This window comes from Cyanistes caeruleus, unplaced genomic scaffold, assembly GCF_971803275.1.
Source record: "Cyanistes caeruleus unplaced genomic scaffold, bCyaCae1.hap1.1 HAP1_SCAFFOLD_196, whole genome shotgun sequence".
Lineage (NCBI taxonomy): Eukaryota > Metazoa > Chordata > Aves > Passeriformes > Paridae > Cyanistes > Cyanistes caeruleus.
In genome coordinates, this window is record NW_028255984.1 from 1 (window position 1) to 69599 (window position 69599).

General features: G+C 50.8%; 2 protein-coding genes across 2 annotated transcripts in view; both read left to right on the forward strand.

Moving 5' to 3' along the window:
• Positions 1-501: 501 nt before the first annotated feature.
• On the forward strand, positions 502-45691 carry LOC147645668 (axonemal central pair apparatus protein HYDIN-like; the record flags this gene model as incomplete). The annotated part of the gene is made up of 51 exons (XM_086874362.1): positions 502-665; positions 1354-1453; positions 2699-2817; positions 3988-4211; positions 6135-6202; positions 7008-7240; positions 8048-8157; positions 9378-9513; positions 9964-10128; positions 11026-11178; positions 13009-13247; positions 14398-14656; positions 15282-15425; positions 16747-16887; positions 17367-17683; positions 19262-19427; positions 19937-20035; positions 20741-20950; positions 21775-21903; positions 22652-22829; positions 23349-23506; positions 23838-23959; positions 24908-25044; positions 25682-25803; positions 25891-26082; positions 26476-26628; positions 27696-27935; positions 28535-28678; positions 29098-29285; positions 29460-29642; positions 29881-30000; positions 31203-31362; positions 31468-31640; positions 31796-31994; positions 32682-32781; positions 33310-33403; positions 33888-34056; positions 34344-34582; positions 34901-34970; positions 35604-35808; positions 36181-36413; positions 37476-37624; positions 38573-38765; positions 39313-39421; positions 40011-40265; positions 40611-40753; positions 41097-41321; positions 42480-42640; positions 43500-43606; positions 44184-44631; positions 45300-45691. Coding segments are annotated over 51 exons (8708 nt in total), but the record flags the coding sequence as incomplete, so codon positions are not given.
• A 16562-nt stretch (positions 45692-62253) lies between these two features.
• Positions 62254-69599, forward strand: part of LOC147645669 (axonemal central pair apparatus protein HYDIN-like) — a 56933-nt gene continuing 49587 nt past the window's right edge. Inside the window, exons 1-5 of the mRNA XM_086874363.1 lie at positions 62254-62602; positions 63927-64046; positions 65129-65242; positions 66750-66869; positions 68650-68784. Of these exons, the coding sequence (XP_086730489.1) occupies positions 63972-64046; positions 65129-65242; positions 66750-66869; positions 68650-68784 (444 nt within the window). The 5' untranslated portion in view covers positions 62254-62602; positions 63927-63971. The remainder of the gene's footprint in view (positions 62603-63926; positions 64047-65128; positions 65243-66749; positions 66870-68649; positions 68785-69599) is intronic.

The window sequence follows — 69599 nt, forward strand, 5'->3', positions numbered from 1 at the left end:
TGCTCTTGAGAAAGGCAGAGCAGGGAACAGGGCAGGTCCCAAAGAGAAGAAACCAAGAGTGATGCTGGTAACACAGAGCTGTGACCCAGCTTCATCTCCCCTTCCCAGGGAAGTCCTGCTCCATGATCTTTATCTCCTCCCCTGAGCATCTCAGGGGTAGGAAAAGCCAGTTGAGGTGGCTGCTGGATTGTCCCTCAGTTTTGGCAGAGGCTTTGAGGCCGGAGGTTCTCTTAAGGGATGCTGGCTTTCCAAACCTCTCCTGTGTTTGCAAGTGTGCAGTAAAACTACCTGTTGTACCAGTGAACAAGTTATGCTCTGATCCACTTGGGATTGCCATGGCTTGGGGTCAGCCCTTGCTGGGAGCTGCTGCTGCTCCTCCCCAGGTGCTTTGCTCTCCTGCACTTCCACTTCTCTCTGCAAATCTCGGGCTCATTGAACCATCTGCTGGCTTTGTCTGTCCCTGTGGCTGCAGGCAGTGTTACTTGCTGCGTTCACCGTGAGAGGCCTGCGTGGACAACACGACGGGAGAGAGAAGAAGAGCGAAGAAGAAGGGTTCCTGTGAAGATCGCCGCGCCATCCTGAAGAGCAGCGTCCGGGAGAAGATGATGATGGTGAAAGAAGACCCCATGCTATTCTCCAATGATGCTTTTTCCCTTGAGCCACTGGTAAGTGATAGCTGAGAGCCTCACTTTCTTCCTCTAACTCTAACTCTAACTCTAACTCTAACTCTAACTCTAACTCTAACTCTAACTCTAACTTTAACTCTAACTCTAACTCTAACTCTCTAACTCCCTAACACTCTAACACTCTAACTCTTCCCTTTCCCCTTCCCCTTCCTCCTCCTCCTCTTCTGTTTATGTAAGTGAACCCCCACGTTCTCCCATCAACCAGAGCCCTGATTCTGAGGATTGGCATTGTGAGAGATGATGAATGCCTGGTGTCTGCACAGTGCAAAATCCCTTCTCATCTTGGAGTAAACCCCAGAATAATCCCAACCCCTGCTTTCTTTCCAAACAGGTTAAACTAATATTTTTATTTCCAGGGAAGGGGATCATGTTCTCTTCTTGCCAAGTGCACCAGTGCACAGAGGCAGTTACATACTGCAGCTGACAGCAGCATGATGTGACCAACAGCTTGTGTCAGAGCAGTGGGAATGTTGTGGAGAGTGGGAGCTGATCAGCTGAGCATTGAGAGCTTCCAGTGGTGTATTGAGCTGGGTTTGGAGCGTTTCCTTGGGCTCCTTGTGTTGTTCACTCATCACTGATGCTCTAAATAAAGGCTTGCAGGACTGTGGTTGTACACAAGAAATGGGAAGTTTGAAGAGAAATGTTTTGCTGTCTCTTTCTGTTTCAGGAGGGAGAGATCGGGCCAAATAGTTCAGTCCAAATCAAGGTGACCTTTAAACCCCTAAAGGCCCGAGAGTATCGGAGTGTGGCTTACTGCAACATCTCAGGTACAGCTCCTTTCCCCTGCTTCTCTCAGCCCTACTGAAGCCATGGTGCAAGCCTGAGCCCACTGGGCTCCCCTGGAACTGCTGGGAAGAGTCCCTGGGCAGCAGGGCAGTGCTGGCACATGCCACTGCCCCTGCAGCTTCCAGGGAGTCTCCTGTGCAAGGCCAGGGTCAGAATCCTGGGTCTGGGTTACTGATCCCAGAACAACCCAGGCACTGCAGGGAGAAGTTTTCATGGCACGGCTTTGCCAGCATTTCCTCAAAGGCCAGAGCAGAACAGCTTGAGAGAACAAGCACTAAGCCCCTCTAGACCAGTGACCTCCAGGATGGGTCCATTTGGCATGGATCCATCATCAGGCAGCAGGAGCTGAGTTAGAAATGTGCTCCCTGAGCCTGGATCACCTCCCACTGCCCACACACCACCAGACCAGAGGTGGCTGAGCCCCACTGAGCCCAGGGTCTTTGTAGAGGGACCAGCCTAGGCCAGCACCTGCTTCTCTCCCTGTGTGGGAATTGGCACCTTGCAGCTCCCAGTCTGTGGAGATAGAACACAATGCTGAGTGCCAGAAGTTGAGGGCTTGGGCAACAAAGTCTTGTGCTACTGGGCCAGGTAGTTTGGCAATTGCTGCCCAGCAATCTGCCAGGTACAATTGCCAAACTCTTGATGAGCTTTGTGCCTTCACTGAATGGATTTCAAATCTCCTCTAGGTGCATGGGAAGGAAACCATAGAATCATGGTATGTTAGGGATGGAATGGACCTTAAAGATGGTCCAGTCCCAAGAGCCCTGCCCTGGGCAGGGACACCTCCCACTAGAGCAGGTAGCTCCAAGCCCCAAGCAGCCTGGCTTTGGACACTTTCAGGGCTGGAACCTCCACAACTCCCCTGGGGAGCCTGCTCCAGTGTCTCACCAGCCTCACAGTAAAACATTTCTTCCTAATACCTCACCTAAATTTCCTTTCTTTCCATTGATACCCATTACTCCTTGGGCTGTCACTTCAGGACATGAGAGATGTTTTAAACTCAGCAAACTGGTGGCTAAAATTGGAAACCAGCCCAAGGAATGGGTTAGAAATTGGAAGTCAGCCCCAAGGGAAATGTCCTGAGGGAAGAGAAGGGTCCAAATCTTCTCTTGCAATATCAGGAGCTGGTTTTATCCAGCTCAGAGTCAGGGGCCAGCATTCAGGCAGGCTGGAAAATAGAGTGTAACAGTGGGAATTATTGTACTGAAATGAGCATCTCTCCCCAGGCCGTGGGAGCAGGCTGCCCCTGCACCTCCGAGGGGAAGGCCAAGGACCCGTGGTTGAATTCAGCCGTCAAATGCTGAAACTTGGGAACATTTTTGTCAACACCTCCCACGTCTATGAGGTGAGCAGCAGGGGTTGGGATGGATCTTGATGGCTCCTGAGGCAGCAGCAAGCCTGGTGGACCTGTGGAATTCCTGACAACACGGGCAGTTGTGAGCAGGGAATATTGGACGTACTGGGCAGATCTGGTGGGGTCAGAAAGGTGTGTCTGCTGTTCATGAAGCCCCAGTCCCTTGGCAATGCCAATTTTTGGCAGCCTTCCTTGGGGGTCAGCTCAGAAGCTTCCTGAAAAACAACCCCTTGGCATATGAAACCCAGACTGGGTCAAAAAGCTGCACGTTCAGAGGCTTTTGTGGCAGCCCCAGACACAAGGCACCTTTGCACTGGACTGTTCAGAAGCAGCTGGAACAAACTGGCTGTGTTGAGCTTCAGTACCCTGCAAACAATTCTCAGTGGAGTGTCTCCTGCTTATTCCTGGGAGTCACAGGAAAGCCATCCAGCCTCCTGGTTCAGTGCTGGCCCTTGCAAAGGGCTTGGGATTCTTTCCTTTGCTGACCACTCCCTCACCACACTCCAGCCTTGCTGCATCCCTGACTCTAGAAAGACAAAAGTGTTCCTGGGAATAAAGCTAAGGATCTTTCTACCTCTTTGCCTCCCCCTCAAAATAGTGTCAAGTTTGCAAAAAAAATAGAGAGCAACTGAAAGAGGGAGAAAATAAGGCACTGCATCATGCCAGACTCTTTCAAAAGCTTGGCTGTGGAAAGGAAAAACACCCTGGGTTTTTTTTACCAAAAGATGGTGCTGTCTCTGTATTTGGTGGTGATGCCTCGTTATCAATGTGTTGTTGTCATGATTTGGGAAAAGGTGAATGAGTAGATGGAACTGTTGGAGCTGTGCTAAGTGGGGCAGTGGCAGCTCTCTGGTGATTGACTACGCAGCTGCCCCACGCTGCTCTCAGGGCCAGCTCTGAATGAGCTTGGTGATGCTGGCCAGAGCTGGAGTGCTCTGTGTCCATGGGAGAAGCCCAGGGTGACTCTGGTTATGTGCAATTACTGCTGCTTTGCATGAAAACCCAAAGGCAGAACTTGTCCTGTTGTATTTTTGGACTTCTGCCTTTCAGCAGCACAAAGCATCTTCTGCCTTTTCTGGGTGGGAATTGCATCATTAGAAAATAACTGACAAGAAGGGAAGATTGCACATGAATTTCCCTTTTGCTTTCTTGCTGCTGCAGGTGAAACTGATGAACCGAGGAGCTATAGATGCTCCCTTCACCTACATCCCTTCAGCCACAACCGTGGGCCGCTGCTTCAAGTTTGCCCCCGAGGAGGGCGTCATTGCAGCAGGTGGGATCCAGACGATTCACATCTCCTTCAATGCCACCGTCCTGGGGAGCTTTGAGGAACAATTCCAGTTCCGTGTGGCTGCATCTCCTACGCCTGTGATCCTGACAGTCTGGTAAGGACTCTGGGAGCTTGCTGGGCACATCTGTAGCTGTCTCTGGGACATCCCCCACCTCCCTCATTTTGGGGTCGAGCAGAGGAAAAAGGAGTTTCCTGAGCTCTTCATCTCTGCTCTGATCCTGGCACTGCCCCAGTGTAGGGTGCCCGGGGGCTGGAATGACTCCTCCCTGCAGGGATCTCCCTCTGCCTTGGGCCATGGCAGGCAGTGGGATGGATCAGCTTTGGGCAGTAGCTGCTCTGGGCTGTCCCAGCTCAACACCCAGCAAAGCTCCCAGGGCTTTGGAGATGGGGCAGCCTGGGTGATTCTGCAGCAGCAGCAGTGTTTTTAAAAACTTCTGCTCATAATCCATCCCAAATGGGCAGCAGCAGCCTCACCTCACCTCTCATGGCCATGCTGTGGGGGACAAGCTGTGCTCCCAACTCCTGTGCAGAGAGTGCTCCAGTCCCTCCTTTCCACAGCCAGGAAAGGGCTGGGAGACAGGGAACTGTGCAGCAGGAATGTGCCAAGGACATGGGCATCATCCCATGGGCTGGTGCCACTGCAAGAGATAATCCTGGCCCAGCAAAGGGAGAAGGGGTGATAACAGGGAAGGCAGAGCTCAGTCCTCAGTTCCACAGCAGCACGAGGGATTGTCCCTTGTAGCCTGAGCCATGTGCTGGTAGGATAATGTCCTGCAAGCAGGAAAGCTGATGCTGGCTGCTCTGGAGCTTTGCAGCTAGGCTGCTGCTGTTGGGAGGCACTGGATCAAGGCAGTAAAGAAATGAATGCACCCTGCACTTGATTATACCAATGAGATAAGGGAGATGGATCAAAAAAGAATAAGAAAATTAGGACTTAGCAAGAGGAAAGTGGTGAGTAGGTCTCACCATATAGAACAATTATTATAATTGGAGAAACAATTATGCTGGCTTTGTTTTTGGAGGAAAAGTGCTGCTCTGTTATTTTGGAAATCAAGAGGGAACCTTTCACCATCAATTGATTCTCCTCTGTCTCCCCCCAAACTGCTCCTGGGACATTATTGCATAAGCAGCTTTCTCCTTGGGCAAGGGCAGGTGTCTCTTGTAGAGATGTGTAGAGCAGAGCCAGTGGCAGTCCTGGGAACACAAGAGAAGGCACAGTTCACTGGTCCTTGATTTTTAACCAAAAAGCAGAGTGGGCATGGATTGGTGTCACCCACAAAATAAACTCATGAGTGTTGTGCAGCTTCAAGTGCTGATTTCAGTGGATGTTGGTGACTTTTGCAGCCTGTCTGCTGAGTTCAAGGACAGGTGGGGTGGCGTGGTAGATTCAGGACACCCATGTTTGGTTGTTGAAGCCATTGCCCTTGGCTGTGCCGGCTGCTGCACTGGTGCCAGGCTGGTCCTTTCCTCTAGGATTCATCTGCCCACTGTGCAGAACTGTTGCTGCTCTTTTCAGAGGATGCTTGGGGCTCCCCTGGCTTCATGTCTCTAAAGTCTGTCAGTAATGATTGTGTGGCTCAAAATCTGCTGAGAAAGCTCCTCCATGGGAACACCAGTTGGAGCTAAGAAGCAGCAAAGCAGGGAGCCCGTGGCTGGAAAGGCTGGTTACAGAAGTTTGTGGGGACTTTTATGTCCATCACATTACAGATGGGGAAACTAAGGCAATGGAGCCATGTGTGGGTGTGTGTTCAGGGTCCTTCATGGCACCACCAGCAACTGGGGGCTTTTCCTGCCTGCCCTGTGCCCAAATCCCCACCAGTGGCTGTTGGCTGCCGGCCACTTGGCTTTAGCTGCCTCCTGCCCACACGGACACTGTGCTGAGCACATGGTGCTGTGTTGATTTGAAGCCCACGGTGCCCCTGACCCCAGGCTTTATGTCCCCGAGCCAGGGCTGCCACACGCTTTGTGACTCCCTTTAACCGAGGCATTTCCTCCTGCTCTGTGCTCGTCATCGCAGGGGGTGTGTCACTGGGCCGGCTTTACACTTCGACCTCCACGAGCTCCACTTCGGTGACATCTCCTTCGGTGAGTGTTCCCTGGGCTTGGGCACAGCGTGAGGGATCTGTGCGTTCCACAATGAACCACTTGAACATAAAAACATCCATCACTCGTCTTCTGCCACAGCAGCCTCTTCAGGCTGGGAACTCCAGGGCTGCTGGTGCCTCAGGTAGCATTTTGCCCTTGTCAGATCAAATAGAACCAAGGAATAGAAGCTCTGGGCTGTGCCTGCAGTTGTTTTTTCCCCCCATCTGTGTTCAAATGACTCTTGGTGAGCAGGCCTGGGAGAAGTCTCCTGCCCGCAGAGCTGGCCAGCCAAGCCAGATGTCCAGTGCAGAGCAGTGGTGGCCGGTGGCCGGGCTCTGCAGGACATCCCCACCATGTGTGGCTGGAGCTCTGGCTTTCCAGGATGGAAAGCAAATCTCAGAGCTCAAGTGGGGTAAACCCTTGCAGGCAGCAATCACAGGGAGCAGCAGGGCTGTGATGGCCCCCTTTGTTGGGTGAGGTGGGACATGGTTCCTAATCACTGCTCTCGAAGCAAGGCTCAGGTTTGCCTCCAGTGGAATGTGCTCTGAGCTGTCACCTGCTCAGTCTGTTTGGCTCAACCAAACCAGGAGATGCCTTAAGGATGCTGCAGAGAGAAACTGCATTAGGGTGCTTTGCATCACCTTCTAGCTCCAGATTCCATTAATTCCTCACGTAGCTTCTCGGTGAGCTGTAGTTCACATAGTAAAGAGCTAAACTGCAGTCACCCTTTCATCCTACCAGGCTGTTCACACCAGGAGTCATGACACAGTTGGTGCCTAAATGGATATTTGTGTCCTTTTCCCAGGTTTTCCCCGCACCATGACCTGTCGCCTCACTAACACCTCCCCGCTGGCCGTGACATTCAAGCTCCGCATGTCGGACGATGGCACGCAGCCTGCTGTCAGCAGCTTGGATCAAATCTGCAAGGAAGGAGACCCATCCTGGAGGAAGGGAATTCATTTTTATGTGGAGCCAAGGGAGTTTACAATGAATCCCAGCCAAGGGACCATCCTCCCCCAGGGACACCAGGATATCGAGGTATGGGAAGAGTCCAGCCACACACGCTTCAGCCCCAGGGCTAAAGCTTCACTGGAGTGTGGGAGGGCTTTAGCTCTGATGCCAGCTTTGAGGATCATGTGAGTGAGAGATCTGCACTGGCCTGAGGCCTCTGTTAGCTGGGTTACTCAGGATGTAACTGAAGCAGCACTGTTTTGTTCCCAAAATCATACGCTGAGATCACAAACCGTATGGTAAAGTACTGGAGCCATTCTTGTGTTTTTGAGAGCAGTTTCTTTGATTGCAAGTGGGCAGAGGAAGGATGAGGACAGAATGAGAGGTGTCATTGTAGAAAGCAGTTTGCTTTTCTTCTTGGTCTCATGTCTCCTCTCCTGGGGAGCAGAATGATTTGTGTTCATTGCAGGGATCTCCAGTGGAGACAAAAAGCTCTGCAGCCATGAACTGCCCAGCACCTGCTGGGCCACATTTGCCCTCAGCTTCCTGCTGTAAAGCTGAACTCATTCTGTCCAAGTCAGCAGATTTCATCTGCATTTGTGTCATTGTAGTCAGATGAAAAATTGGCCCCTTAATTTGGGTACAGTGGTGTGTAGAGCTTTAGCCTAATGTTTGAATTTAGCTGACCTATGCCATGATAGCAAGGTGTGTTTAACAAATCTGGTATTGCCAGAAGGCTTTTGTTACTCTCAGAGACTGTGCTCTACACATGGATCAGCAGAGTAATTAAGGCAAAATCCTCCCTTTCCTTCCCATGAAACAAGAACTGGAGAATACCACGTGTGGGTAATGAGCTTTTATAAGGAAGAATTTACTGCTCTTCTCTTCCACCAGGTGACCCTGTGCTCCAACACGGTGATGGAATACTACCGGAAAATGCTGGTGGACCTGGTGGGCCTGGAGGGTGTTGGCAAGGAAGTGGCATCAGTGATCATCACAGCCAGGTACCAGCACTTCCCTGGCCTCTCCCAGCACACTGCCTGGCACAGGGTTTGCTGGCTGCAGCTCCCAAGGGAAGTGTTGTTTAATGTTCTCATGTTGTGACCAGCTGGACACGAGAACAGCAGTGCTTGGAAAGCAGCCTGTGGTGAAAAGCAGCCCTGCTCACAGCCCAGCACAGTCCTGGGCCTTTTTCTAGAGGGACCAGGAATGAAATCATTTATTGGCCTGGTTTTTGGTGCTTGAGCTGGAACAAATTTCCCGAGGACCTGCTCTCCTTCTTCCTGCAAGAGATGGAGCTGTGCTGGGTTGAGACCCCCCTGCTTTGGTTTGGGACACACCAAGCAGCCTGCTGAGAGTCAGGGTCTCGTTCTGTTCATGAGGGCACATGACAGTGGGGAAGTGGCTCACAGCCAGAGTGGTGAGGGCAAGATCTTACGAGGGGAAAAGAGCCCTTGATGTGGCAAGTCAGCTCTAGTTTTTCTCCTTTCCTCTGCTTCCCATTTTGAGCTTGAATGTTTTCAGACTTAAACCAAAAGTTGTTCTTGCTGCAGCAGAATTCCATCCTGCCAGTTTAATGACGAGAGGGATGCGGTTCCCTGGTGCTGCTCCCTCTCGCAGGCAGAGCCATGCAGTCAGTGCCTGGGCTGCAGTTTTGTCAAGCAAGTGCAAATGGGGACAGTCAGTGCATGGAGCTGTGGAGTGAAGGACCGAGGGAGCTGTAGGAACTGGGAGGGGGTGATCACCCACTCTGTAGGGCAGGTGGTGTCCCATGCCCTCCAAAGCTGGGGCAAACAGCTGAGTTTTCAGGCAGGGCAACAGCCCCGTGGGAGAGAAGGGAGTCATTTTTACTGAGACACCGGAGTCGTGTGTTCCTTGAGCCTTAGTGAGCACTGATCCTTGTTGGGAATGCTCCCCCAGAGCTCATGGATCACCGGGACTGTTACAGGAGTCCTTGCAAGCCTTCTGGGGTAAAGGAGAGGCTGAGGCAGCTGTGGGACAAAGTAAGTGCTCTGCCTGGGGCACTTGGCAGCCTCTGGCTGCTGCCTCTCAGGGTTTGCCCCTCCTTGACAAGCCGTGTTGGAGTGGGAAGGCTTTGAAGGCAATTTCTCACTGCAGGGCTGTTAAATGTCTGTTTGACAGTGACAAATGGGTTATCTTTGGGGGTAAATGTTCTTTGTTCTCTCAGTATCTCTGATTCCCTTGGGGTCATCTCTTTGCCCAGATGTCTGGTTCCTGAGCTGCAAGTGTACCCCCAAATCATGCACTGCAATAAGTGCCACCTGAAGGAGCCATACGAGAAGAAGTTCATCATCACCAATAAAACTCACCTTCCTGGCTGCTACGGGCTCATTCCCCAGGTTTGCCATTGCATCCACCTCCTCCTCTCAAATATTGCTGAGGAGATTATTAGGGGAAAAAAGGGTTTGGATAAGACCTTGCTGTTTTCTGTTCAGCCTTATTCAGATCTGCTGAGAGCAGGATCCTACCTGAATGTAAACTTTAGGAGGCAGTTTAACCTCCTGAGGAAACAGTTTATGTTCTAGTCTTCAGGGTGTTCTCTGGTGGGAGATCTTAGAGGGTTGTGAAAAGCTGCTGCAGCCACAGACACCAACAGCTGTGCTGGCAGCCTCCTTGCAGGACCCCCTGAGAATGCTAAGCCTGCAATTCTTGCATCTTCTTTGGGCCTTTTACCTTTGTCCTGGGGATTTTGAAAAACGTGTGTGAGTTGCTGTGGCGGTGGATGTTAAGGAGTTTCAAGCTGAATTTGGAGGTCCCTCTGAAGCTGCATTTGATTGTGTCCCTTCTAGAAACGCAAGGAGGACTCTCCTGTGTTGTACTCCAGCCCCAAACCCTGTGGCATTGTCCAGCCTCGCAGCACTGCAGAGATTCCGGTTACAATCCAAGTGCAAACATTGGGCGATCATCGCACCAATGTTCTGATCGGCGTGTTTGGGGATGAAAGAAACCCACTGGTGAGTGCAAGGGGAGATGTGTGCCTTTGTGCAGCTCCTCCTGGCAGGGTGCAGAGTGTGCAGGGATTCTTCTGGGAAAAACAGGCACAGGCTGCTGTGGAGAAGGACAGAAGGGACTGGTGCCATAAAGAGCTTATGCCTTATAGGTGGTAATCTCAGTGTCTGACTCTGAATGTAGTTCCTAAGATGGAATTGAGGATAATTTTAGTTAAATTAATCTTTAAAATGCTAGTAACTTTGGAAATACCTGTTTTCAAATGTCATCTCTTTAAGCACAAAAGAGGATGTCAGAAGACTTCTGGGAAGGTTGAGCTTTGTGGAAAAGAAAGGAAAGCTGGCATTTGAAGAGTAGTTGCAAGGATTTAAACTTACATTAAAACACATGGAAGTGATGATGGCAAATTCCCTGGATGGCACCAAGTATCTGACCCTGGGCCATTGTGACACTGCATGTAAATCAGTCAGCAGGAAGGACAGGCAGTGCAGGCTGTGCCAGGGAGCCTGAAGTTTGACACAACAGTTGCTTTCAACTATCAGGCTGCTTACCTTAAGCAGGAGGGTTTCTCCCCACCAGAATAACCAATTGTTTACCTGTCAGCCTGGTCTTAACTAGACATTTCTTGCAAAGCTTTTACCTTGGGCCAATCATTTGTATTTTGAAAGTTTCTCTTACCTTGATCCTTTTGAATTTGGAGGTGAATATGTAACTTTATTTTTTTTTTCCCAAAAGCCCAGCATTTCAGCTGGAGAGTGGTTAAATAATAAATAATAAATAATAAATAATAAATAATAAATAACTTGAGTAGAGTTGAGCTGTTTAAGCTTTTTTAGGTTTCCCTGTTGTGGTTTGTTTTGGCTTTTATAAAAATCTTTCTTTCCTGCTTCTTCCTGGAACAGAGAGCAGAATTCCTGAGCTCTGGAGAGCTGGCAGAAATCTATGGAACTCCAAAGAAGATAGACTTTGGCATGATCCCAGTGCTACAGCCGAGCTCACAAACTCTTACCCTCTTCAACACAGGTCTCGTCCCTGTAGACTTCAGGATCAAGATTGTAAGTACCTGTGGGGCTGTTTTCCAGGGAATTGACTGGTCAGTAGCAGCCAGGACTTTTTATGACTGGTTTTGATATGCAAGATTTCCATCTGGCCCATCTGGTGTGAGAGGTGGCAGGATACTCCAATATTCCATCGGAGCGAGGCAAGAGGATCCTGGCTCTGGAGTGGTTTTAGCTGGGGCCCTCGGTGAAATCAGGTGCAGAGATGTTGGAGCAGAAACAAGTCTGGATTGTGGTGACAGGTCCTCCCTTCACTTTCTGGAAGGTCTTTAGATGTGCGTGTGACATTTTTGGAGCTCTGAGATCAGAGAAACCTGTGTTCCTTTGCTCCCCAGAGAGCCTGGATTTCCCTATGGTTTCCCTGTCCCAGCTGCATTTGCTTTGTGCCCAAGTGCTGTTTGTAGTGGAGAGCAGGGTGTGAGCTCTGTCCTCAGACTGCAATTGTCACAGCTCCTGTGGCTCAAGCCAGTTGGGCTGTGCACACGAAGATGTGTGGGGGTTGTGCACCCCCCCAGCCTGTGATCTTTGTGCTGTTGAAGAGCATCTTTGGGGAGCAGCTGCAGAGAAAGGCTGTTTTCATATGTGGAGGTTGCACAGGGCAGAAGGAGCTGGGGCTGCTCCCCTGGCAGGGAGAGCAGGGCTGGCACAGCCAGGAAGGGCTTGTAGGCTGGGGCTGGGGCTGGCTGGGTTGTCTGCTGGAGGGGGAGATCTGGGAGGGGCTTGAGGTTTGTTTTTCTTCATGCTGGATGTGCTGAACTTGTGGAGCTGCTTCAAACCTGATCCTATGGCCTTGTTTGTGTTTGTGGCTAAAGCATCAGGCCATGTGGGAGAGTCCAGCCACAGCCTCCTGGGCCAAGGAGGAGGGCTGTGAAGTTGAACTTGCTGCTTTTCCAGCTCTTTGGGGGATAAATGCCACCTTCAAGTGAGGGGTTTTTCCAGGACAGCTTTCTCTAACTCCACAATGAAATTCTGCTTTCAGCCTTTGCAGGGAGCAGTGCATCTTGGCTGGGTGGGCCTGGCATGGAAATGATGGGTTTCACGTGCTCCTAGCAGGGCTGGGCCTGCAGAGCTGTGTCTGTACAGCTGTGCTGGTGCCAGACCTTTCCTCCCTGCTCTGAGCAGCTTCCAGCTCTCTTGCCCAATCCATGGAGTCCATGAGAAAGCAGATGACAAGAGTTCTTGGGAAGAGTGGGCCATGTGCACAGAGCACACATCATCCAGTTCCTTTCTGCTTCTTGCTTTTCTGCTCTGCTGTAACCATTTTGAGGTGGCTTTTCCAAAGCAGAGGGCACTGGGGCACCTCTCTACAGCTGATGGTCAGTGGGAAGTGAGGGCTTCAGTCCTTCAGGGGATCTTGAGAAGCACTGATGGCCCCTTGGGCAAGAATAGTTTGGTGTTGGGGTTGCAACTGGTATTGCAGTGATATTCTTCAGGATCTCAGCAGTGTCCTCCAGCTGTGTGGTTTCTGGAGTGGGATTTGAGCAGTCCTGGCTTCCTCTGGCCTTGAGCCTTTGTGAGAAGGCAGGAGAGAGAGAAAGCAGCTTTCCCTGGCACACACTCCAGAGCAAGAGTGGGGAAGGAACACTCTCCTGAGGATAAACATCCCTTGGGTTGGGCAGAGCTGGGGTCATTAGGTGAGTCTGTTAAAGGAGAGGAAAATACAGGTTGTATGAGCTCTGCTGTTGCCTGAGACTGCAGCTCAAATTTAGGGAAATGAAGCCTTTATGATTTTTATCCTCCCCTCTTCAGTCTGTCCTTTTCTTATATCCCACAAGAGATCACGGTGCATGGTTTCCATCCTAAATGCATCTTCTGCTTGTCTTACAGGCTGATAAACCCCAGTGCTTTGTTCTTGAAACCCAAGAAGGAGTGATCCCCGCTAGGGGTGAGGTTCCTGTGACTGTCACAGCCATCCTGGATGACACTGGGCATTTTGCTGACTCCATCCAGCTCTTCATCGAGAACAGCTTTTGCTTCAGCTTCTTACTGAGGGCTATGGGCACTGGCACCACAATTGTCACAGACAAACCACTGGCCCCAGAGCTCAACTTGGGATACCAATTCAGGTAGGAGATCTCCCCACTCCCACCTCTCCTCCTGGCTCAACAAGGAGCAGTTTTGCTGTAGTCCTTCAGGCAAGATCTTCTTCAGTGTTCCAATCCCTGAGTCCTTCCCTGAAGGCAGAGATTCCTTCAGAAACGTGTGGTGGCCAGTTGAGAGTTGTTAGATACCCTCAAAAGCCACTGGAAGGGAAACCAGTTGCTAAATGGCCACTGAATTGTCTTTAGTTGTAATACATTTATGTCCTCACTTGATCAAGCAGTGGTGTCACAGCTGCCCCAGAACAAAAGGTTCCCAAAAGGGCGCCCAGGTGAGGCGGTCCCTCCGTGGGGCTGAGGGACCAAGGGCAGATGGCCTCACAGCCTTCCCTTCTGAAATGGCACTTCCCAGGCAAGCAGGGCCCGGGAACAGAGAAACAGGAGGGCACCAACCCCCCCAGGAAGGCAGGAGCCCCCAGAGCAGTTCCAGGGCCAGATGGAAACTGCTGCTTTGTGTGGGGCCCGCAGTGCCACTGCCGCTTCCTCCTGCTGTTCCTGGGCCCTGCTGCTGCCCTGCTGTGCCCAGGGCCTCGATGGCTTTTTTGCTGCCAGCAGAGTTTGCAAAGTTCACTTCAAAACAGTTTCTAATTGCAAAATGAAGTTCTGCAAATGGCTCTCAGTGCAAAACCAAAGCTGCTACCAAGGAGAGGGCCCTGCTGCCCTGGTTTCCTCTCCTGGAGCAGGCAGACGATTTTTACCAGCTTGCTGGGATCGTGCAGAAGCTGCCTCTGAGCTGGCTTTTAGAAATGCCTGCAATCATACCCCACACACAAGGTCCTCAAGGGCAGCATCTCAAAGATTCACGGACAGTGTGGGGCACAGAGCAATGCAAAATACAGTAACAGTACGAAATCAGCCCAGAACAAACATTTTGGAGGAAAACACCAGGTCCTGTTAGTCTCACCTTGAAAATGCTACATTAGCATTAAAAGCAGATTTCTCTTTGCAATAATGACACCAGAAGGGCAGCTTGTCAGACAGTTTCTGGCCCACATTAAGAGCTGGAAATGAAGACAGTCCCCAAGTTATGAATACCTCAGATTGCTCATCAGGAGCAATCTGATGAGCAGGGAAACAGCTGCTCCCACACCATTTTCCATCCTGGCTTCTCTTGTAGCCACCTTCCCAGTACTCACCAGTTCCAAGTAACAAACAGGGGCCACCATTTCCATCGGCTCTTCTGGAGCGTGGAATGCTACAGGCCAGCCAAGAGGAAGGGCCAGAGCGTCTCAGCCCTCAGCAGCCCCAAGGCCGAAGATGATTTCGAGAGCCGCAGTCGTACGAGCGCCGTGTTCGGGCTGGAGCCAGGCTCCTGGCACCTGCAGCCAGGCCAGTCTGTGGCCATGGTGCTGCGAGGCTTCTCCCACATGCCACAGGTGAGGTCCCCACCAAGGGCTGAGCCTGGGGAGCCCTCACATCCCCTCCCCTGGCCTTGTTCCACAGTGCCTTGACATTTGCCTGGGGAAATGAGCAAGGCCCTTCAAGAAACTGCTTTAAGGCCGCACGTTTCTGTGGCAGCACCAGTTGCTTTCCTTGCTGGCCACCATCAGAGCAGCCAAGGCTTTATTGGGATTCCACAGCTACCAAAACCCAGTGCTGATCCCAAAGCAGGGCTGGAAGGAAATAATGCTCTTTTGGGGCAAACGGTGTTGCACGCTGAGTCGGCAAAGAAGGGCAGACAAATAAGTTACACTTAGACTAGGAGCACAAAAAGAAAGGGAATTCAACAAGTGCCAAGTGGTTTATCTGGGGTAAGCACAGATAAAACAAAAGCCATGTGAAGGGAGGGGAGTTCTCACAAGTGCCTTTTGTGGGCATTGGGGTGCAGTGTTACAGACAGCTGAGTGCAGAATAAATCAGCTGCATCACGGCAAGAAAAGGAGGCAGTGCCCACTGTAACTGTGTGGCAGGAATAGGGGCTGTGCTGGGTGCTGAGCCAGTGCAGGGCATTTGCTGGTGCCCTGCCACCCTCCACTGGTGACAAGTGACTCTTGCATGCAGGAGGTGAGGGATTACATGAGGTGTGAAGCTGTCGTTGGCACAAGCGTGGTGACAAAGAAGATCATAGAAACCATCATTAGCTGCAAGTTCATAGATCCCTCTATAGAAGTATCAGCCAGAAAACTCTCTTTCCGGGTGGAGAAGGTAAGTCTCTGGATTGCATCCTGGCATTTAGCAGCATGGCTGAGGGGGGTGTGTCCTTGTGTTAAAGCCCCTCTTTGCTCTGCCTGAGGCACTTGGTCAAGTGAGTGAAGATGCTTTTAGAGATGAGACTGGTATTTAACTGCCCCAAAGCAAAACTGCAGTTACAGCTGCACTGCTGTGGGGATCATGGCCACTTGCAGAGAAATGCCAGTTTCTCTGCACACTGTAAAGGGAGGATTTTAAGGATCCTCCAAGGCACGATGATGTCTGTACACTGAAGCTGTAGGCAAGCTGGGGGGAAGAATGGAAATTTCTGTGAATTCCTCAGGCTAACGAGGAAAAACCCATCATCTCCTGTGTCTCTTTGCCTTCTCTGCTGTTGGCATGGATGCTTTAGGGTATAGCTATAAGGTATAGCTCTGTGCATTTCCCTAGGCCTCACCTGCTTCAAAAGACCCCCAGACATCCTGCAGTGATGATAACACTGAGGCAGAGCAGGTGCCCTTTAGTCTCTGGATCCCAGCTCCAGCATCATCTTTCCCTCTCCTGCAAGTTGTCTGAAAAAGAGAATATGTTTCATGATTTGGTTTCTGTAGTGTCAGGCCTCTCCTTTGGCTCCCAGGCTTCCACTGAAGTACAGAATCCCTGGAACAGGCAGTTCAGATGTAATTAGAAGCCTTTCAGCTCTCCCTGATTCTGCCCGGGTTCTGCTCGATGCCACACACACCAACTGATTGATTGCATACTATGGCACAGCACCTGTTTGATATCAGTACATCCAGAAGCAGTTTCCCAAACTCTCTGGTTTCTCTAAACCATGCAGGAAGCCCAGCACAATGCACAGACAGGAAGGAAGAGCCTAGGCTGATCACAGCTTTGAGACCACACACACCTTGTCCCTGTAGCAGGGGCTGCAGGACACTTGTTGCAGACTAACTGCTTTTTTGAGGCTGCTAGAGCCAATAAGGTTGTAAGAAATGACAGCATGTGAGTGAAGATATTCCAGTGCTGTTCTACCCAATAGAGAGACAAAACTGGACACAAATGGTCTGGACTCACTTTCTGCTTTAGGTCTTGTTCAAGCAGCCTCCTCCTCTCCTATTCCCTCATCTGTACATGGGAGTGGTGCCCTGTCCCCAGAGGATGCTGTGGTTTCTAAACATGACAAGCATCTGCTATAAAGAAACATCTCCTGGGAAAGTAGAAACAAATAGAAAGGATCAATAGCATGTGTGCACTTCTGGGGCTGAAAAATGTGAGATGCAACAGAAGCAGGAGGAGGTCTCTGGCTACTTGAGGCTGTTTTTCCTTGTTTCCATAGAAACCCAGTGATGTCCTAACTCTGCAGTACCAGCCTTTGGCTTTAACAAACACCTGCTCCCTGCCGCTCAACCTCGTGCTGGACGTGGAGCAGCCGTTCCTGGTGTGTGATGAGGACCAGCAGCCCCTCCCAGATGGCCAGGTGAGCAGCCCTGGACTCCTCCAGTGGGGCTGGAAGAGGAGGGATGTGCTGGTGCCTTTCTCTTGGGAGGTCCTTGAGTCAACAAGTTCACTGTGTAGCATCAGCAGTGGGCTGGCCTGAGCTGCATCAGCAGAGCTGCTGAAGGAATCAAAAGATTACCTGAATTGAGAAGTTCCATCCTGGCTTTAAGGCACAAGGAGGAGGGAGCAGGCAATTTGGTCTGGGCAAGCCAATGCAGTAAAGGTGTCTCCTGGAAAGCATCCCAGCTCTCCAGCAGCCATCCCCTTGTATTGCTGCTGAGCACAGAAACGTGAGCCTGAGGGAATCCTGGACTGGACTGTGGTGCCTGCAGTCACACCCTTGCTATAAAGAAGTGAACGATGAACTGAGAAGCCCATGCTGGGGCCACACTTGGAGCATTTACTGTTTCATGCTGTCAGACCTTGGCATGTCATTAATTACTGTCCATCTCCTTGCAGCCTGTGAGAGTGGGTGTAGAGGAGACCTGCCATGTCTACATCGCATTTGACCCAGCTTACAAACTGGAGCTTCACAGCTGGAAAGAACAGAAGATTCTGAAGATAGACATGGTTAGGGACCATCCTTATGTGGAGTATATCGAGCTTTGGGGAGAAGTCCACTTCCCAAATCTCCGAATCCAGCCCAGCAGCCTGGAGTTTGGCTGCATCGTGGCTGGCACGGAAGCAGTGCGCTCTCTGAGGATGAGCAACTGCAGCCCCCTTCCTGTGGAGTACCACTGGGCATTGCAGGCAGACAGCCAGGTGCACAAGTTCAGGTATGTGCACCTTTGCCCTCTCCTCTTCTTCCTGCTGTCCTGTTTGTGCTTTGCAAAGAACAGAGCTGTTTGTCTAGGATCTGACAGACTGCTCTGACTTCTCCTTGTGCAAATAACACTGACCAGCTGTGCTCAGGCTGCATGCTCAGGGAATAGGTTTTCCACCAATTTGGTGCTGTGTAGCCCCCACAGTGGTTTCCCTTGGGAAGGAAAGCTGGGGCCAAAGCTGCTTTCTCAGAGCTCTGTGGCCTGAGGCGATGTCCACCTTGATGAAGGGCTCCTAATCCCAGCTCCCACAGTGCTGCTGGAGGCCCTTTTGGGGGTGCCCTTTTGGCCCCTCTGCTTTGGGATGGGTCCTCTGTGCAGGAGCTGCTCTCTGCTCCTTGCCTTCCTCCCTTGCCTTGTGCTGGAGGATGCCCAGAAAGTCCCAACAGCAGAGAAAGAGCTACTCAGCACCTGGGCTGATGCAGAACATCTCGTTACCTTTTCCTTCTTTTCTGAGACAACTCCTTTAGTGCCAGGGTGATTTCTTTCCCAAGGCTCAACTCTTGGTGGACACCTTGGATTCTTCACTCCCTTTTTTGGTGACACTTGTTACTCATTCTGACTTTTCCCCACTGCAACACGTCCCTTATGGGTTCTGTAGTGCTGGACAGCAGGACTTGTTCATCACACCATCTCCTGTCCCTGCCTCCCAGAGAGTTTCTATTTTAGAGTGAAAAATGCCATTGTCTGGGCACCATGGTCCTGGGAAGTTGCCTCAAACCATTGATTCAAACTAAAGGCAGTGGAATAGATGATATTCCATGGATCTCTTGGGGGTTATGATGAGAGATCCTCTCATCCAGAAATGAAACCCAGCCTTAGATAAGAAGCCACAAAGCTAAAGACAGTTATTCTTTGGGGAGCAGGTCATTATTGGCACTGAATGCCTGTCTGGGAATGGAGCATTCAGGCCGTGTTTGGCTGTAGGGGAGCTCTTGCAGCTCAGCAGGGTGACAGGCAGGCACAGCCCAACTGTGTCCTCACGTGGCATTAGAAACACAAGCAGAGTTACCCTGAGCACCTGCTTCAATCTAAAGTGGGGAATGTGACCTGAGCCAGCTGGGAGTGTTGGGAAATGCCAACCACCCCTGCCTGCACTGTCAGGGAAACATTCCTGATAAATACCTGGGAGAGCTGCAGAGTTTCTGGCATTGGGCATTGGCAGGGCTGTGCTGGCTCATCACTGCCTGGGTGTGCCCTTGGTGTCTCAAATCTCACTTTTTGCTCTCCTCCTTCCCTGTCTTTTCCTGTCCCACTGTGCTTTTTGCATCCTCACAATGTGTTAATCCTTGTCCTCTGTAGTTCCTCAATGCAAGCAGTTGCAGCTGCCTGCACCACTGCTACCTCAGTGTCATCCCTGGGCTGGTTTAGAACAGACCTGCTCCAGCCTGGATTGGGAAGGGCTGGATCAAACCATTCCTGAGTTCAGTGCACCAGCACCCAGCCAGGGGCTGCATCCTGACCAGGAGCTCCTCATGCAGGTGTCCCTCCCTCCCACTGCAGGTCCCTGCTCACAGTTATGTTTTTTTCCAGGTATGAACTTTGCCCACCTAAATTCAGACCCTCACCACCAAAGCTGAAGAGTACCTGTTTGAATTGCTCAGCATCTCAATGGAGCCACTGCAGTATTAAAAATGTGGAGGAGCCAGACACAGACCTGCAAGAACCACAGGATCTTGGCCAATCTTCAAGAGCAGAGGTAGATTTTGTTGTACACCCAGTGCTGTGTTGTCTCCCCAGCTTGCCACCACCAAGTCATGCTCATGCTGACCTCCCTTTTTGCTGCCCTGCTGGTTTGTGCCTTGAGAGTGAGCTGGGCAGCGGGGCCTGTGGATGGACATGGGCTGTGTGGGAGGGAGGAGCAGGAGAGTTTTCCTTGGAGAAGCCTGCTCAGATCCTACAGATCTAAGCTCAACACAGATCTGTGTTGAGTGTGGGATTTTTTGGCCTTGTTCTCTTCACAATGTAAGATGAGGCTTTCATCTGCATCATGATGCTAAGACCTCCAGCTTCCTTCCCAGAGCAAGCTGGGATGAGTCCTGATCTCCATGTACCCTCTTCCCAACCCTGCCAGACCACCTGTTTCCAGGTGTCTGCTTTCACCTGAGAGCTGGTATTGCAGTGGTGGCCTTGAAGCTGTCTTCTAAAATGAGACTTTGCCAAGTGTCTCTCTCTTCCTCTCAGCATAGAAAATGGCTTGTTTTTCAGCTGCCAACATATATTCGTGGAAGGCATTACATCCCAGTGGGGCTGGCAGGATTCAGTCACTCCGTGGATGTACCATGGATTCCCCTCAAAGTGGAGAAGGTAAGAGGGAATCTGTCTCACTTCCACATTTTCAGTGTGGCAAGCAGGGCTGTAGCTGCCAGCCCCACTGGTGGCCCTCAGCATTGCCCACAGAGGGGCCTGGCATCCCTCCAGACCCATCACAAAGTGCTGCTGAAGCAACTGGTTATTGGAGAGGCCACGCAGGACATGCTGTAGGGAGGCCCAAGGACGCTGTGCAGCACCTGTGGAGGGCATTGCTCCCCCTGGACATCATCAGGTGGTCCGTAGGAAAGTTTTGCAGGAGCTTTTGCTGTAGCACCTTGAAAAAGCAGCAGATAAATCAGAGAGAGAGAGAGAGGGGAAAAGCCTCAGGAGTCAGATGAGCTGGGCTGGGGTCCTTCCCTGAGCTCCAAGAGCTCTCACTCTGCGTGTCCCGCTTTTCTAAAAGCAGTCATAAATGCTTTTTAAAGGCAAGTTGTGCATCAGAGAGAATTTCTGCTGGCAGGAGACATCCCAGTTCACTTCAATGTAGTGTATTACTGCATTGATCCGTGAGTATGGGAGAAGATTTTCCTCATGGTGCCTCCACTGGTCAGTGGCATGGATACAGGATGAGATCAGGATGATTCTGGCTGTGTTGTCTGAGGAATAGATCCCTCTGGCTACAGCTGCACTTTGCTCCAAGGTGCTCTTGTGCATCCATTTCCATGCTCAGCACCTCAGTCTCTCCTGTTCTCCGTGCAGGTTTTCAGGATCCTGCCGCTGTCGGGTGTGCTGCAGCCGGGAGAGAGACAGGAGGTCTTCTTCACCTTCACTGGCCACCTCAACACCATGGCCCAAGTCACAGCGCTGTGCCACGTGGAGGGAGGCCCCACCTACGAGGTGAAGCTGACCGGGGAGGCCTCACGTGTCAGCTTCTCCCTGAGCGCCCGGGAGATCAACTGCGGCTCCCAGGTACCCCACGGGTCCCCGGGCACAGCTCCTCGCCTCGCTGCCTTCCTGCCCACCTCGCTCCAGGGCTCCCTTCCCAGCCCCTTTGTTGTCTCTGGGGCTTGGAAGTACAACCTTTGTGGGACACATCTGGCATCCAAGCTGTAAAATGGCCGTCTCCAACCCTCTCCAAAATGCTGGGAATACCTCTTGTTCAGGGGACTTAACACTGCCTCCTGAGGCACCGCAGGGGGATGCTCTGGACGTCCCTCTGCTGATCCACTCCAAAAGCCTGACCTCCAAGGAGATGCTCTTGTCGAACGCTCTTCTTAATCCATGCAATAATCAGGGGAAGATCTTGGGCTTCCAGTCACTATAGCTGGAGACACTGTCCCAGAATGATCCCCACTTCACTCTTTTTCAGTTGAAAGCCCACAGCTATTTCCAGCTGCTGGCCCTGTCGGTGTTGCTCTGTGTGACTCCCTTGTTGCCTGTATGCTGCTTGCCAATACTTGCATGCAGGTGCCTTTTCTTTTGGAGTGCCTCCGTGCTGTCTCTGTTTCTCCTGGCTGCTGGTGACCCCTCAGAGGGCCTGTGTCCCCACAATGAAATGTGTTCATTTATTACTGGCCCTCCCATGGTTGTTGCCACACCTCTGGGTGCTGCCAGAGCTCCCTGGTCCTGTGCAGGTGCCCTGTGCCTGGGGGTTCCCCGGGTTCCCAAGTGCCCCCATCTCCTCTCTGGTCCCTGCTCCCATCAGGTGTCTGCTTTCAAGGCCAGGAGAGAGGAAGGAGATTCCCAGCAGCAGGCCTGGCTCTGTAACTTCCCGCTCTCTGCCTTCTCTGCAGATGTTTAACGAAGTTCATCACAGCACGGTCATCCTGGCAAACACCAGCAAGATTAAATTCAACTGGGTGCTAGAACCCAGCACTGCAGACCAAGACCTGCCTGGTGTGTTTCTGGTCAAGCCCACCACTGTAAGTAGCACGAGTGACTGACCCCAGCCCTGTCAGTTGGCCCAGGAGAGTGTTAAAGGGACAAAAGAGGGGGAGGGGGAAAAGGGGGAAAAAGGTCCGAGGGGAAAACCCCAAACTCAGCCACGAGATAGAGAGGGCTGTAAGCAATTTCTTCTGGGGGCAGAGAAAGTCAAACCAGTGCTATTGAAAGTCAATAAAGCAAAAGGAACAGTGGTGGGTGCTTGGCTCGTGTGCTTAGCCATAGCCAGAGGCACACCAGTCAACACAACCACATCCATTATAGACCCTGGGTACTGCAACAGCCTAATACAAATTCACAAATGGTTACACATATTCAAATATTTTAACATAGTTCCTCCTCCATCCTGCCTTTTTGGAGCATGTACAGTTGCCCTAGTCCTGGTCATTTGGTACTTTTTGACACATTCAGCAGGTTCCCATTAACTTCATTGGTTAAATGTTAATATGACAGCAACTCTTCCCCAACACTGGTATCACCACAAAACATTTGCCTTAAAAAAATTCTGAACTTTAGCAAAAATTCTTTGACAAAAGCCAACATTATAAAACACACAGTATTTACTCTATCAACTGTGCAAGGCAACACTATAATGTATTTATCACAAAGGTGATGTGGTCTGATGGTTTCTTCTAGATAGAGAACCTGTCTTGTCAGCCTGTCTGTCCCCTGAGCCATCCCCCATCAAACACTCTGATGTATTCCCTTCCTCCTCTGCCATTCCTGCAGGGCTCCATTGCATGTGGCAGGAAGCAAGTGCTGAGATTCTCTTACATGCCAGGAGTACCAGGAGCCTTTAGCAGGACATACCAGCTTAAAGTGGGTGACCTGGAGCCGGAAAAGATCTGCCTGAAAGGAGAAGCGTCCTTTCCTATGATCAGTGTCAACCTGCCCTGGAACATCAAAGGTGGGCACTGCCTGTGTGCCCCCAGGAAGGGCCCCTCTGGTTTTGTTCCCTACCAAATGCCCACAGGGCAGCTCATGCCCACCTGCACCAAGCCTGGAGGGCTGCAGGACTCCCAGAGCCACTCAAGCCATCTGACTGCTTTGTGAGTCTTGAGCAGAGGATCCCATGTGGCCTTTGTCCCAGGAACCATCCTGCAGAGCTTGCCAGCACATCTAGCAGGGTCCTGAAGGATGATGGCTGGCCTGAAAGGCTTGGGAAAGCTGTAAGAGAGGCTGGCAGGGCTTCTGGCAGGGTTGGATTTGCGTGACATTGCAGGGGATGAGATGTTCCTCTGTGGGGAGGAAGATGGGTAGGAGCGAACGTGAGCATTCCGAGAGGAGCAGCAGCATCCGCTTTCCATAGATGGCTTGAGGGATTTCTTTCTGGAAGAAAGCAGTGTTTGGGAGCTAGGGACTTCCCAATTTAAGTGGGATTGGCACTTTGCTCACACTTCTCTTGGTGGATGTTTTCTTCCTTCAGGAAATGAGAAACGTGGAAAGCCACTACGGCTTGCAGAACACAGGCAGCAATACAGTGAGACCCTGAAAATTCAGATCCCAGCAGCTCAGCCCTTAAAAAGTCCAGATGTGAAGACTGGGAAGCTGCAGCCCTGCATGCCTGGAGGCTCTGACATTGTAGTAAGAACAGCTGCAGCCCCGTTTGGCACATGCCACTGTGTCCATGTCGCCTGAGCCCCTTGCAGCCCACAGCAGTTTCCCGGTGCCCTGATGGCACTTGGGACCTCCCTGCCCACTTAGAACCATGTGTCACCTCAGCATTGCCCCTAGGGCTGCCACTCTGGCCATGGTCTCTCTGGGGGTTGGCTTGCACCAGCTTGTCAGACACCGAGCAGCCAGACAGGAGAACCCCACACCCCTCTCAACAAGAGCAGGGTGGGATCCTTTCTCAGGTGCAAACCTCGGGAAAGACCTTTGCTAACCAGACACTGTCTGTCTTCCGTTTCCTCAGGCAAACACTCGGCTGCAGATAAAGATGATCGAGAAGGCTGCTCTGGAGCTGCAGAAGAAGCTCACGTGCCATCCCCCAAAGACCGAGTTCCCTGACAAAAAGCTGTGCCAGAGCCTTGTCAAGTGAGTAGGGACTCCCATCCCCATCTCCAGGTGCCCCGTGGGGAACAGCCAGCAATGTCCCCTTCTCCTGAGAGCTCCTTGTTTCTGCAGAGCTGGGAATAGCCTGGACTGCAGCGAGGCTCTTGTCCCGGTGGCTGTGACACGCTGCGTGTGAGCAGCTGAGTGCCCTCCCTTCCCCAGCACCACGCTGAGCTTTGGACTCAGCTCCCCACAGCTGTGGGGTTCTGTCCCTAGAGCTGAGGGGACCCACTGCAGACCTTCAAGCCCTTCCAGACAGCATCAATTCTGTCCCTGCTGACTAGCTCTGAAAGAGACAATTCCCGGCTGATGTCTTGGTTCCAACTAACAGAGCACACTAAACAAAAGGAGGAGGGAACTGCACATGTCAGCAAACCCTTGAAAGCCCAAAATCAGATGGCTTGAATCCTGGTGGGGTGGCAGGGCTTATCTAATTAACTTGGTCTGTCCCTTTGCACCATCATGATGCAGCACAAGCAAGGGAGGCTTCAATTCAGGAAGATGCTCTGCAGAACAGATCAGGTGATCTGGCTGCAGAGCAGTGAAGATTTCCTGTGCAGGCAAATCTTATTGCTAGGCCCCAAAGCAATTTCAGGCTCAGGCTGTACACCAGGCTAAGTAGTTTCATTTAGTCCAGTGGAGGCCCAGTGGACTCACCTCTACTGGCTTTTCATGGCAGAGGAGCTGTGGACAGTTTCCATTTTAAACTAATTTTATTTCCAGGTACCATTAGTAGCTGATAAAACCTCGGACCTGCACTCCTCCTGACTTCCCAAAATCATTGCCAGGTGGTCAGGCCATGGGTTTCACGGGCTTGAGCTGAGTTTTTGCAGCAGTGAATAAAGAAATAGCCACTTGATTTGTATCCTCCATCCACCTGGACATGTAGGCAGGCTGTGGTTTAAGGACTGTCCTTACTCCTCCTTGCAGAGTTGAGCTGCCCGAGTATGTCCTGGACATGGGCACTGTCCTGAAGGGTTTCACTGAGAGACGCACTCTGGAGATCACCAACCCTGGGCAGATCCCAGTGTCCTTCTGGGTCGATGCATCTGTCCTGCAGGACACAGGTAAGCAGTGCTGGAGACACTTCCTGTGTGCATGGAGGAGGTGTCTCACCCAGATTAGCTGAAGCCACTGAACTTGGGGAGGTTTTTCAGCTTTTTCTTCTCCCTGCCCCTGCTGGGAGCTTCAGAGGCAGAATCCTCCTGTCCAGCCATGCCCAGGGACCTGGCCTGCCTACAAGTGCCCTGACACTCCAGTGTGGGGCCAGATGGGCTCATCACCCTGGTCACCTCTCAGCATCTTCTGCCCTTGGCTCCCACGAGCATCAAGTTTCTTTGGGCACTCTGTGGCCTTGTTTTGTGAACCAGTGGTGTCTGCTGTGTTTTGGAAGTGCTTTGTTTGGAGTTCACACTGTCACAGCACTTGTATTCAGCCTTTCTTGAGGAAACAGCCTGTGAGATCCTCTGGTGGATCAAAAGAGGCTTCCAGAAGAGGCCTTGAGGCAAGGCTGCACTTGCATCACACAGTGGCTCGCTGTGTCGAGGGGCGTTCAGGTGCACTCTGAGTTTTTGTCCAGGTCACAGCACAGCCTGGGGTTTTTCCCAGACCTCTCACCAGGACAGCTGTAAGGCCTTAACGTGCTTCTGACACATTGCTTGTGTTTCCTGTGTATCTCAGCTGCTTTGTTTTCATCTGTTCAAGGTTTCAGCGTGGACCTGGGCCAGATGAAGAGTCTGCCCCACATGCACACCCTGAAATTTGATGTGTGCTTTGAAAGTGCCCAGCAACCACAGGGTGACGTGGATGTGCTGCTGCCCATACAGGTACCACAGCTCTTGGGGCAGGCAGCAGGCTGGGCACAGCAGCAGATGTCACCTGCACCCTCTGCTGAATTCTCTGTCCTTCTACAGGTAACAAAAGGACCCACGTCTCACATCCGCCTCCGTGCCACTGTCTTGGAACTGTCGCTCGACCTCTCCCAGAACACACTGCAGTTCCCCAATATCCTCGTTGGGCAGTGCCAGGTTGAGACAGTCCAGCTCTACAACGGGTTCCAAGTGCCCTGCAAATGGTTCATCACTGCCATCAAGCCTGTTACGAAGGTAAAGCACAGGCAGCACTGAACACACAACTTCTGGCTGGGTTTTCTTTGTGTTTCCTGCCCTTTCTGCTCCTGTGGCTGCCCAAGCACTTGGGTCTGTGGTGTGTTTGAAGAAGTTTCTGAGGGTGTAGATCAAGGCTGGTTTTCCTAGACCTGTTCCATTAGCTGCTGCTTTGCTTTTGTGCCATCTTCAGCCATTCCTCCTCCTCTGAGGACAGCAGTTCCCTCAGCCTGCCCTGTCTACAGGTTTTCCCTCCAGCTCTAGGCTTTGGGGCCACACTTGGTTTGGCTGTGGGTGCTGTCAGCGCTGTATCAGTGTCTCAGAGCACTACAGGAACTGAGGCTCTGTCCTCACAGGCTGAGGAGACCTCACCCCATTGGTTTCTGTGTCCAGAGCAATCAACTCAGATACATGACACCAGCCCAAGGTCAGAAGCAGCAGGCACTGGAGGAAAGGCGCTGTCCCTTTGAAGTGACGCCCTCCAAAGGAACCCTTGATGCAGGAGCGTGGCAGAACTTGCAAATCCAGTTTGCACCCAAGGAGGAGGTGAGATTGGCAGCTGTCAGCCCAGGAGGCCTGTCAGGGCTATCTGGAAATGAGGGCCTGGTGCAGAGAGTGTGGGACGAGCTCTGCCTTCACAGGGGGCTTTCTGCAAGCGCCGTGCTCAGCGTGGCTCAGTTCAGCCCACAGAGCACTCCCGGGAGATGTGCTCTGAAATGCCCACAGGGAGCTTGCACAGAGAGCATCAGGGCTCTGTGGCTGCCTCTCGGCACAGGGGAGGGATGTGCCCAGCTCCCCTCAGCCTCCCCCTTGCCTGGCCGTGTTTGCAGCTGCGACACTCGGTGCAGAGCAGCTGCACACTCGCAGAGGATAATCCTGGAATGGCCGCTCTAGGCCCATCCTGCTGCACAACTGACTGGCAAAACAGCCACCAGACACCTTCCTGAGCATGGCAGGACAGTCACCTGTCGTGGTGTGCTGCCAGCTGTCAGTCCCTGGGGCTCTGGCCTGCCTGCACATTCCCACACAGCTGGGGATTCAACTTAAAAGGATGCAGCATTCCCAAAAGTACTTTGCCTGGGGCCGCTGGGTCTTGGAAACTGACAGTGTGTAGCAGTATGGACACAAGTGCTTCTGTGCCCACAGACAATCCCAGGGACCTTTTAATTGCTCAAGAGATGTAAACATCTTGTGTCTGGCTTTGATCAGAGCCAAACACCAAGCAGAGAAGGTGACCCTTATTTCTGGCCAGCCAGAGCTCATTTGCCTCTCTCCTGGAGCTGGCGTTTGCCTGATGCAGCAGTGCCAGGACTGGGTGTGGACACTGTAACCCCAAGGGCCCTTCTCTTGAGCACTGCACTCCTGCATGCCTGGGTGAAAACGCCTGGCAGTCCACTGTCCATCCATCTGGTACCCAATACCCAGTGACAGTGCACACCAGGACTCATCCCAGTTACTCACACCCAGACACAGGCGCTGTAGTCCCTTGCAGAAGTGAATATCTGGTTTCTGTTCACCTTGGAGGGACTGATAACACCCTGGCCTTGGGGCAAGCGCTGTATTTGGGGTCCTGGGGCTTCATGGATAAGTTTTCTGCACTTTTCTCTTTTCAGAGGTCTTACAAGTATGAACTGAAACTTAACATTCATGGGAGCAGCAATCACTTAAGTCTGCACCTCTTGGGGCAAGGTCTGGAGCCACGGTTGGAGTTCAGTCCCCCAGCACTAAAGATGGGATGGGGGCTGGTGGACAGCGATGGGGTGGAGGCCACAGTGGTGGTGAAGAACCCATGCAAATTCCCCATCGAGTTTTACTCCCTGGATTTTGATGAGCAGTACCTGGAGGAGGAGAAGGTGAGAAGGCAGGTCTGGTCCCCGTGTACATGCTGCCCAAGCTTCACAGCACTCCAATCTTCCCAGGCTTGTGTCAGGGAGATGGAGGCAATGCCCAGGGCAAAGCCAGCTCTGCTGATGTGCTGTGGGAGGATTTAAAGAGTTTGTGTTGTTGGGAGGAAGGGAGGAGACAGAAAATGGGTTTATTGCATCTGTGGGATGAAAGGTGAGAAAAGGAATCTTGCATATGGTTTCTCTTCCCTGCTGGCAGGCTGGGCATGACTTGGGCTGGGCATGTGCTCTGGCAGAAAACTCCACTGGTTCTCAGGGCTTTGCTGGCAGAGTGCAGTCCTGGCTAGTGTGGCTAGTGTGGCTGCAGGCAGTGAGCAGCTCATGGTCATTGTTTTCTTCAGATGAGTCACTTGGGAGGGGTTTCTCTCCCAGTCCTGCTTGTAGCTCTTGCCTCTGCTCTGGAGCCTGCTCACCCCACTGGGCATAACAAAATACTTGTACTTGATGGAAATCAAAAAGCCCATTGCCAAAAGCTCAGTGCCTTCAAAGAAGGAGTTGTGAGGATGAAGGTGACAGAAGTATAAACAGGATTTTCTCTCGTCTTTTAGATGCTGAGGCATCTGGGACTGCATCCCCAAGGGCCTCCCCTTCCCTCTGCTGCTGTCCTCTCCAGAGTTGACAGCCCAGAGGAGCAGCTGGGCTCTGCAGAGCATGTGAAGCCCTTCACCATTGTTACACCTGAAGACAATCTGGTGGGTACTGCAGTGATGCTGGCACTGAAGGTGCCAGGGCAGGGACCAGGCTAGATGGGGGCATGAGGGACAGGTGGATGGAAAAGGATCATTGTGGAGAGGTAGTGAAGATGTGATGGGGCCCCACGTCTGCAGGTCTCCTTTCTGTCAGGGATGGGGCAAAAGAGACAGCTTTGCTGGAGACAGAGCAGTTCTGTAAGAGGGGAAAAATCACTTAAAACCACCAACTTCCTTTGAGGAGAGGATCCTGAGTTAGAAGGGGTGTCCTAGACAAAACAAACCCCAGTAAGGAAGACCAAGTTCCTGGGCAGGTGCACTTATTTATTCTCTCTTCCATTGGTGAACGAAGGCCCATTTTTCTTTCCAGGATGGGAATGTCTCAGGGCTCACCCCACTCTCCCTTTTCTCTCTCCCTTTAGGCCAAGACCCCAGATGAGATGGGCAGTTCTGCTGAGGGCCAGCCAAAGAAGGGTAAAGCAGCCAGCAGAGACAAGTCTCCAAAGGGGAGCCAAATATCTACACAGAGAACAGAAAGTCCCTGGGAATCCTCCAGCACAAGGTCCAAATGTACACTGGAAAGTGCCTCAGTCCCCACAGAATTCCTCAGGTGAGCTGCACAGGAGGAGGTGATGCCTCTGCTTCTTGGTCCTCTTGCCAAACAAGGTCCATCGTCCCCAGCTGCACAGGAACCCTGTGCCAGGGCCTCCATGGGATGGCCAGTGCACCCTCCTTGTTTCATTTGCTCCTCAGCCATGTCTGAAGCCTCCTCTTTAATTGCCAGGCTGAAACGGTACCGCTGGATAGTGCCTGCCCTCGGTGAGGTGGAACTGAAGGTCCACTTCTCCACCAAAAAGCCAGGGGAGTTTGAGCAGACGCTGAGGTTTGAGCTGGTGGGGACAAAGCGGCAGTACGAGCTGCCCTGCAGTGGCACCAGCCTGTACCCCAGCATCAGCCAGAACCCACGGTAAGGCTGGCCCTTGGCAGCCTCCCACACTGCTGTCCCCGAGCTCACAGCCAGGGCTGCTCCTTGGGCATTCTGGCCTGGGCACATGGTGCTGCCTGACGTCACCCAGCATCTCTTTCTGTGCTGGGAGCTGGGAAGGCAGATGGTCCCTGAGCCACCAGGATGGGTTATGGCTTTCTGACTGCATTTCCTACCTGCAGCATCTCATAGCTCCTCCTTCCCTGCTTTCTCTGCCCAGGCTGGTGTTTCCACAGTGGAGGAGGACCATGAAGGAAGGTGAAATCATCTTCAAGGAATATGTTGAGAGCACCAAGCAATTCCACTTTGGACCGCTGCTGTGTGGGAAATCAAGAGAGTGGTATGTGCTCCCTGCTGGGTGTTGTACTTTCCTGGACACGCTTGGGGACATGGACACAATCCAGGGCAGTCCCTGGCAGAGTCCTGGCACACACCTGGGTTTGAAGGAGCACAGATGTGTGAACCTGAGCATACAAGAGGCAAATGAGCCTTGGGGGAGCCGCTCTGCCTGCCTGCTGGGTGCCTTGGCCAGAGCCCCAGGCTGCTGCCAGTCCAGAGGGGACTTGGGGCAACTTTTGTCTGCCTCCACATCTCAGCTTCACCCCTTAGGAAATGTATGGTGGTTTTTGAAGTGCTTTGAGCTCGGCAGTTAGCCTGAGTGAGCAATTATTCTGTAGGTGGTTTTGTAAAGCTATCATTGATCTGTAATTATTAATAAGATTTTATGGCTGACCTGCCAGTGGGTGTCAGGGGGTATGTACAGCAGGAACTACATTTGCCTGTAATGACATTGCATCATCACTGCTGGATAAAGTCTGCCTGAAAACGTTGTCATTGAAGCCATTGTGCATTTCTACTTTTACTGTCACTTTTTAAAAAATAGTATTTAACATTAAGTTCTTGTCTCCATGGGAGCTCTGGAGGGCTAAATCTATTTTGACAACACAGTTTCAAAAACCAGACAATCTTTAGCCAGGTTTATGGGATGGTCTGGGATTTCTGTTTGCCTCTTTAACCCTTTCACTCCAAAGTCATTTCCACACCTGAGAGAAGGGTCACTTGTTATCTTTTTGCATTCCTCTTGGGAAATGATGCTTTATATTTCTTTCTCAGATTTTGTGATAAGCCATGAAATCCAAAGCAGTTTCATGACTTTTTGGGAAGAGATCAGCTAAACTCTTTTTCCAAAAGCCTTTCTTTATACCCTGCAGGGAAGGCACCCCAAGAAAGAAGGGGAAAGAACCCATGGGCCTGGTGTACTGTTATTTTTCTAGGCACCTTTGAATTTACATTGTATTAAAAACACTTGAAGTGGCCTGAGCATCATCAGGCTTCTGGGGTGGAGGCCCCAAGTACAGGGGAAGGCATCAAAGTCAGGCAAGGATGAGCACATGCCCACGCCCCTGGCTGGGATCCACTTCCCTCACTTGTTTGTTAGAGCAGGGTCCTCCAGCACCGCTTCCTCGGCTGCACACGGTGCTTTCCTCGATGCGTGGCAAAGGCAACAGTCTCCTCTGCAGCCTTTTCCCCTTTTGTGGACAGGTACAAGGCCCAGAACTGTCCTGCCAACTCGGAGAATATAACCATCCTCAACAACTCCCCCATGGACGTAGAGGTCCAGTTCTTCTTTGAGGATGATGGAAAAGCAGAGACGTTCCTTCTGGACCCTCCCAGCATGACCCTGAAACCAAAGAAGAAGCAGGTAGGAGAGGGGCAGGTAGAGCAGGCACCGTAGAAGTGCCCAGGAGCTGCTGCTCCTGCTCACACACAGAGCTCTTTCTATTTCTTTCCGTGGGGCCGGGTCCAGGAGCTGACCATTTGGGCATACCCCACTTCCCCTGGCTTCCTGGAAGACAAACTCATCTGCTGCATTGACAAGAACCCAGAGCCAGTGGTCTTCAGCGTGTGCTGCCACGGGGTGCACGTGAAGCTGGAGGTCAGCCCCCTGGAGCTGTCTTTTGACAAGCTGCTTCTGCACAGGTCAGTCATCCCACAAGCACTCCAAGACTTGTGACAAAGACAAAACATTTGACTCTGCTTTCCAGGGCTCGGATGGAGCTGCTCCAGGTTGCATTCAGTGGCGAGGCTGGTGTGACCAGCCAGCAGCTGATGCCAAGTGCCTCCTGTCTCTGCAGGACTGACAGCAGGACCTTGGTCCTGAAAAACAACACCCTACTGCCCATGGCCTGGCAGCTCAGTGGGCTGGATGACCTTGCTGAGGACTTCTCACTGTCACAAGATAACGGCACCATTGATCCCCGCTCAGAGTTTGAAGTGACAGTGAATTTCAAGGCCCAGCAGATTGGCACCATTGAGAAGACCCTTCGACTAGAGGTGAGAGGGACTGTGCCCTGCCTGGCACAGTGAGCAGCCACGTGCTCTTAGGGACAGAGTCAGGAAGAGCTGCCCCTGACAGACACAAGGGTGCTGTGACCCCAACTTGTGCCTCTACACAGCGTTTGCCAGAACGTGCAGTGCATCCACATCCCCCAGATAAGCAGACACTGCACCCTGAGCCTGTAGCACAAGCACCTTGGCCCTGTGAATGGTTGAAGGTTGTTGTTTGGTTGTACAGACTGCAGCATGATCTCTACATTTCTCCTGGAGCTTGTCCAAACCTCTGGCATCGTGCAACAAACTCTTCCCCTGGCATTTTGTTCCCCATGGTTTAGGGGCTGCATTTCAGAGAGGGTGCTAGGTGATTGCAAAGGGTTGTCAATGCCACCTGCTCTGAGACACCCTACACTTCCTGTGGTTGTTCTTACATCCCTGTGCCTCTCAAGGAAGCTTTAGCAGCAGCATTCCCTGCTGTAGGAATGCAGAGTTGGGCTGATGGGGTTTTTTACTGCAGCAGAATCCCACTGGGACAGCCCATGAGATGAACGGGTTAGGAAAGCTTGGGTGTCCACCAACACTTGTGAAGCTGGGGAGGCCATAGGGGAAGCAGCCAGCAGAGACAAGGACTTAGAGGCTGTCTAGCAAAAGAATAATCTGAACAGTGTTTGTTTCTTGCTTCCTCAGGTTTCAGATACAGAAAACATCCTGGGGATTGTTCAGGTTGAAAACATCAAACTGTCTGCAGAGGTGTATGATGTTCTCCTGAGCATGGTCCTGCCTGAAGGTCAGTGGATGTCTCCCAAACAAAGCAGTCCAGGTGCACTGCCTTACCTTGGGTGGTGGGTGACCAAAGCACTTGGGATGGGATGGGATGCAAGGATGGCATGGATACATAAAGCACATACCCTGCAAGCTGCATGGAATAAAGCACTGTCAGGGCACTGGCAGCCTTAAATCTCTCCCCTCTGAACTTTGAAGTGTGCAGCTTCACGTGCAGGTTGGATTTGGGGGCTTTGAAACACCAGTGACGTGAACAGGCAGTTGGCAATTCCCACAGGCACAGCACAGCATGTAAAGTGATGGGATTTGTGCTTGGAAGCGAGGAAATGGAAGCCGAGCTCCTTAGCTACTAAGCCTGCAGATATTTTGAGTAAGAAGAGAAAGGGCAGACAAGTAGCTGGAAAACCCTTCCAAGAACAGAAACTTGCTGAAAAGGGTTTTGTGCTGGGACCTCCATGTAGCTTGGGACCTGGTGTATTCTGCAGCAGCTCACAAATACCATGTCTGATCTCGCTCTGTGCGTTGTCTGCAGATGAAACCTTGGATTTTGGAACCATCCATGTCCTGGATAATGTGAAGACCGTCCTGACTCTAAAGAACAAAGGGTTGTACAACATTGAGTACAGGTGAGTCCAGCTGCCTGGTGGTGAGCATTTCCCTGGGTTCCCAGGCCTGCAGTCTCCCTCTGTCAATGGTTAGAACCTGTTTCCATGCTGGCTACCTCACAATAAACACAAAACCTGGGCCCCCTCAGCTATTTCACCAGAGATTCCAGCCACAAACTAGCAGTTCTCCACAGTTCAGCAGGGAACCCAAAGGAGAGCCCCAAGAATTTCAGGCACTGAAATGCTGAGATTCATTGCCTTTCTTTGATGGTCACCTCCTTTCTCCTTCTGAGACTCTGTAAAAGAGTGAATGAAAAATTTCAGTGTCAAGGCTTCTTGCAATAACCTCATGACTGTCTGTGCTCTCTGTCAGCATCCAGGATTCCCTGAGCAGAGCTGCACTCTCCCTTTTCTTCTTTTTCTGGTCCTATGCAAAGTCCTGGCTGTGCTGGCAGCACCTCTACTTGTAACTGCAGAGATCTCCATTCCTTCCCTTTCTCCCCAGATTGATGCTGAAGGGTGCAGGTCCCAGGATGCGAGACTTGGCATCCCACTTCACTGTCAAGCCTCAGTCGGGCAAGCTGATCGCCTCCCAGCCTGGTGTGAATATTGAGATATTCTTCCACCCCACAAGGGAAATGCTCCTCAAGAACAGCCCCATCCTGTACTGCCAGGTGAGCTGCCTGGGCCAGGCTGTTACCACACGGTGTTTTGGGAGCATAAACAGGACAGGTGTCTAATGGAAGGAGGGCTTTAACTGGAGAATCCTCTCTCCTACGTACACAAACAAAGTCTTCAAAACCATTTGGGAGGCTTCCTAAGGGAGCTGAGAATCTGACTCTGGAGGAGGTGCTTTAACAGGGATGGGTGAACTGATGGAGGCCTGGGGTGGAGGCTGGGGACTGGAGTAGAGGCTGGCTGGCCTCTTTGCTTTGTTTACCACCCCTTCCTGTGGACACAGGTGATAGATGCCATCGCAGGGGAAGGAGGCCAGACTGTCGCCAACATCCCAGTGAGGGTGTCGGCCAGAGCTGCGTACAGCAAGTTCAGTATTGAGCCCGCCTCACCCATCAATTTCGGTGCCATGATGAAGGGCAGCAAGAAGACCCAGACTGTCGTGCTGGAGAACACAGGCACGATCAGCTTCAAATTCCACATCCAGCCAGCAACCGAGGATGCATCTTCACTGGAAAGCAAAAGGTACGAGAAGCCCTGCACCACCCTTCCTGCCTGAGGAGGCACCAGCCCACGGCTGAGATGTGGCAGGCAGCCAGACCTGGGCTATCGCCCATTTGCATCCCTGCCTTGGGGAGAGGGAGCAAAACACGCCTCAGTGTCCCCATGTGTAGTAGGAAGCTGGTGCTCGAGCTGCTCTGTCCAGCAATGGGTGCTGCAGGCTGCTCTCTGGGAACCATCTGGAGCAGGAAGGCTTTCCTCTGTGAGGAGGAAGGCCAGCTTTGGCCTCAGAGAAAGGCAGGGGAGCTCAGCATGACAGATACCTCTGCTTTCTCCTCTCAGTTCAAAGCAAGGGGAATCTGTTCCATCAGCTAGGAAGTGCTCAGCGGGAAGGAAATCAAGCTTGACACAGGTGGGTGACTCCTGCTCCCCAACAATGCTGCTGCTGCAGGGGATGTGAGAAGATGCTGCTGTGCCCAGGCTGGGGGCTCATCTCCATTGGGTGGGACGTGGTCTGCAGGATGGAGTCCAGGATCTGCTCAGTCCCATTGACAGTCCTGTACTCTGGCTCTGACCTGCAGTTGTGGGCTCAGCAGAGGGGAGCAGGTCCTGTGTGTGATAGCTGCTGGCCAGCATGTGTCTGTGAACACCACAGAAGCAAAAACATCCCCCCTGAACTCCCGGTCCACAGAGCTCAGACAACATTTTTTTTTCTTCCTTTTCTTCATCTCATTCCCCTACCTCTCTCCCATCATTTCTCACAGCTGTTTCTGCTCTCCTGTTACCTCTGGAGGCTGAGGATCACAGCTACCACCTTCATTCTTTACACTCAATCTCCTTTCTCTCTGCCACTTGAGACAGGCTTGCAGCTCCTCTTGGCTTGTTGGGCTCAACCTGGAGCTGCCTTTGGGCCATGGAGTCATCTTTCCCTGCCCTGGGACTGGCTGCTTGGGCCCAGCTGGAGGCCAAGGCAGGACATACTCTTTGCTGGGGTGCTCAAGGCACAGCTATTACCCTTCAGCCTCTCCTGGAACTTCTTCTGCAGGGTCAGCTCAATGTGGGCATGTTCACGGTGTCCCCTTGCTCCGGCTCCATCGCTCCGTGGGGCCAGCAGCAGATCACGGTGGAGTGCCTGGCAGGGCAGGAGGGGACTTGTGAGGAGCAGCTGTACATTGACATCGTGGGCAGAGACCCCAGGGACAATCCCCTCGGCATTCCCTTTACCCTGACTGCCGAGTCCTGCCTGCCAGGTACGTGCTCTCCACAGGTTCCCTTGGCCAGACCTGCTGCTGATCAGCACCTCAACTTGCTGCTTGGATAGGGAGGCATGCTAGCCCTGGTGTCCCCCCTTGAAATCCTCAGAGTTTCCAGCCCTCTTAAGTCCACTGGTGGATTCATCCCTCCCCAGCTGAGAGGGATGCATGGAAGGATAAAAGGAAAGCAATGCTCTTTAAGACTCAGGTTGACTGAGCTCCATCCTCATAGCCAGCTCCCCGACCCAAAGCTGGGTTTAGCAGTTACCTGGGCAGAAAGAGCTTACCAAGCCTTCTCAGAGGCCAGCAAGGCCCAGATGAATTCATCATGGAGGCTTCTTCATGCTCATCCCTCTGGTCTGTCCACAGCATTTGCTGAGGATGCGATGTTAATCTTCGAAGAATACCCGATCTGCAGCAGCACTGACCTCAGCCACAAGCTGCTCTCTGTGCACGGTGTGGGCCTGTTTGTGAGAGATGAGAACAACTTCATCTTCAACAAGATTCTGGTTGGGCAAGAGGCTGAAGCCCACTTCAACATCTACAACACAAGTGCTCTGCCGTGTGACGTGGTCCTCTCCATCAGCCCCCTGCCAGGACAGGTAAGAACAGGAGGCCAAGGAGATGGTTGCCCTCTAAGGGCCGTGTGAAAGCTGTTTTGTTCTCCAGATTGCTTTCTGTGGCCCACACTAGCTCAGTGTAGGTCAAACTTCAGGGCAGAGCAGCAGAGCCAGGGAACAGTTGTGTTGAATTCTCATGTCTTGGGCAAGGTTTTGGCTCACACCTCTGGGTCTTTGGTGGGAGAAGTGAATCCTTCTGAACCTCTCTTGGAAGCACACTCAGAGAGGGGCTGTTATCAACTGACATGCCAGGGCTCAAAGCAGAGCATCTCCTCAGGCTCCCTGGCTTTTCCTCTCTCTGAAGGCCAGTTGTAGGTTATTTGCAGGGTTTTCCATGCAGTGACCACCTCCCACATAGGGCAGGGCAGCTGCCAGCACTCAGAACACACAATGCTTTAGCACAAGGTCAGCATTCCCTGCTTGAACAACTCATCCTTAAAACAACAGCCCCTGAGTTCACAGCCCATAAACACACCTCTAGGAGGGCTGTGAAAATGGGAAGAGCTGTCACAATGCAAGATTTTTGCCTGGCTGGCTGCTATTCATGGAAAAGAGAAGCCAGGAGAAAACTGCTTCTTGTAGAAAAGTCTCCATAGCATGACAAGAAAAAACTCTTCTTCTTACAAGGACTGATCAAAGACTATTGTAGAGTTGATACTGCTTTACCATCCCAGGTTTTGTCTCCCAGTGGTCAAAAGTGGGAAAAGAAAAAGTTGGGTAGGGGGAGAAAAAGTGTTCTGGAGGTTTTATTCTGATGTTTCTTATTCCTGTAGTCCTGTTGATAAAATTTCTTTATTCCTTTTAAGTTTTAAACCTGTTTTACCCTTCTCCTAATCCATAGTTCACAACAAAAAATGCATAAGTGTCCTGGTGATTTTAGCCAGTGCTAAACCCCACCACATTATTTAGTGCATTGACTGAGAAACTCCAATTAGCAAATCTAAACCACTACAGACATGCTGTTTTCAGTAATGCTTTTATGAATGAAACTGTGTCGTGCTGGAAGGTGTTTTCTCCTAACACTGCTCTCTGGCTTCCCCCAAGGAAAAAGGCCCTATCACCGTTTTCAAGTTGCATCCAGTCCAGATGTCCATTCCCGGCTCATCCCACGCTGTTGCTACAGTGACCTTCACCCCTCCAGACGAGCAGAACTACGACTGCACTTTTAAGGCTTCCCTTGTCATCCCCAAATGGTAATTGACCCTGAGAAATATTGGGGGAGGCCTCTCTGACAGCTGCCTCTCCACTGGGAAGGCACAGACCTCTTGTTAGCTCTAATGCTCTCAGCAGCCTTAGGCAGAGTACTTGGCATGAGATGATCTGGGAGGCAGTCACTGTTGGATAGAGCAGAAAAATGAGGCAGATTTGTCATACAGGTTTAGCCTGTATGAGCAAATAGGAAGACAGGGAAATAGGTAGCCAACTGGAAGTTACTGAGATGTGCTACAGCTGAGCTGGGCATTTCCAAGGACAGAAGCTTAGATGGATCAGTTTCTGTGGCAGCAAGTCAGCAGTCACAATTTCCTCTTGGTTTCTGTGACATTAATGATCCTCTGTGATTCCCTGCATTCATGAAGCTATTTCATGTGAGTGATGGGAGCTGGTATGAAAGAGGAGCCCTGTTCCTCTGCACTGGGACCTGTGTACAGGGGCTTTGACCTGCCCTTCCTCAAGCCTTTAGTGGCTGAATTGGAGCCAGAGAAGTCTAATTGCTAATAAGCAATTGCTTTTCTATTGTTCTTGGAAATGATCTTGGTGGATGGTGACAATGATTTCTTTTTGCCTTCTTGCTTTTGTACTGCTTTCATGCTGTGCTTTTTTTGCTTGTTGCCTATGTCTCATCTCACTGCAGCCAGGGGATTTGCCATATCTCATCTGGTGCCTCATTATGTATCTGCTGTACTGCATGATTGAATTAAGTGAAATTACTTTTAACTGTTACTGTGGAAGGCTCTGGCTCTTTGGACAGGTTCCTCTTGTGAATGGCCCTGAGGGGATTGGGAAGAGGCTGGTGGGGGGCTGTGTTGTGGGCTACAGGAGCACCAGGCAGGGAAAACAGTGTGGACTGCCCCTGCTGCTTGGCTTGCCCAGTGAGAAATGGGTTAGTGCCAGCTGGAATTGTTTGTGTGCCTCTCCTGCAGCTCTGTGAAAATCAAGCCCCAAATCCTGAGCTTCACCATCAGTGGGAGGGGGCACGAGCCGCAGGTGACAGTCGTGTGCCCGAGAGCTCGCAGCAAGAGAGGAAATGCCGTGCTGCGCTTCCAGAGGCTCCAGCTGGGGGATTTAGAGATGCTCCCCCTGGTCGTCCGTAACAACGGCATCGTACCTGTCAAGGTGAGGACCTGCTCAAGGAATGGGCTGGTTTGGGAATAAGTGCTTGTGGCACAGGGGGAGGGTCCCAAAAACCATGGCAGACCTGGCAAGAGGTGTCACAAATTCTTTTTAAGCAAGGGACTGACATCTGTTCTCCAAGAAGGGAGTTCTTGAAAATTTTCCATCCAGTCTTTCTTCTTTAAGTTGAACACAAGGAAGGTGGTGGAGTATTTCCCCCCATCTTTCAGGTTTGTTCTCAAGGAATGTGTGATTTTCCAGTTCCATTAGGTTGTATTCCCCAGTTTACTATATTTTAAGCAAACTTAGTTGTGGTTTAATTATATTCTGCTTATTGCTTTCTGTCCTGTTTGGTTCCGTGTTGGTTCAATCCAAATGGCTCTAAAGAGCCCTTTTTCCCAGCTGGTTTGACTTAACTTTTGTGCTCAGTGCTGTTTGCAGTGGGAGAGGTGCTGGGTTCCTATGCAGGACCAGCAGCACTGTGGTGTCAGTCCCTGTGCCATCCTGTACTCACACCAGTATCATTGTGCTCTGTGTTCCCTTTTCTCAGTTTATGTTACACCTGGAGGATGAGCATGGAGCATTCTTCTTGAAAGCCAGGCGCTCCACACTGGAGAGATTCCACACTGAAGATGTGGGAGAGGACTCTGTTGAAAATGGTAAATTCGTTAACCATGAAGTGCGATGGTGCACAGAGGGAAAACGTGTGCCCTGCTCTTGGCTTCTCTGAGCTGCAGCCAGATGTTGGACACACTTTCTTTCCTTGGGCTCTCTGTCCCCCGAGCTTTTCATGGGGACCTTTTCCAGGGTTTCCTCCTAGCAAGGAGTAGGAAGTTCTTGTGTTCTTCTAGACGTGGTGGGCTGGGTTCTGGGGGACTCTCACTGCCTCAGTGCAGCCTCTGAGGTATTTGCAGCATGTGGCAAGGTCCCAGCCTGAACGGACACAGCCCTTGAGCACACAGGCTGCCAGCAGAAGCCCAAAGTGCTCTTTGGCTCAGCTTTCCATGTGGCTGGAGCTGTCTGGAAGCGATGGAATGAGGGCTGGGCATCAACCTGAGGTTAAGCTGCTTAAGTGGTGATGTGTCTGGAGATGGCAGTCTTGTGAACATAAGAAGAGGGTCGGGAACCACTGCAGGTAGAACAACCTGTGCTCAGAAGGCAGCTGGTTTCAACCTTCTGTTCCTCATATATGGAAATATTTCCTCTGTACAACTGTATCACTTAATTCTGATTTCCATTGCTGTGCAGAGAGCAAGCCCCCAGGGAAGCCTCTCCTGCTTCTGCATCGTGGGCAATCGGCAGAGTTTGATGTCATTTTCAATCCCACCCTGGCTCAACGTGTGGAAGGGAAGATCCGCGTTTTAGTGGGGGACACCTACTCTGACAAGACCCTGATAGAGCTGGTGGGTGAAGGCCACAAGGATGAATTCAGCTTCGACTGTCTAGAGGAAGACCCACAGTTGAGGAATGATAAGAGCAGTTTGAACAAAGACATCATTGATGGTAAGAGAGGAGAGGCTGCCAAGGTGGAACAAGGAAGAAGAAAATATCTGATCATGTGTGTCCTCTCTCTAGGCAGGCCTGGGCTGTCACCCCTGGACATGGAGGCCTGTGGGTGTGGCAGCCATGCATGCAGAGCAGTGTGTGCTGTGCTGCATGGCGCTGGCTCAGGGGTGTGCCAGGGTGTTTCCCTGAAAGTGGTGGGATGGGGAACTGCCTGGGGAGCTCCCTGCCAGAGGGAGGAAGGCTTGGAGCAAGGAAGCATTGAACATACAGGAGTCTGTGCATGTGAGGGGGGTGGGGTGGAACTCCCTGCATGCTGAGATCCCTTGCTTTCCTCCTTAACAGCTGTCAGACTGAACCACATCCAGTTTGGGGACTGTCCTGTTGGGAAGCCCTGCCACAGGATCTTCACCATCACCAACCACACCGGCATGATGTTCATGCGCTTCGAGTGGGAGGCAGACGTCCCATTCCAGTTCTCCCCCAGGGTGAGTGGGGGCTGCTCTGCCTTTCCCCATTGCTCAAGCCCTGCCCTGGCATTCCTGGGAGCTGGCAGGGAGACCTCACATGCCAGTGCTAGCCCATTCCAGTGCCACACAGGAGATGCACTCCCTGGCTTGGCTGGGCCAAGGCTGCCAGCCTTGCAGAAAAGGCTTCGCGTTATGGGAGGTGGTACCTTCTCTTCATACTTTTGTCTATCAAACTTCACAGAAATCCACACTGAGGTGCAGGTTCCTGGCACAGCTGCTCACCACATCAGTCCCCTTTGCTATATCAGTCCTGCCCTTGGCAGTGCTTCCAGTTTGGTCTTGATTCCCTGATTCTCCCTAGGTGGGACATCTCCACCCTGGCTGCACCAAGGCCATCACAGTGACCTTGAAATCAGATGTCCCAGCCACCTTCAGGAGGCACCTTGTGAAATGTAAGGTGACCAAGATCAAATTTGAGCTGCCACTATGGAATGTTCCGGACTGGGACGACGAAATGCGCACTGTCATGTGGAAGGACATCACCGGGAACCAGGAGCCAGCAGCCCAATGGCCTGAAAAAGAGAAGGTAAGAAGCAAAATGGCAAACAAAGCCACCACAGCTTTTCCAAAAAGAACCACCATAACACCATCACTGCTGGCTGAGCAGCTCCTGCTTCCTCTGGACACTGGACAGCCCTGAGGTTCACCAGCAGGGCATTCTAGGGGAGAGGTGGATGCACATGACCCTCACACAAGAGGGAAAGCCTTTAGACAAGAGACCATTAGCCACACACTATCAGTCTGGGCCACAAGCACAAGTGCTGCAGCCCATGTTGAATGGGAGACAATGTTTTTGATTATCTCATTTTATGGTGTTTGAAATCTCTCCATATGATTTGGTGCCTTTTCACCAACAAGGAGTTAAGTCTGCTGCACTCTGTCTCTTCTTTAGAAGTGGAGACAAATACACTTCTACTGCACCTGCTGGTGAATGCCAAGGTTTGTCTCCATGGATACCAGAGATTTTGGTTGTGGTCTCTGTATTGGGAGGGTTATCTCATCATGGAGTAGCCCAGGCACTGTGTGACCGTATGGAGGAGTCCGGAGAAGGATCATCTCTGGAGACTCTTGCTTTTATTGTCATTATTGCCAAACACACTCAGCTTGGGTGAAGGCTCTTTCCAGGTTTCTGGACCATTTTAAGGCCTCTAAACCATCCTCTTTTCTATCAGAACATCTGCAGTTGGACACTTTCCTAGTGAGATCTTTCACATCCCAAAATGCCCATCCCCAGCTGCCAGCAGTGTGGCTGTTGCTCCACAGGTGACATCTGGAGAGCACTTTCTCCTAAGACAAGAAGAAAAAAGTGCTTCCTAGAAGTCTGCAGTCATGGGGTTCTCCACCCACAGAGCTCCAGCAGGGGAACTTAACCCTAATTTTGAGACCTGCTGGATTTCTAGGGGACCAGGGAAAAAGTCAGTCCCTCTCCAAGGTTGAAGTACAGGGATTGGAACGCCGCTGTAGTCTCCATGGGTACATTAACAGCTGTGCTAGGACTGCTTTGATCAGTGGGCAGAAACAACTACTGCAGCACAACAGTCCCAATTCTGTCATCTTTCCAGGGAAGTAAAAGTGAATGGTCCTTTCTAGTCCCTCTATGAGGCTGATGTTGGAGGCCCAAAGATTCCCTTCTCAGCCTGACTTTCTGGGCTCTGCTCAGCGATTCTTTTCTCCTCTTTTGCAGACAGTGGAGACAGTCCCGGAACCGGCTCACACTGTGCTGAAGAAGAGCGGCCAGGAGGCCGAGCTGTGCCTCAGTGCCTTGGTTGCCTACGCCCAGTTCAAACTGGACTCAGTCGTGGTTCAGCTCAAGGACACCTTGCCCTTCCAGACAAGGACAGCCACGTGAGTGCTGAGGCCAGGCAGGGCCCTGCCAGCGGGAGCTGCCTTTGTGGAACTTTGTGCTGGCCGTGGCTGGGGAGACAAAACTCACGACTCGAGCTCCAGGTGCTCAGGAGACAAAACAGCCTCATTTATTATTCAGAGCTCACTGAAATACCCAATGCAAATCTCCTGAGCTAGACAGCCATTGGCTGAGATCTCTCTCCTGCCCAACTTCCTGGCCAGTGCTGTGCTCACTTCTCAGCTTGGATGGGGCTGGCCAAGGGTCCCCTGTAACTTACCTGGGAACACGTTCAGGCATGAACTAGGCCAGCTGAATTGGATTTGTGTTATGGCCACATTCACTGTGTCCAGTCCAGACCAGCTGTACTGTGACAATGCTGTGACACCTTTGCCCAGGGCTGACCCAGTGCCTGCTTCCCAGAACTCCACCCCAGCCAAAACCAGCACAGGCTTGTTCACATGCATGCCAAGCCAAGCAGGAGAGGGTGGTCAGGAGAGGCTCAATGCTGCCATTTTCTGCTGAGAACAGCCACGGGTTTGCTTTCACTGCGTGTCACCTGTCCTCATCTGCTCAAGAATAAGTTTGCAGTCAAACAAGACCTAAAGAAAGTCCAAAGTAAGCCCCTTAGCTTCAATGTCCTGGGCACCATGTTGGCCCTTTCCTCTTCAACTTCCAGACTTCGAAATACTTTTCTGGGCCACCCAGGAAGGACAGCAGTCTGAGCATGGCAGGGTTGCCTGGGGAAGAAGATGCTCCTCAGCAGAAAGTGGTAGCAGGAGTCCCTCAGACAATGTTACTGTACTATTTGCTTTCTATTTATTGGACTTTTTTTTTTAATTCCTCCTTCTTGCTTTTCAGTTTCAGGATGCACAACACAGGGAAGGTGGCCCTGGAATACTTCTGGGAGGAAGCTGCTCCTGCAGATAGTGAAGCAGTGAGGATGCCATATTCAACCTCTCTGATGGGTAAGGGCATTTCACTTGGTAGCTGAGGGCCTGGGGAGAAGACCCTGCCCCTTCACCCCAAAACTTGTATTGCTTTTTCCTCCTTGTCCACACGTTCACTTTCATCAGCATCTTCCCAGCTGCAGCTGGAGAGTTTTCTCCTTGCCCCCTCTGCCTTTCAGCCCCTTTTGTTCTTGCTCTGCCACTTCAGCTCTGCAAAGGAGCTGAGCCAGGCTCTGGGGAGAGCCACGTGCTGGGTCAGGACTGGGAGGGGGGACATCAGGTCATTGCTTTGAGAAGTCTGAGACTGGGGAGAGCAATGGTGTAACGAGTGAGCTGCCCTGCAGCCACTGTCTGTGTGCAGTTCCCCACTCCAGGGCAGCTGCAAAGTCACTGTCTAAAACCAGCTCCTGCTTTGGCACAGGAGTGTGTGCTGCAGCAGAGACCCTGCTCCCAGAAGCTCTGTTCCCTGCTGGGAACTTGGCCAGAGATGCTCCGAGTGCATCCCAGCTCTCTTCCACCTATGTGCTGCTGCAGGAGGCAGCGTTGCTGGCAACACAGATTTTGTCTTTGAATGGTGTCCTCTTCCTCTCTGCAGGTGGGCTCATCTCTGCTCCTGTTGTAAGGCAGCGCAGAAAGCTGGTGCTTCTTTTCCGGGGGGAGCAGGACCATCCTTTTGAGACGCATCCTTCTGAGCTGCGGCGCCTACAGTGGCTTGCCGAGGAGCAGCAAGATTCCGAGCAGGAACAGCTGCAGGATTCCGAGCAGGAACAGCAAGATTCTGACCAGGAGCAGCTTTCTGAGGAAGAGCAGCTGGATGCCAAGCAGAAGCAGCGTTCCAAGAAGCGGTGCCGCTCCAAGGAATGGAATCTCTCCCCGCAGCGTGCCACTTCCTCCCTGGAAGTCCTCCCAGATGTCACCCATGACCAGTCACTGTTCTCCATCAACCCCAACTTCGGCACCATCGCTCCTGGCCAGAAGAAGACCTTTCATGTGCTCTTCTCCCCAAAGGATGTGGGGAACTTTGAGACCACCATGCTGTGCAGGTGGGAAACATGGACACACTTGCCAACTCACACTTCTGATGGCTATCACTGAATCACAGGGTGGGACAGGGTGGAAGGGACCACAGGAGGTCATCTGGTCCCACTTCCCTACTCAAGCGGGGTCATCCCAGAGCACATGGCACAGAGCAGTGTCCAGAGGGCTCTGCAATAATTCCAGTGAGGGACACTCCACACCCTCTCTGGGCAGCCTGTCACCCGCAAAGGGAAGAAGTTCTTCCTCAGGTTCAGGTGCAACTTCCTGTTCAGGTTCTGCCCGTTGCCTCTTGTGCTATTGCTGGGCATCACCAAGCACAGCCTGGTTCATCCCCTAACACCCTCCCTTCAGTCCCTCTGACCGGGATGGGGAGGTGGGCCTGGAGACAAGCAGTCCCAGAGAGGCAGCAGCTCCCACAGGAGCGCAGAGAGATCATCTGGCCTTGGTAGGGAGACACTGGCAAAAGACACTGTATGAAACATTAAGCTCCTGGAGGGTTGCAAGATCTTGAATGAGAGACCCAGGGACCAGCCAGTCCCTAGCTCTGCTTCTGGCACAGAGCTGCTCACTGCTTGCACAGAGGGAGGATGCAATGCTGTGTGCTCTGCAAGGAGGCAGAAAAGCGTCTGGCTGGAAATGTTTCTCTGGCTAATACCAGTCCCTTTCTCCCCAGCATTCCTAACCTGGAGCAGACTCACAGGACGGTGCAGGTGGTTCTGAAAGGCAGAGCCCGGCAGTGGAAGCGTTTTGAAAAACCGAAATGCTCTGCCTTACAGCAGACAGAGGAAGGCCAGGGACACAAGAAGCAGCTGCACTGGCAACCAACACCACAGTGACAGCATTTGTGTCAGCTGGAGCATCCAGCAGGAGCCAGCAACATCTTGTTTCCTACTGCTGATGGTGTCCCACCCTTTACATGCGACCTCTGCAGCTGCCCTTCCCAGCTCCAGCCATCATCATCTTTTAATTAATTTTGTTAATTAAATAATTGTTTGTTAATTTGTTAAATAACTTAAGTTTCAGTTAACTGTAAATAAACACTTGCTAATAAGTTGTTAACTGTTAGCCATGGTGCCAGAGATCTTTCCTTAAACCCCACTACCCCAGTTCAAACCCCCAAGTTAGTACATTCTGAGGTTCCCCCCAGTTGTCTCCAGTTACTCCGTTCACCCTCTCCTCCCTGGTGTACCCAGAATGGCTCCTGGAGAGCACAAGATGGTGGGGACCGCATGGCCAGGCCCCTCCCTTGTACTTCTCCTCCCCAAAATCCTTTCCTTCTTCCTACTTCCAACCCCTTCTTCCCTGATGCTCCTCCCCCTGTTATCTCTCCTCCTCCAGTTGTCCCTCCCCTTCCTGTCCCCTCGGACCCCTCCTTCTCCACTTGGGCTCCTCCTCCTGAAAAGGTCCCCACCCCTTCCTTTCACAATGGCCCCTCCTCTGAGCCCTCCTCTTTCCCCTGCAGCACCGCCAACCCTCTTCTGACTTTCAGATCCCACACCCCTCCTTCTGGTTCCCACACCCTGTGAGCCACAAGTGCCGAGCCCAGGAACCGGAACCCAGAACAGGAGACCCTTCCTCTTGCCACTCCAATTATGTTCAATTATGTGGGAGTGTGCTTCTGGAATGAGAGCCATTCTCATTTCAAATCAAAAGAGAACTCTGCAAAGCCCAGAAAGAGTTTGGAAAGGGAAGCAAATATTTTAAGGGCCTTTTAAAGGCCACCCTCTCCTCCAATCTCTCGGTCCCGTATGACCTCCATGATTTATTTTCGTGCCTCCTTACCCCATCAGAATATCTTGCATGGGAGGGGGCATGGAAGAGGTCATTACAGGCCGAATGTTCTGAGCTATTGCAAAGTTCCGACAGCGCCCTTGATGCCATTGGGAATAAAATAACAACCGAGCACTTGAGCGGCGATGGGGAATGGGCACAGGCGAAGGACCAGGCCCGGGTTTTTCCAAGGCCGGTCCTTGAAAAGATCAAAACAGCTGCAGAGAAAGCGTTCCTCACGTTACCATCCAGAGAACCCCAAGCGAGTTCCACAATCATTCTGCACCAGCATTTTTGAGAAGAGTTGGCCGTCACACTGGGAATTGAAACCATGGCAGGCACCATACAGGGCATGGGGGGAGCTTGTTCTTGTTATCTTTTCTATTTTTAAGAGATGTTGTTAAGAGATACGGAAATTCTGTGCACTGACAGAGCCCTTGTAAGAACTGTAAATTAGTACAACGCCTTCGGGCTTAAATTCAAGCCAGAAGCACCTCTGCTCCCAGAGCAGCAACCCTTCTGTCACTGCTCTCGGACTGCAGCTTCACAAACAGGTGAAACAAACAGACCTCAGCTTAGAAGACCTAAAAGCTAACTTTGTTTTCCTTGAGCAGATTCAGGAGCTACCTGTATTATATATATAAATACTTCACAAGAAAAGAGCAAGAGTGTCAAAAAGGCAAAAGAGCTTGGTAATTTGTAGAAAGTAACTTTGATCAAAAATACAGTGGGTTAATAGAGCAGTCTGAAGATGACATTCACGATTTTCCTGGTGATATTGTGCAGTGTACTGTAACAGTGGGTAACAATTAGACATAGCCAGTAGGATAACTGGATATTCAATCACTGAATTCTCATTCTTCTGAACACTTCAACTGTGCTGTAAACTTCAGAGACATTTTTTCAGCAGCTTTCAACAAGTTACTCTGGATTCATCATTCCTGAGACCTAATTGAGTCAAAATGCCAAGTGGGATTATTCTTTCTCAAAGCCTGGAGCCACACAGAGTGAACAAGTACATAAATCATCATGTGCATCCCCATACACCTAACAGTCCAGTCACTAACCAGAGTTTACAAAGGAAAACTCAACATGCACAGTCATTTTTTCACTTTTGCTACAAATTATGTAAAAGAATAAGCTACAAATAGTATCTGAAACCTGTTTAAACTCAGGGATAGTGATGCGGTGCCACAGTCCCAGGCCAGCTCACCACCACCAAGGCACCCTGACAAGTGTGGGGAACAGCTCCTGAATTTCACAGCAGGAGCTGAACCTTCGAGCCGCTGCCCTACAGCACGTTAGAGCTGTCAGCACAAGGAAGAGGGAAAGGACGAGGAGAAGGCTCTCTGAACGGCACCCAGGAACGAGCACTTGCTCTGAACGGGTCACGGACAAAGCCACAAGAACTCTGTGCTGGGGATTAAATAGAAAGAGTGGCTGCAACCTGTCAACCAATGAGGAGCCAACAGGGCAGGAGCATCAGGCGGGATTAACAGCACAGGGACCAATAAGGATAAGGGGGAGGAGAGAACAGGTCACACGGGCCAATGGGGCCTCGAGGATTGGGGGATTGACAGGGGGGTGGGGCAATCAGGGATTGGCCCAACTGGGCATTGACAGGGAAGGGTCTGGAAGGAAGGGGCAGTGACAGGCAGGGAAGGTTTGGGGTAAGGGGCTTGGGTCACAATGATAGGCAGCGTAGGGGAGGATACAACTTAGGGGCAATCCAACTTTGGGGGAACACAGGAATATAGGAACAAACCATTAGCTGTACAACCAGAAATTAAGAAACTATTAAAATGAACACATGCCGCAACACGATGGCATTGCAATACTGTCGCTGCCCGCTTGGCCCTTCACGCCCCGGCTAGCTCGTGCCAAGCGGGCAGCGGCAGGAGTGGGGAACCAGGCGAGCACTGTGTGGCTCGACCTGGAACCTCTAGAGCTCCTTTGGGCTTGGGCTCTATAGTGTGCAGGGCGACACGAGGTGCAGTAAAGGGAGAGAGAGTGCTCGGAGTCCTCCAATTTCCCAGGAACAAGTTTATTCCAGCAGGTGCAGGGAGAAGGCGATGAGGGACAGGGCTGGGATCTCGAGGAGAAAGTCCGAGCCGAGACCCTGGGCACCTCTGTGCGCCAGGTTTTAAAGCCCGTGGGCGGCTCATACAACAACCAATGATATGGCAGCAGGGGAGGTGTTGTAGGAAGGGGTTACAATACACAAATCCAATGGTAGGGACTTGGGGGAGGGAGGATAGCTATACAACCAATAGGGCATCGAGTAAGGGATGATGAGCAGGGAAGGAACCAGAACAAAAGGTGTGGTGTACATAGATTGATAGGGCTTGGGGGTAGGACCAAAGTGATGGATGGGGAACAATCTGGAAAGAGGGGAGAGGTTTACAATGACAGGCAACTGGGAACAAACTATATATGGGATAGTGGGGGAGTAACTGGGTCAAACCAACTCTAAGCTCAACGAAGGTGAACAAACATACTTAATGAAGATAAACTAACAGGCGGCAACATCTCCCCCTTTCTTTTTTAGAAAGAGGAGGTTGCATCGGCAGGAGGTGCAGAGGGTTCAACAAACCAGTCTTGGGGTACGGGAGAAGGAGGAGGTGAAGAGGGAGGAGAAGGAGCGCTAACAAAATTGACTTGAGGGGAGGGGGATACAAGATGTAAAAGCGATTGAACTAAACATCTCTTTAAAACTGCAAACGCTATTAAAACGATGAAAACAATCCATAAAACAGTCTTTAAAATGGACGAGAGCCATCCGGAGACCCCCCATCCCGAAAAAAGACTGGTGACCCAGTCATTAGTCTCTGGGCCACCAGCATCATCAGGAGCGCAGTGGTTGGCGCAACGATCGGGGTGGTCATCTTTCCGATGGCTCTTTCTGAAAACAAAACATACGAAAAGCATAGCTTTAACTGAAAAAGGTAGGTTGACGTAACAAAAAGGGGCTTGGGTTGTTTCCTCCTCCTCCTCGGGATGGGGGATGGCTCATCCGGACGCGACGTCATTGACATCCTCGACCCTATCTGGTGGCCTGCTTGGATGTCTGGGGACGTAAGGTTTCACCCATCTTTGTAGGATCCACCTTAGTCCCTGGGGCGAGGATATGCAAGCGTACCCCCGCCCCCAGGTCACCAGATCAAAAGGACCCAAGATCTTCTGGGTCTCAGGGTCCCGGACCAGCACTGGAGGGCGCTGCTGCAACTGGTAGTTCTTGTTGGTCTTGAAATACCGGGCCACTGGAGGGTTAGGGTCCTGTTCGGAACAATTGAGAAAGTTTAGCGTGTAAAGGGCTTTGCACAACCGCTCTTGTGGCGTGCAGCCCTTCACAGTCTCCCTTTGATGAGAAAGGACACGCTTGAGCGACTGATGGGCTCGCTCAACGATCGCTTGGCCGGTGGGGGAGTGTGGGATGCCTCTCTTATGTTCCACTCCCCACTCCTGCAGGAATTCCTCCAGTTTCCTGGAGGTGTATGCTGGGCCATTGTCTGTTTTTATTTCTTTGGGGACCCCCAGTACAGAGAAAGCCTGCATTAGATGCTTACAGACATGCTCGGCTTTCTCTCCTGTGTGGGCAGAAGCAAAGACAGCACCTGAGAAGGTATCGATGGAAAGGTGTACGAACCGAAACCTGCCAAACTCAGGGACGTGTGTTACGTCCATCTGCCACACTTCGCAGCTTCCCAGACCTCGAGGGTTGACCCCCGATCCCAAGGAGGGCATTGCGGTGGATTGGCAATGTGGGCATGTGGCCACAATGGCTCTGGCTTGATCTCACCGCAGGTGGAATTGGCGGACCAGACCAGGCACATTTTGATGGAACATCTGATGGCTCAGCTTAGCTTGTTGGAACAGATCTGGGAGCTGAGCCATGGAAACAGGGGCAGCGAGGGAATCAGCTACCTGGTTTCCCTCGGCTACCGGGCCAGGGAGATCCGTATGTGACCTTACATGCATTACAAAAAATGGTTGCTTTCTGTGGGAAACAGCATATATTAGCTTAGAAAGCAACTCAAACAATTTCGGGTTTGAGACCTCCTTCAGAGCAGCGTGCTCTGCTCTGGCAACTACCCCTGCAACATAGGCCGAATCAGTGATTAAATTGAAAGGTTCAGGAAACCTCTCAAAGGCTCTGACGACTGCATCCAACTCAGCAACTTGTGGAGACCCTTCCACATATTGAATATCTGCTTCCCACTGCTGAGTTTCGGGATCTCGCCAAGTCACTACAGACTTGTGAGATGCCCCGGATGCGTCTGTGAACACAGTCAAAGCTTTGAGGGGCTTTCTGCTCCGCATTTCTTTTGGAATCGGTTCAAATTTAGAATTGAAAAATTTGTGGGCAGGGGCATGGACCGAAACTTGGCCTTCAAAACTATCTAAAGCAATCTGGAGTGTCTCATTCTCCCGAAGTAGTTGATTAAACATTTCTTTTGTCAGCCTATCTGGAGACGCTTTGTCCCGAGACAAGCTGACTGGTACTCGAACGCATGCAAAATCACATCCAGCCATCTCCCGAAGCCGAGCTCGAGCTCTCCCGATGAGCTGAGCCATCAGCTCCTGTGGCCGGATGATACTTTTGGACCTTTGATGGCTCAAGAAAACCCACTCTATGATTAAGAGGGGATCCTTAGAGCCCTGGTCCCACTGAAAAATCAGCCCACTGAGGTGTGGCATTCTCCCGAGTATGATGAATTCAAAAGGCAGGGTCGGCTCGTACCGATGTGCTTGCCTTTCGACAAGCGCATCCTCCACTTTCTCTAGGGCTTTCCTCGCCTCTGGGGTCAGAGTCCTGGGAGAACTCAGCTCTTTCTCCCCCTTCAAAAGTGTGAAGAGGGGGGCTAGGTCTTCCGTGGAAAGGCCCAGCCAAGGCCTGACCCAGTTTAAGGTCCCACACAGCGAGTGAAGGTCCGCTAAGGTTTTCGGATTGCTGTTTATTGCCAATTTTTGAGGCACAACAGTCCTCTCAGCAATCCGCAGACCCAGATACTTCCAGGGTGGCATCCGTTGAACTTTATCCTCCTGGAGTTGAAAACCTGCGGATGTTAAAACTTTAACCACTCGGTCAAGAGAGCGTGTGAGTAAATCGTCATGGGGGGCGCACACTAGGACATCATCCATGTAGTGATGGATGATGACCTCCCCCATTTCGGCACGTACAGGAGACAGCAATGAGGAGACATACCACTGGCAGATAGTCGGCGAGTTTTTCATGCCCTGGGGCAATACCCGCCAGTGGAACCTCCTCATTGGGGCTTCTCGGTTAAGGGTAGGCACCGAGAAGGCAAACCGTGGGGCATCTTCAGGGTGTAGAGGAATTTGGAAGAAGCAATCTTTGATGTCAACTACTGCCAATTGCCAATTTCGAGGGAGCATGGTTGGGGAAGGCATCCCTGGTTGAAGAGGTCCCATGTCTACAGTGATCTTGTTGATTTCACGAAGATCGTGAAGGAGCCGCCACTTGTCTTTCCCCGGCTTACGGATTACAAATACCGGGGAGTTCCAAGGGCTGGTGGTCTCGACTATATTACCCTTCGCTAACTGCTCCTCCACAAGTTCGTTGAGCGCCTTCAATTTATCTTTCCTGAGCGGCCACTGATCAATCCAGACCGCTTCGTTAGTGGTCCAATCTAACTTCTGGAAAGGGCGCTCCACAGTGGCCGCTTCTAAAAATCCCGAGGGGTTTTCGGGATTTCAATCTTCACCCCCCACTGAGACATGAGATCCCTCCCCCACAAGGGAACCTGATAATCCGCAACGAATGGGCGTAAGTTTGCCAATTGCCCATCCGGCCCCGCAATTTGTACCACACTCTTTGAAATGCGAGCCAATTGGGTACCCCCTATACCCTGTATCTTCCCTGCCACGGGTTGCAACTCCCAATGTGACGGCCATCTCCTTTCGGGGATGATCGTCACATCCGCTCCTGTGTCAAGCAGACCTTTCATCTGTAAGGATTCTGCACCCTGCTTGACGCTGCAGTCTATGATGGGTTTATCCTCACCCACTACTTCTGCCCAGTAGACGCCTGGTGCGTGGTCGTCTACTGGGATACCCTCGGGAATGGGGATAAACTGGGCGATGATCTGGCCTTTAGGGAGGAAGTATGGTGGGTGAGTGCAGCGCGCCAGGAGAATGAGGTTCTCCGGACCACCTGGGAAGGTGATCGGAGAAATCTCAATCTCCGGGGGTGTGTGCTTGGTGTCCCCGATGGCAATATACTTACAGTCGTGTCCATTCCCTGGCTGGTTCTCCTCCAGTGGGTCCACAGCTACCACCGTCCAGTGCTGGGACCGGAAGAGGATGTCTTTGACGGTGATAAGGTGTCGCGTCCGGTAAATTTGCCACGTCCGATGATTCTTTCCCCCCACCTCCGCGATACCTGCCCCATTTTTTGCATCGCGCGGGGCAGGTTCACGCCGCGCTCTCAGTTTTTTTGTTTTTTATTAGCTGTTCCCTCCAGTACCCTCTCCCCAGATCCATTTCCCACGAGCCCCTGGCGTGGGTGGGCGGTGGGACAGTCCCTCGCCATGTGACCCAGTTGTCCACATCGGTAACACTGAGTAGTTCTTGCTGGTGGAAGGATGAACTGGCCCGACGGGTGTTGGGTCACTGCCGCTGTTGGTGTTCTCCTGGCCGCCTGTGGTGGTGGTGGTACCCTGGACGCCCCCACTAACGGAACTTTCTTCTCACATGCATCAATGAGGACGTCCAAGGTTGGCGGTGGATACATGGGCAAACTAAATATAACCTGTTTGCAGATGTCATTACAGTTTGCCTTAGCCATTTCTAAGACAAGCTGCTCTTGTAGCTCAGGTTTATCAACTTGTCTTTCTATTTGCTCCTGTAAACGGTTAATAAACACGGTAAATGGCTCATCGGGGAACTGTTTAATATTTGAGAAGTTGGCCAGGGGTTCCCCCCCTGGCAGGATGTTAAATACCTTCTCTGCGGCCTCCGTGATCTTAGCTAAGACAGGCCGTGGTAAAACCCTTGCCTGTTCTTCCGGCTTCCCCCAATTCCCTTCACCGCACAAGTGATCTATCGAGAGGGGGTTTTCATCCGCGTCAACCGCGGACTCCTCGCTGCGCAACAGCTCAGGAAGGATGGCCTCTAACAACTTCTTCCACCTCAGTTTCCACAGCCTATAATCAGCTGGGGAAAGGAGGCAGGCAAACAACTCTTTTAAGTCGTGGGGGACCATCTCGTTCGCGGAGAAGGTGGCTTTTAATAAACCCTTAAAGTATTCACTTCTCCTGCCGAACTCTTTCTGGGCTTTGCACAGCTCCCTCTTTGTCTGGAAGGAGAAGGGTTCCCATTCTCGGTACCTCCCTCCCCTTCCTCTAAAACTGACCGGTGCGGCAAAGGGAATCACTACCTGTTCCGGGTTCTGGTCCTCAGGCCTGTCACTTCCTGTCCCCGAAGCGTGGGAACCGGATGGGACAGTGTGGGAGCTGGGAGGAGGGACGTGGGAACCAGGAAGAGGGGCGTGGGAACCGGGAGGAGGGGCGTGGGAACCAGAAGCCGGAAGAGGCGGGGCTGGAGGACCGACTGAGGAGGAAGGCTGAAGGGAGGAGCAGCGGCCGGAAGGGGTGGGGTTTTGGGAGGTCACACTTTGGAGACACGCCCCTGAGGAGGAGGAACCACCCAAGGGGAGGTGGGAAGAGTCAGGGTAGGATGGAAGGGAGGGGCTAGGGAGGAAAGGGTTGGTCATTGAGGGAAGAAAGGGGTTCTTGGAAGAAGGAGCACAAGGGGGGGGTCCGACCATGCGGTCCCCACCATCTTGTGCCCTTTGGAGGCCATTTTGAGGGTTAGGAGAGGGGTCAGGGGATATAGGGGAGCATTGAAAACTGGGGGAAACTGAGGCACGGGGGTTAGAAGAGGAATCAGGGAACATGGAGGAGCCTTGGAGACTGGGGGAAACTGAGACATGGGGGTCTGAGGGTAAAAACTGGGGACTTGTAACCTGGGAAACGTTTAACTGAGGGTTGCTAACTGGGGAAACTGAGGAATGGGAAGACACTCTGGCAGCTTGGCCAGGGCTGCCAGGGCAAGGGTTCTGGGAGAGACGTGGGGAGCCAGGGATCCTGTTACCCTTGGGGGATCCCTGAACAGGACAACTTGCCCTGCAGGTCGCTCTGCAGGTCTCCCTCAACTCGGGATCAGGGGGAGAGGAACATGGGGATAGGGAAACTGGGGAAACTGGGGAGTTTTGTGGCGGCTGCTTCTGCATTTTCTTTTCCTCTATTACAGCAGACCGAATTAAAATAAATAATGTTACAAATTTTTCAACCGAATTATCACCTCCATTAACTATCTCCGTTAATTTTGATCCAACTGCATTCCAGAATTCTACAGAATTTGCTTTGTCTGGGGTCACATTTGGGAAATGCAGGAACAGCCATCTCACAAACCTCTTTACCCTCCCACGAGAAAACTTCTTATTCCCCCCCTCAAGGGTACCCACAACTTGGTAAAAGACTCTCTTTTGCTGTGCCGAAAGACGTGCTCCCATCTTGTCAGCCCTGGCACAGCAATCCCACCGCCCCCTGCAACCAAACGACAAATCAACGAAATAAAAACACAGGTCCGGACCGGGCTACACACACACACTCCCCCCCGAGGGAGTTTTCACACACTGGGCGCCCCCTCGTCCCACACACAGGGACCACTCACCCAAGTCCGGACGACTGTTGCAGGCGACGTCCACACCTCCCGAGGCGACCGTCTGCACGTCTGACGGCTGCCGCCTCGACCTCTGGGAGCGCAACTCGGCAAAAACGAGTCTGCTACTACCAGAGCAGCTGCCGCTCACAGTCTCTGTGAAATCCACTGGAATTTGTAGATCCACCAACCTCTCCGGGGGTCTCCACGCCTCGCAAGAGGCCCCACGTTGGGCGCCAGCTGTCGCTGCCCGCTCGGCCCTTCACGCCCCGGCTAGCTTGTGCCAAGCGTCGGCGGCAGGAGTTGGGAACCAGGTGAGCACTGTGTGGCTCGACCTGGAACCTCTAGAGCTCCTTTGGGCTCGGGCTCTATAGTATGCAGGGCGACATGAGGTGCAGTAAAGGGAGAGAGAGTGCTCGGAGTCCTCCAATTTCCCAGGAACAAGTTTATTCCAGCAGGTGCAGGGAGAAGGCGATGAGGGACAGGGCTGGGATCTCGAGGAGAAAGTCCGAGCCGAGACCCTGGGCACCTCTGTGCGCCAGGTTTTAAAGCCCGTGGGCGGCTCATACAACAACCAATGATATGGCAGCAGGGGAGGTGTTGTGGGAAGGGGTTACAATACACAAATCCAATGGTAGGGACTTGGGGGAGGGAGGATAGCTATACAACCAATAGGGCATCGAGTAAGGGATGATGAGCAGGGAAGGAACCAGAACAAAAGGTGTGGTGTACATAGATTGATAGGGCTTGGGGGTAGGACCAAAGTGATGGATGGGGAACAATCTGGAAAGAGGGGAGAGGTTTACAATGACAGGCAACTGGGAACAAACGATATCGGGATAGTGGGGAGTAACTGGGGCAAACCAACTCTAAACTCAACGAAGGTGAACAAACATACTTAATGAAGGTAAACTAACAGGCAGCAACAATTTGTGGCCAATTTAAAATAAATGGCAGTATTTGGTTATTTCCTTTTGGCTGCTGTGAGTTTTGCAAGTAGTAACGTACTACTGTTTCCTACAGTCCATTTGTCTTTTCTTCCTAAGCACTCATCTCTCCTGTGCCAAAGAAAAGGAGAATTAAAAACAATTCATCTGTGTAAAGAGTTTGCAGGTGTTAACTTGGTGTTAGCAATACTTTATGCTATTACTGCTGAATCCACAGGTCTGCACTTTTAGCAAGATGTTTTACTGAGTTCTGTGGAATGTAACTGGTATGTAGATAACCTGTTTTTCACTAGAGAAGCTTTGAGCCAGTTCTGAATTTTTCTTTCAGTTAGTTCTGTATTTCTAACAACAGCAGGGCAGTATCAGCGTGACAAAATCTCAGGAATTTGAGGGGGTTTTCTTAATTTATTTCTAAAACTTACATATTAATCTTATTCACAATTCTTTCTACTTCCTTCTATTTTTCCTTGCCTGGTTTTGTACCACCACTTTATAAATGAACAAAGCATCCATCAAGGTGTTGAAGGGAGGTAGAATCCAAAGACACAGATTTGTTTGGGGCCAGAAGAGAAACCCAAATGGGGATTATGGAGCTTCTAGACATGCAGACACCTCTGGGTGCAACCACCTGAAAGCAGCACGTTGGATAAAGAACTGTAACCCTAAATCCTGGAGGCAGAAGGGCTAAAGGCCAAATCTATGGGATGTAGCCATGGCCAGTCCCCAGCCACGATGAGGAGCACTCTGATCCAAGGGCAAACAGCACAACTTCTTCCCATCCATGGGCACCCTCTGCAGCTTCCCCTCTTCTCACTGCCATCCCAAAGCTTCTCCTTTTGGATGAGCCATCTCCCCTGTCCTCTGAGAGAGTTAATGGCTGGAATGTCAAAGGTTCAGCTGTGAAATCATGCTTAGAAGGCAAAGCTTTCTCTTTTACCCAGTGGAGAACGATGGTCAAAGTAGAGCAGCACCCCAAAGTGACATGCTGACCTGGAATCCCAATCTCCTTGCCTTACATTTTAATTTTCGCTTGTCTACCCCACAAGCAAGCTACTGAGCTCTGCAGAAGGGCAAATGGAACAAGAGGGGAAGGTTGTTACTATTTTGGGTGGCTTTTTGAATGAGTTGATGATAGCCAAGAATTGATTTCATCATGACTGGGGCAAAGTACTTGTTATGCATTCACAACTCCATTCACAACTCAGCCACCAGCTCCAGTTATCAGATTGTGAATTGTTCTAGCAGAAAGATCAAAAACTCTCAGAAATATTTTTATTTTGACACATTATTGGAGGGGAGGAATTTTTTCTTCACACTGTCACAGACTGGAAGCTTTTTCTTGAATGCCTTGGTTGCTAGTTTTAGATGTATTTCCCTTTTCCTTGCAGATAAGAGATGAGGACAGCGGCTACAACAAAAATCTGTTTTGCATTCCTAAGCATTATGAAGAGGATTTAGAAAGAGTCTTCATTCCTCACGGACTCATCCTGGACAGGTATGAGGGTAAACAGGAAAGAACAGGAACAGTGATGCCCATTTTTGTCCCTCCAAATGAAAAAAGCCTGAGGTCCTGCCCTGTGCAGCCCATGAGAAACGGGGAAACCCTGCAGCCCTAACACTTCTGTCCTAAAGTCTGGGATAAGAGGGGGTTTATGGAGAGGATTCCTCTGCAAGCCCAGTCAAGCTTCCATGTTCCATCAACTCTCTTGAAGCCCACCTATCCTGCAATATTTGTGTTTATGGGTTAAATCTGCTTATGCTGTGCAAATACCTAATTTATTTTCCTACGACTTGCTGTGCTCACAATTTGCTAGTTAGAAAAACCTAACAGCAAGATCAGAATTTTTACTTGAACATTGCTTAATATATACACAAACAGCTCTGATATACAGAACACTTTCTAGAATTGCCTTTTTTTTCCTTCTTTCTCCCAGGACAGAGCGTTTGGCTGGAGATATCATGCAAGACATGGGAAGTCATCACATTGTTGCACTCTGTGTCCTTAAAGGAGGCTATAAATTCTTTGCTGATTTGCTGGACCATATAAAAGCACTGAATCAAAATGGTGATAAATCTGTGCCCGTTACCGTGGATTTTGTCAGAATAAAAAGCTACTGTGTGAGTGACTTTCTTTTCTTTGGAAAATTGACTCTCTCCATAGACTGGCATTCTAAATACTGGTGGTTTGTGTGAGAACCCCCCAAAAATGGAGTTTATGTGTACATTCTCTTCAAATTACATACTAAAAAGGAACTGATTTACTGATCTGCCCCAAAGGGTGGATATTATATATTCACTGGGATAAACATAGCAGAACACTCAAGATGACAAAGCCGGGGCAGATCTCCAACTCCTTCCTCTTGCAAGAAGCAAGAGCAGCTCACCTTTCAAACAAATCCAGGACAACACTTTGGGGCATGCTTTATGTGACTTCCATCTCTTCTTTCTCCTTCTAGAATGAGTCACTTGCAGAAAAAATCAGTTTTATTGGCGAGGAGCTGTCTACACTAAGTGGGAAGGTATGAATTGGCATCTTCAGCTTTTAAAGGAAAACAACTCTTCTTGTGTGTTTTCCAGGAAATCCATCTTTATTGAAGATTTTGATACTGCATACTTCCAGCCTCTTAACACTGATTTAAAATGCTGGGCTTTGAAGCAGTGAATAATTCCCACTGATCTCAGTGGAAACTTGGAGTGATCAGCAATGAATGCTCCCAAAGGTCCTATTCCCCATTTTATCCCAGAACCCCCAGAAATGAACCACACTCACCTGACTCATTCAGTGCCTCTGGAATACTGGTGCTGTACACAGAGCAATATACAGACCTGACACAGGTGCCTTTAGCACCATATTTAAGCTTTCAGAAATACTTACAAAAAGACTCTTCAGTAAGCACCAAAGTCAAGTCAGTAGTTCAAGTGACAATCTCCTTTGAAAATCAAGGCAAATTCCTTGTAACTGAGGGTTTTAGCGTGCTTTTCTTGGCTGTTTGGTTTGCTGAAAATTGCCATTTAAGTATTTTTTTTTTCTTTCCCTTCCTTCCCTATGTAATCTCTTCCAGAATGTGTTAGTAGTTGAGGTAAGTAATGACTGAAGGAGGGGTGGAATGACACAGATTCTTTTCTCCCTTCTTTTCAAATGAATACATATTAGATATAAAATAATAATTACTGAAGTTACTGGGCTGCCAGCTTGGTATGCTCTAATTTAATCCACTGACAGTCTGATTTTCCTTTCAAACTTGAAGGATAATTTATTTTTTTATCACTTTCAGGACATTATTGAGACTGGTAGAACAATGAAAGCACTGCTTTCAAAACTAAAAGTCAAGAAACCAAGGATGGTAAAAGTTGTAAGGTACAAGGATATAGCTGCTAACTAACATATTCAAATCATTTGGGTGAATAGTCATTGTATGCTGCCAAGTGCTTGTTTGGCTTGAAGTTTGGGGGGGAGAAAGCAAATGCAGGAAGCAATCCTTACCCAGCTGCTGGAAAATTAAGTGTTTCTTAAACTGGGAAATTTCCCTGTGCACTACCATCTTCACTGCTCAAATTAATAAAGGAAGGTTTGATGGCTCTTTCTATGGTGTCCATAAAGTCTGATGGATTCCCTGTTTCTTACTTTATGGCTGAAGGAAATTGATGTCCTTCCGTAAGTTTTCTAACGTCGCCTTCAGTTGCCTCAATGCTGGAATGACAACACTCAGAATATCCCTTACTATCCTCAACTCTAGAAGTTTCCAGAATCTAAGAGTCTGTCAGCACTTGGAAGATGACTTCAAGCAGCATTCTAGATCTGCTTGTAGTAGGTCTCTAAAAGGAAATTTTGTGGAATATCCCTGCGTCTGTCAAGTAATCACAATGCTTTATAAAAACAGTTGCTTTATGCACCAGTTATTCAGACAGGCCTTCTAGGGACTGTCCAGGAGGTTCTCAGTTTCTTCTGAAGGGCACAGGCAAACCAAGACTAGATAAGATTTTGCAGAAGAAATGTCCTTTTCTCCCTCCCTCCCTCCCCACTAAAATCATTCCCAGCCACTTGGACATGCTTCCCCCTCTGTGCTGTTCCAGTGTCCTGAGGCATTGCTCCATGGAAGGGCAATGACCTGAGACCCAGGATTGGAGGGAACTGAATACAAACTAGAGCCACTTGGACATAAAGAATGAACCTAGATCAGAGCCTTTGCTTCTCCCTCCACGACAAGGCTGAACACTACTGCTTTCTGTGAAATAATCTCACTGCCTTAATTTAATGGCATGATTTTACAAGCTTATGGGGAGGCGTGGCAGAAGGGAAGTCTACAGCTTAGACATATTTTAAAAACCAACCTTCTCTGCTCTGCCTTACAGCCTGCTCGTCAAAAGGACATGTCAGAGTCCAGGTTACAGACCAGACTGTAAGTACCATGTTTTTCTAGTATTTTCCAAAACACAGTCTTACCATTTCCCTTCAGGCAAGCACATCTGACAACTGCACAGAAGTTTCATGAAGGCCAAGAGAAATGGGGAGAAACTACATAAAAACTTGTGAACTGATGTCCAGCTATGGCATCCTGAGGCCTCATGACCACCTTCTGTTTTTCCCCTGGCTGGCCTCAGTGCAGGTTTAGCTATTTGATACACAAATTTAACTATTTAGATAGCAGAAATGAATCAAACCTTAACTGTGTGTTGCTTTGCTTTGGCCCTGGAGGACATTTGTTTTGACTCTGCATTATTAAACTTGCCTTGTTTCCAAACTGAAAAGTCCTACTGAATCACGGTTCATCTACTTTCACTCAAGTAAAATCTCATTCCTTGTCTCTTCTCCCAGGACTAACTCATAACCAGGTGTTAAACAATTATTTTGTTAATAAACAGAATTCTCTTAACAACCTTAATTATATTACTGACTGATGGGAATGGTTTAGATTCTAACCTCTGTCATCAATTTATAGCTCAGATTCTTAAGGAAGCACCCTGAAAGAGATGATGTCTTTTACTCTTAGCTCAAGTGTGTGTTGAATACAAACTCTGCATTTAAAAGCTGCTTACACCACTGAAGGATAAAAAGAACTGTATTTTCTTACAGATACAGGCTTTGAAATCCCAGATCAATTTGTGGTTGGATATGCTCTTGACTACAATGAATACTTCAGAGATCTAAATGTAAGTACATGCACATTCCTCCACTGCCAAGTATCAGGTACCCAGCAAGAAGATTTGCTTCTACTCAGAGCTTCTCAACAATTACAAAACCTTCAACTCCAGCTAGAAACTTCCAATAAAGGAGCAAAACCATTTTTAAGGTGCCGAGTTGGTAATGCAGTGTAGGTGCATGAGAAATGTTTGTGCTTCACCTTTTTATAATTCTACTCCACAAGTCTCACGGCTCAGCCGTGCTGCAGAACATTCTGGGCCCCCAGGATGGTGAGCAGCACACAATCTGTGACCCCATCTGAAAATAACTTGTCATTTGACTTTGATTGGATATTTGTCTGACTTAGTTCAACCCTATGTTGCTCTTCAGTCACCAGGTCTTCAAAGCAGCCCTGCAGGGACTCTGTGTGAAGGTTTTCCATACACTTAGGGATAACATGTCTTACATCTTACATGTCTGTAAGAACTCTTCCCTTATTCCATTACAGCTTCTTCAGGCTGCACAGAGTAGTGGCCTTGGAAACATCATAAACTGATAGGGTTGATCATTCTCCCTCCTTTGTTTTCCAAAGTACTTCCTTAATTCTGTTTAACTGGGAAAGTTTTTTACTTCAAAGCCTTTTTCCTAAGACAAACCAGTCCTGCTGAAGACACAAACAGTCTGTGCCATTGCTCAGCAGCATTAAGGAGCATGCAGTAATTTAAGAAACCTAAGTTCTTTCGAATATATAAACCTATATATTACAAATAAACTTGCAAGGAATACTAAGAGCTGGAGTTTACTGCAAGTAGGAAACTTCCAACTATTAGGGTTGTAGTGTGTTTTTAGTGCAGTGCTGGGAATACAGCTGCAAATCAGTCTTACACTTCATTGGAAGATAGAGATGGATAAATATTGTACTTTTTATTTTTTCTTGTAGCACATCTGTATTTTGAAAGAGAAGGCCAAAGAGAAATACAGGATGTGATAATCTCAGTCTTCTGGAGCACTGATTTCTGGCTGCTGCTGAGGTGATCTAAAGCATGCCATCAGGAAATGACTTTTGCTCCTTGCGTGTCCCTGAGCAGCAGGAGAAGCTCCCCGTTAGTGCCAGGAGCTGCAGCTCGCTCATTGCCACGTGTAGGCAGCGCTGAACACGAGCTCTGCAGACGCTGGGATTTTTCCTGCTGGAAGCAGCAGCAGCAGCAGCAGGAGCTGGGTGCGGGGCTCTGGCGATAGCGAGAAACGTGCCCGGCACGTTCCGGGCCCCGCAGCGGATTCCTTCGGCTCGTGGCGGGGCCCGAGGGAGCTCCGAGGGCGGAACAGGCCTCGAGCGGAGGCCGAGATGGAAGCCAGGGGCACGGGCAGGGCTCGGGGTTGCCGGGGAACCGCGGCCGCAGCGGCCGCGGCGCTGCTGCTCCAGGCTCAGTTGCGTGGAGACCGCGATCCTCGGTGGGTGTGCGCAGCCTGGGCACGGGCACACGGCTCCCCTGGGCCACTCGCCAGGGGAATTGTTCACAGGGAATGGGGCTGTGCGGGGCACTTCGTGCTGCATTGCTCTCACAGGGAGTCCCGAGTTCGCGGGGCTTTGCTTTCTGCCAGGGACTCCCGAATTCGCGGGGCTTTGGTCTCTGGGAGGGAGTGCCGAATTTTGTTTGAAGTCAGAGATGGACTAAAGTTGTACTTTTTGGTTTTGTCACATCTGTGCCCCGAATTGTGTTGTGGATGTTCGGATCTGGTGTGTTACTTTGCATCCCCTGCACTCATCTGGTGCAAGGCCTCAGGCAGGGCTCTGGGGGCGCGCTGGAGGCCTTGGATGGGTTGTGACACCCCCTCAGCTGCTCCTCATGGCAATGTCCCCTGCATGTGGCCTTCTTGTGGGGGGAGGTTTTAGAGCTGAGCCGCTTTGTGGGAGGGAGGATGGGTGTGCACTGCCTCTTACCAGAGCCTATGCCACACGGCCAAAATTTCCTCCTTGCCCCTCTGTTGAGGGGAGGTTTGTGTGCAAACCTGGCCTCAGCAGATGAGTCTGTGCCTGCGACTTCCCCAGCCTGAAGCCACACAGAGCTGATTCTCAGGACAGCTGCTGCCTTTGGCTTTGGTGTGGATACATTTTTCTCCCTCAGTGTTGTTGACTTCTCCCCAGACCTGAGATCATAGGACAATAGTGTCACCTCTAGTTTGTCTCAAGTTCCTGAGAGGTGGCTTAACTCACAGTCCAAAGTTCCAGTCAGCAGGCATTTCCAGGGAAGGCTGGGCTTTGGTGGTCACGGCTTCTTTATACAAATTTGTCACAACGGGCAAAAAATGCTTTATAACAAGATTTAAGCCATTAGCCATAACATTCCAGTCTCTCACACGTCCTGTGAGGAGCAGCTGAGAGAGCAAGGGGTGTTTAGCCTAAAGAAGAGGAAGTCCATTCTAGCTATTTTTAAATAATATTAATATTTAAATTAATAATAATAATAATAATAATAATAGTAGTAGTAGTAGTATAATATTGAATCTAATAATATTAAAGCTACAGCTTTTACAGTCTGTTCTAACTATTATTAATGTTATTCAGATTTTTAGCTCCAGGTTTCAGTGTGATTCATTTTGGAATTGCACAACATAGCCATATAGTTCAACTAGAGGCCTAACAGTCCTAGGTACTCACACCAAACAAGCACTTGGCTACTTTTAAGTAATATAAATTTTTTAGCATCAGTGTATCTCTTGAGTCTGCCGTGAATTGGATTCTGGATTTTCACAGTTCCATTCTTGCTCCTTGCAGTTTTCTTGAGGCATTGTTGATCTTCTGCGACTTCCTGCTTTCAAAATGCCTTCTGGATTCCCAGAAAAGACAACGACACCTCCTCGGCTTTTGCTCAGGGAAAGACTGAAGTCTTTTAGTGTAAGTAGCCTCTGGGGCTGTGTTAAGGCTGGAAATGCCCCTGGTGTCCCTCCTCTCCGTGCCCCTCCTGTTGTCCAGCAGCACTGTGAGGCTGCAGAGCCCTCCCCAGCTCTCTGTGCCGTGCTCCTGTTGCTGGGGGCTGTCCTGGTGCACTTGGGAACAGCGTGTGTTGCTCCAGGGACACTCCAGTGTCTTCCCTGGCTGTGCCAGCGGGGCCAAGTGAAACCAATGTCCAGCTGGAGCCCTGAGCATGCGCTTCTCTCCCTGCCCTTGTCACAGCAATTCCTTCTGCCAGGCTGGGCACTCACTGTGCTGCTCTCACAAAGCTGCCCTTGAGCACCTGGGCAGCTCCAACTCTGCCCAAAGCCTTGAGAGACACGGCTGGTCCCAGCAGCAGAGGTTCCAGAGCAGCTGTTCTCTCTCATCTCCTGCGTGGGGCACAGATCCAGCCCTGCAGACAGCACTGGAGTCAGGGCCACAAAGGTCCCTTGGCTGTCTGGAGCTCGCTTGACTGAAGATGCCCTGCTGCTGAGGCTCTGTCCAGGAGATCCTTGTGTTTTCTTCTGTGGAGGGCTGTGGGAGCCCAGACAGAGCAAGCAAATGCTAATTAACAGAGAGAACTAAAACCTGGACACTTTCCTGTGCCCCTCACTCTTGGTACCACTTTGCTTTCTTGCATCTCCTGGACTCACCCAGCAGCGCTATCTCCTCGCTGTGAGCTTTGAGTGTCGTGCAGGGATGGAGTTAGGGAGTTCTGACAGCTCCTCCCCACTCTCTGAAAAGATCACTGCCTCAATCCAGTGAACCTAAAGAGGAAAGAAATGCCCAAAGAGCAGAAATCCCCAAACATGTCCCATCAAATCATGGAGAAGCTGAGGGACACAGCCATGTGGTTGGAGTATGTCTATTCTGCTCTGTTATTAATTTACTGATGCTAAGTATCTCAACAAGTAACTTAGGGAGCTTGCAGGACTGTCCTAGATGATGTGATCACCAATTAGTCACCAGTGCCACTTGTTCAAGAAAAGCCTTTCTGAACAAGCACATCTCTGATGCTTTTGCTGGGTTTTTTTTCCTTTCAGCTGCTTCCCTCTAGATTCTCGAGAGAGAAGTTCAACAAGAATGAGGCCAGTGCTGGGGAGAGTAGTCTGCCCAGAATTGGCCCATTTCTACACACGAGTGAGACTGGTCAGAAGGTAGCCTTTTTCTGCTCTTTTCCTTTCTGTCTGATGCAAGGTTTGAGGAGGGTGTGTGCTTGTGACAGGCTCGCCTCCAGCAAAATCCCTCAGTGTCCAGGTGCTGTTGTCATTGCAAACTGCTGGTAGTGGTGGACTTGGAGTCCTGGTCTGCACCAAGCCAACACAAATAACTTCTGCTGAAACTGCTGGGGTTTGCTGGAGTGGAGCTGCCATTGCTAAAACAGTGGGGGGAAGGGTGGGGACACAAAGGCACAAATTTGCCATTTGCCATTCTCCTGCTGAAATAACCACCTCTTGCTTTGCTGTGGTCACCATCAAATGCTTGGGGTCATAGGATTCCATCCACAGTGGCAGTGCTGGCCTCTGAAGGCCAAGGAGCTGCAGGAATGACTGCAGATTTAACAAAACTAACTGCATGAATGCTTTGGGTTGGAACAATGTGTTGGGAGCCTGAGAGATTCTGCAGGCTGCCAGGTGTACAGGGGACTCGCCCTGGGCAGGGGGAATGGATGTGCTTTCTCTGGATCAGTGCCTACTTAGAGGTGTGTTTAAAGCTGCTTTTCCTGCAGGACTGGCTGGGTACATTGCACAGTCCAGATGTGGTAGGTGGCCGAGGTGGGTGCTGAGCAGGAAATTGGCAGCAAGAGACAGTAACAAAGTGGTGAAGGATTGCCCTGGAGAGGGAGGTCAGGGACAGCTCAGAGAAGGGCACAACCAAGGGCCAGTGTGCTGCAGCCACTCCCTTCAGCAGTGCAGTCCCACAGGAGAGCTGCTGGTGTGTCTGGAGTGGCAGCAGTGTGGCTGGAGAAGGCAGACAACAGGGGAGAGTTTTCTCAAAGCAATGTCTCTGCTCCAGAAGCATTTGCTGCTGTTGTGTCATTTCAGACATGCCTCTAGAATGGTATCAAATAAGACAGCAATAATAGACTACAAGAAAGCACCCATTTAAAGCTCATGGGAAAAGGAGATACTAACTCTACTCTTACCCAAGTTACTGAGAAAAGAACTGACCCTTATCCTCATTCAGCATTCACCTCATTTGTCTTTTTCCTAATTTCTGTGTTATTGTATTTTTGCCTTTACCTCTGTTAGAAACACACTAACTTTTAAATACAATTAAAGGGGACAAAGTTGTGGAAGCAAAAGAAAACTGTTCATTAGTGACAATTCAGCTGAGCTGGGTGTGTGTCTCCCTCCCTGAGAGCTGAGCACACACACCCCCTTCACCAAAATGGCTTTTTTTATACCCTTTATACCCTTTTATATAGCTTCTTTTATACCCTTTATACCCTTTTATATGGCTTCTTTTATACCCTGCCCTGTGTGGCCCAGCAGCTCTTGAGCAGCTCAGAGCAGAGGTGGCTGAGCTACTGTTTCCCCAGTGTGGCCTGGGCAGACGTGCTCTCCCAGAGTCTGTACTTCACTGGGGATCAGAGGAAGAGTCTCCCTCATGAACATTCCTCCCAGCAGCTGAACCTCTCCCTGCTCTCTCTTGTCTCTCCAGTTGTTGCCAGTTCTCCCGAAACAGAGCTCGTTTCGTGTTTCCCCACCAGAGGTGGTGTTTCAGAGCTTCGTGGCTCATGAAGTCTCTGAAATGGAACTGTCTCTCACAAATGAGAGCAAGGTGAGTGCTGGGGCCTGGAGCTTTAACACTGTGCTGGAAGAGGAGAGGGGTGTCATTCCCATGGTGTGCAGCAAAGCAAGTTCCCTGCTGCAGCACATCCAGAAGAAAATGTCTCAGCACCTTTGTTCTGCAGGATGCTGGAAATCTTGCTGTGCTGGGAATTCTCCCCTGAGTTTGCCTATGCATTGATGGTATCTATCCCAAAAGGATTTGCTTTCTCTTGAAAGCTCTGGATTGATAGGAATGTTGAGGGCTGTACAGTTCTAACCTGCTTTCATGCTTTGCCTTGGGTCTATACCACATGCTGTGTCTCCCTGGTTAATCTTGGTAGGAATCCTGGTAGGAATCTCTGCCTCTCTCAGCCTGTTTGGCTCCCTTTGAGCAGCTCACAGTCAAAGCTCATGGGCTGAGACTTCTCCACTTTATGCTGGAATCACTTAGCACTGATGGCATTGGTACTGCAGGAAATGTGTTCTGAAACAGCCCTGGAGTCAGACTGATGCAGCAGAAGCAGTGAGAGGCCTTTAGGTGCCACTTCAGGCTCCTGCTAAGCTTCATCCAGCTCTGCTCAGGTTTTCCAAAAGCAACGTGGTGCTCTGCTTTCCCTTTGGAGAACCACAGCACATCCAAAGTCATGTGCTCCTGGAGGATTTCACCTTCACTTGAGGCAATTGTGATTATTTTTCAGTTTCCCAAGAGAGCTGAGAGGGGAAAAAGTTGAAAAATGTCAGCAGTTGTGTTCCACTGTAAAGAGGAAAATTGAAACCATTTGAATTTCAGTCAGGGAAACATTTTCTCAAATGAGGCTTGTGCCGAGAGTGGACTGGTGGGAAGAGCCAGGAAGGAGTCAAAATCATCTGGTTTAGACTTTTTGAGAGCATTTGGGTGCTCAGGGGTTGATATCTATGTGCTAGAAAATGCACATTTGCTGTGTCTGTGTATCCCAGAGGGCAGAACCTGGCCTGCTGGCTGCAGGCAGGAATGCCCAGCAGCCCAGCTCACCTGCACAGGCAGCAAGAGCCCCTGGGGAGCCAAGATTGCTTTAATGCTGCAATGTGAGTCAACACTGGTCATGTTTGTCCAGGCAGAAAATGCCTTTGAAGCCCACAGTCAATAGGCACAGCCTGTCTGTATTTCCATCACTTTTGGCAAAGTGATTGCTGTCCTGGTTTTATGATTCTTCCTTGCTGCTGTAGTTGCTCATTTAAATTCTCTTTTGCCATCTCCATGATTTAGGGATTTTCTTGCTGTGTTCCTTCTTTGCCTTTTCAGGTTTGCTTTTATTCCCAGGGAGGCCACAGTGTTTGGTCTCCTCTCTTGCTGGTCTGCCTGCCTGACTGTATCCCCAGACCTGCCCTAGGCAAACCTGATCTGCTAGAAGGGAATTTCTTCCTTCCCCCAGGATAATGTGCTGCTTTGCTTTCAGGTAGCACATCCCCTGTCTGGAACACCACTGCATGGCTGTGTGCAGGCAGCAGCCAGCAGGTTTTTTGGCCTTGTTGAATGTGCAGATGACTTGGTGCAGGTGCTCTGTCTCCATCCTGCTGGTGCTGACCTGCTGGGCCCTTCCTTCCCACGGGGCACTGCCCTAGTGCCCCTGGCCAAAATGAGCCAGACAGAAGGGATTCAAGTTGTCCCTTGTGAATGATGTGCCTGTACCTGCACAGCTGAAAGTGCTTTGGGAAAGGGATCAAGGAAGGATGTCAGCAGGGCACGGACAGGTCTCCTGTCAGCCTGTTTGCACAAGTGGCACAATCATTGTTTCATGTCTTCCCTGCAGTGTGTTCAGCTGGTGCAGGTCTCCATGCAGAGCTCGCCTTATTTCAGGCTGGTGTGCCCCAACGACGCGTACCGTGCTGTGCCACGAGGTGCGACTGCCCGTGTGCGCATTCAGTTCACCCCCAGCGAGAGCAAGGTGAGACTGAGCCAAAACACACCATTATCTCCAGAGCCATTGTTCTCCCTGCACTCTGGGACAGCCCATTCCATGCTGTGAGCTTGGCTCCAGGCTGGGGGCAGGCAGCCTGCAGCCAGGCTCACCTTGGCACGTGCTGTCAGGGGCTGCAGCCAGGCCTGACAGGCCCTGCTTCCCTTCCCTGCACATTCCTGAGCATTCCCAAGGGAAGATGCACAGGGAACAGGATGAAAATGACAGAGGGCTGTTGAGAGATGTTCAGCCATCTCTAGGTACGGTGGAAGGGGTTTCATTCTTATGGAAAACACTGGAAGAATGAAGAGCTCAGAGAGCTTTCCTCCTTCCTGACTGGCAACAGCTTCCCTGCCTCAGCCTGGGCTGGAGCAAAGTGGTGATTTCTGCCCCCTCTGTTCTCCAGCCTTGCAGCTGTGCTGTGCCACAGCACAAGTGACCAAAGTACAGCTGCAAGGCCAGGGCAGAGGATGTGCTGTGCCTGTGAGCCCAGCCTGGCACAGGCACTCTGAGCTCTAGGTGCCCTTAGCAGGAGGTTGGTGAGCTGCAGGGGACTTGGACACCTGCTGAAAGAGCTGCTGTAGGGCAGGTACAACCTGCAGGCAGAGCTGTGAGCCCAGAGCCTGTGGCAGTGACACTGCTGTGGCTCTGTCTTCATGCCTGTCACTGGGGCTGCTCTGTCCACTGGCCCCCATTCCGTGCCAAACGTGCTTTGCTGGGGAGATTTGAGCAGCAGTGCCGAGGCCCTGGAGCTCTGTTCTCAGTGCTGGGATCTGGAGGTTTGTTCATACAGAAGGGTTTAG